Here is a 72,089-nt window from a genome sequence, read left to right as displayed (position 1 = left end):
ATACCTCAAAATACAACATATGAAGAATACCTCAACATACAATATATGAAGAATACCTCAAAATACAACATATGAAGATACATCAACATACAACATATGAAGAATACCTCAAAATACAACATATAAAGAATACCTCAAAATACAACATATGAAGAATACCTCAAAGTACAACATATGAAGAATATCTCAAAATACAACATATGAAGAATACCTCAAAATACAACATATGAAGATACATCAACATACAACATATAAAGAATACCTCAAAATACAACATATGAAGAATACCTCAAAGTACAACATATGAAGAATATCTCAAAATACAACATATGAAGATACATCAACATACAACATATGAAGAATACCTCAAAATACAACATATAAAGAATACCTCAAAATACAACATATGAAGAATACCTCAACATACAATATATGAAGAATACCTCAAAATACAACATATGAAGATACATCAACATACAACATATGAAGAATACCTCAAAATACAACATATAAAGAATACCGCCAAATACAACATATGAAGAATACCTCAAAGTACAACATATGAAGAATACCTCAAAATACAACATATGAAGAATACCTCAAAATACAACATATGAAGATACATCAACATACAACATATAAAGAATACCTCAAAATACAACATATGAAGAATACCTCAAAGTACAACATATGAAGAATACCTCAAAATACAACATATGAAGATACATCAACATACAACATATGAAGAATACCTCAAAATACAACATATAAAGAATACATCAAAATACAACATATAAAGAATACCTCAACATACAATATATGAAGAATACCTCAAAATACAATATATGAAGATACATCAACATACAACATATGAAGAATACCTCAAAATACAACATATAAAGAATACCTCCAAATACAACATATGAAGAATACCTCAAAGTACAACATATGAAGAATACCTCAAAATACAACATATGAAGATACATCAACATACAACATATGAAGAATACCTCAAAATACAACATATAAAGAATACCTCAAAATACAACATATGAAGAATACCTCAACATACAATATATGAAGAATACCTCAAAATACAACATATGAAGATACATCAACATACAACATATGAAGAATACCTCAAAATACAACATATAAAGAATACCTCAAATTACAACATATGAAGAATACCTCAAAATACAACATATGAAGATACATCAACATACAACATATGAAGAATACCTCAACATACAATATATCATGAATACCTTAACATACAACATATACGGAATCCTGCAACATACAACATATAAGGGACACCTCATGGAATTCATCAGATTTTGTTTTAATAAATATGTTTTATAGACTATTTTTCCAATGGAGCAACACCATTTTTGGTCAAGAACCTGCAAGTCCAAAATTATTGTTATTGATTTACTAAATGTATTTTGAAATGATTCTATTAATGTAATAAGTGTAACATTAACATTGATATTGCCATTTAATTGTTTTATATTATGATGATTCTTTTTTACTTCTTTTGGAAACTCTCTAGTTGTCATTCTCTAAGACTGAATGTCAGCTTTTTTCAGAGTTTTTGGTTCATTCGATATATGTTTAATTTTAGTACGTTTTCTTAAGTTGCTCTTATGTTTCCTTTTTCCTTTCTTTTTTTATTTTGTTTTCTTTCTTTCTTTGTTTGATTTTTTTTTTCTTTAGTGAGATGAGCTAGAACATTTGATACATATGGTTTGCAAATCCACACGAAAAATGCAATAAATTGTTGTTTGATTCCATTAAGTTTTATTAATTTACAGACCTATCCAAAACTCGTTGTTTGGATCACCGAAACCAGTCTTGTATTCATTCCAATCTCGATAAAAATCCGTCTGTCCATTGAATCTTTTCTGTATCGCCTGAAATGTATAAGAAAAAGCACATGCACCGTTAAACAAATCCCACCAAAAACGATAAATGCATTAAATTGAAAATCTAATCAAATGTTTTGAAAGCTTTTTTTCATTAGATTATTTTAATAACACGTACTATAAATTAATGCGAATACCATAATTGTAAATTTTATATTCACCTCAAATTTAACGGGAGTAGTCATCTCAGCAAAAACATATATGACAAACGAGACGATTTTTGTTTTAGTATTTGACTGTTTTTTTCTGCGTATGGTATTTATGTTTATTAGCTGTTGAGGTATTTCAGCGCTAGAACCCACTATTCAAACTTTTTTTTTAATTCGCCATGACTAATAGGGACAGGGTGTTAGATCAAGTTTTAAAAAATACGTCTCATACGCTGTCTAAAAATATTTAATTTTCTGATATACCGTAAAAACTGTGAAATACAAACAACTTTAGCAGAAGAAACTGGTATATTACTGCACAAGACATGGAAGTTTATAACTTTAAATCCAACATTGTCTCGTTTGTCATATATTTATTTGCAAATAAGATTATTTTCGTCAAATTTGAGGTGATGGTCTAAAAATGACGCGGTTAAGCTGTATCTGTAAGCTATTGAATCTTCATTCTGTCGGTTAAATAAACGAATGACATTCTCAAATTGTTTGGTTATTAATGGGGATAACAATGTCGACTATCGATATGTGAAATAAAAGGATGTAGCCGCTTCAACCTGTTTGTCTTTGCAATAATTTGAAGAACTTCTATTCATGAGAATAAAAAACATATCGTCAAGAAAGGGGCACACTTTGTTACCATAAACTGATTTTTGTTGAAATTGTTCCTCCAATAGTGACATACATGTTGTCGATGAAGAACTCTCTAGCATTCTTATAAACTGTTGCTCGATGTAGCAGTCTTTGTCTCTTTTAATTGTATTGGTAAAATAAGTAGAATGGTATCCTAAATAGTACTTGACAATTTGTACTTTGATGAAAAATTATACATGCCTCTTGTATCAAGGAGTAATCAAGGGAACCAAGATTCTAGTTGAAATCAATAGAATGTCATCCAACAGGGACAAGGACCAAACATGGAAAACAGACACACACAACAAAGAACATAAAATAGGAAGTATCAACAGGCAGTGAGAAGAGATTCTAATGAACTTTATATAATTCAAGCCTTAAAGACTGTTGATGCTTTGAAAGAAGGTCGATACAGATTACAGAAAATGATATTGGTTCTGATAATTTTCGAGCATAAGTAAGCGACGTTTTTTTTCGACTTTGAGGACATTGATTCTTATGATTTGTGTTAAAAAGAGACTTAACATTAACTTCACAGCATTGAGGACATGGCAGATTTTTCAAAAACCTCGATGTAATCGTTGCAGCCGTAAGGTATTGCAGTACCTAGTTCTCTTATCCATTAACTCTTTATATGTCCGGAGAGGTGTACTATGCTTGGTGCTGTTTGTCTGATGATATTTTTTTCTCAATATGCATGCTTTTCTCTGCACACACTGCTTATGATAAGTAAAAGTAGGCGGAAGGTAATGTAGTTGCAGTTTTAAATGGCATTATAATATGTATTTCTGTACTTACGGTCCATCCTCTAGTATCGCTGGACATTTCACAGAAAACCTCTACGCCATTTTCACAATCTGGATATAATTTATAAACACCACTTGGTGAACCAATGCCCAAGTCGCTACAGCTTCGTAACCATTGTGCTAGAACAATTTATTTCCACGTTTTACATATGATACTAAATTCGTTTATTAAACTACAATAAGTACATATGTAAAACGATAGGTGACCAACCTATGCTACAACTCTTTATGTACTGGTTAAATCATTTAACAATTGATACCCGACATCAGCAAATGTGTGTGTGTGTGTGTGTGTGTGTGTGTGTGTGTGTGTGTGTGTCTTTGACATAATCGATTCTTTCCTATCTTAATACATATCATACAACCAAATTGATTTGTTTTTGAAATATCCGATCACACCATCATTTACTTCCTTTAATTTCAAATCACAAAATGATGAAACCAGTCATTTATGTCAATAACAAACCTAGTTATGCGTCCTTTAAGAAACAACAAAGAATATAAGATTGATAGCAATGTTTTATATATCATTAACATTAACATTATTACCCTATAGGATGCTATCGACGACCTCAGATATATCAAATTTGATCAGTAAATTTGAAAACGGAAATCAGGATATTAGATTTAGGAAACAAAAGAGTGCAGAACAAGTGTTCAACTCACAATCATCTTACCTTGTGGCTGCCTAAAAATTGTATTAAAACCAGAATCAGGTTGCGACTGTTTAACTTCATTACAACAAATGAAATACAACAAACATTTTCCGGCAATTTTGTCGAAACTACCAGCACAACAACGTGAATCCATTGTACACAGTGAAGCACAGCCAATAGTAGATTTCACGTTATTTACTACAACGTTGTTTGCTGTGATGTTAAGTTTAGTGTTGACTGAAACGGTATAGGATTTGGAGTTCGACAGAAATTGCGGTGAGATGATATTTGGAGGCGATAGTGTGGATGCCTTTTCAATTGTTCCAAGAATTAAGCAAAAACACGCAACTAGGGTTAAATGCATTCTAGGTCTATATCTCTATATTACTAGGTTGGTTCCGTGTATAAAAGACCAATAATAAAGTTTGTTATAATCAATAGTTCTATCATATAGTTATGCTTATACAGACTGTTAATTGAATCCTTTTTATCATGTAAATATTGGTGTACTTAAAGTCAATAAACACTCAATATATTGCATTTTAAGCCCCTAGTTAAATATCTATTAGCTTGAATCTGGTGGTTTGATTAATTTTGAAATAGTGTAATTTTATGAAGCTGCTTTATTCTTCTGATGTTTATGAACGTAAAAAAAATATGGAAAGCTAAAATGTTTCAAGAACTGTTTGTGATATTCAAAGTAAATAATCGTTTGAAAAAAAATGAATTCATTTGAATTTAATTTCATAAATTGTTTAGAAATTTCTAGAAAAACAGAGGACGTTTACCCTACCAGTGCACTTGGTCCATGCTCCCAGTTTATAGTAGAGTCCGAGTCTCTCATTTACTTTTGTTGCTTTGTTATTTTTATTTTATTTTATTTTATTTTATTTTTTTTTTTTTGTTCTTTGGTAATTGTATGTACTTTGTTGTGTGTGTCTCTTTCCCATGTCTGTTTTTTGTTCCTGAATTACATTCTATTGACTACCGCTAGAATCCTGGGTTCCTTGATTGCTTTCTTTAATAAACTGTGGAACAAATATATAATTTGAATTTCACAAACAGTTTGTAGTATGTTCAAAGTTTTTTATATCGTTTGTATAAAAAAAGAAGAATAAAAAGTTTGTTTGATATATGATTTTGTTGATGTGATCGAGGGTTCTTATTGCAGAGAATGAATAAACAAAAATATTCCCGTAGTGTATTTTTGACGATTATTTTTTTAATATTCAATATTAACATACTTAATATGAAAACAGGCACTAATACATTAAAAAATGATCCATACACATGTATGTATTTTTTTTCTTTCCAGTAATAATTTTTCAGTCTTCATGAAAATAAGACAAGAGGTGATTCGTGCAATACAAAAACCCACCAATGTCACTTACATTTCTAAGTCAGAAACATTTACATATCACATTATATAAATCGTGTATAAAATTGGTACTTTGCAGGATTTGGTAAGTTAAAGATGTATCTGGATATAATGTGTTATGAAAGATACATATTTTGAAACAGAAAGCATTTTTGTTACTTAAAGAACACTACCGAAAAAGCACCATTTGTCCAGTGGGTTTTTTCTACAATATACGTTAACTCTACAATAGGCAGTGTCTGAATATTATATGAATATTATATGGATTGCTACTTAAAATTCAGAATTTCCGTAATATTTGGTGAATAACCGATACAGAAATAATTTAAATGTATGCTTCCGATAGTGACATCATCGTGGAAATCCCAGGTTTAGCTCTCCAATTAGTTCTTCTCCAATGAAGCGATGTAAAGTAATTATTTTATTCAAGGATTTTTTTTTATCAATTGTTGTATGAATATTGGATATAAACGACTTTGCATCGGTTTACGCTGAGAAAACCGTGAAACTTAGCACCAATGATATGAAATAAAGAGTTTATTTTTGTTTTGTTTGTTTGTTTGTTTTTTTGTTTTTTGTTTTTTTGTTTTTGTTTTTTTGTTTTTTTTTTATTTTTGTTTTTTTTTTGTTTTTGTTTTTTTTGATAGGTTTTGTTTTGTCATTTGCTTGTTTGTTTGTATATTTGTTTGTTATTGTTTCTTTTTTTATCGCAGAACAATACTTTCATTCTGTCAACCCATTAATCAATTATTAACGTCCTTTGAATTTTAAATGCCAGTTGTTTTTGGTTATTTTTTTTGCTTTTTTTCTTCTTCTTGTTTTCTTGTTAATTTTTCTTTTGTTTTCTTTTTGTTTGTTTTTTTGTTTTTGTTTTGTTTTTTTTTATTTTTTGTTTTGTTTTGTTTTTGTTTTGTTTTGTTTTGTTTTTGTTTTTACTTCTTTGGTTTTGGCTTAATTTGTTTTTGTTATTTTGTTTATTTTGCTTTTTGTTGTCTGATGTATTGAGTTCCGTAGACAGGATGCGTGGCTACAATAACAAGTTAGGTTATACGAAATGGACAATGTCGTTCAATAGCACTGATTTATTCAAATGATACATTTTAAATAAAATCTCCTATACAGTATGTAAAAGAATTTCAAATGTTATGAGCAGTACTCATTAGCATTCTCAAAGCTGTAACCATGGTAATAAACTACTTTGCTGAAAGAGGAAGAGTTACTTTATGAATGTGACAGAGGTGCAGTAACTTGAAGGTGTTAGTTCTAATTTCGTGCGCATGCTCATGTTCAGAGTATATACACACTCTGACATTTTGGCATTATCATTTATTTTTTTATAGGATACAGCATTTTGGAACTCACTACTCCATTATAATTAATGTGCGTATAGTGTTTTCAGAAGTTTTACTGATTTTAATTTTGAGCTGTGGTTGACCTAATCGCATGTATTAAAAATCATATACGATTTTCGACATATACGAAAGTTAATATTGGAAGCAAAAACAATATACACATTAGCTACCCGGAAAACCGAGTATAAACCACTACTGAAAGCCGCTTAATTAGCAATATATATGCTGTCATGCGAGTTCTAAACCTTCTGGCTCGATTATAATCGGATACCAAAGAAAAAAAATCCGCTTTAGAATTTTTTCGATTTTCGATGGCACCAGAGTTTTAATATACCTAAATCGACTCAGCATAAATATGCATTATTAACCATACAGTTAAGATTTAATTAATACGATATTGCTATGATAAAGAATATTTCGGGTTACATGGTATTCGATATTTAGGTTCTTTTGACCTTTACAAACAAAAAATACATAAAATTTGAAGGAGTTAATTAATGTGAAATAATACATGAATAAAATACATCTGACATTGGGAAACACATGAAAAAGTACGCGTTGTCCTTTTAAAAATCACTACCATCAAAATATTTTAATGGGCAACACTTTGTCACCTTTTTTTGTTATGTAGTGCTTTGAAACAAAATGTTCCAGAATTACAATTAGTTTTGCAATTTATATATTATGTCTTATATTTTTCGAAATAACTTTAAATGTTGTTTAAGTTTATATCAATCTGATATACTAAGCATCATATGTGGATCATGCAGTTTCTTTGAACAATTTTGATTTAAGTATTGAGATACATTATGTGTACTATTTGTTAGAAAATATTTCCCACTTGCCTTTCACCTTGATGTTCAGATACAAAAAGTATATTGGTATTCATTCACACTTTCTTACAATTTTCTTTTATTTGCATATTATTTTAAGCAAAGTCCTCTGTACTCAGTTGTTTAAGACTACAAAAAATACGTTGCCTTTCATAGAATGATCAATGCTGTATCAATTGTTTATCTAGACAAATGGTATATGGTAATTAAGAACAATCAAGGGAATTAAGATTCTAGCGGAAATAAAAAGAATATAATACGGGGACAAAGACCAATCATGGAAAACAGACAATAACACCAAAATAATACATGCAAAGTAACAAAAGTAAATGAGCAACTCGGATTCAACTAAAATCTGAGAGCATGGACCAGGTGTACCGGTAGGGTAAGCGTCCTCTGCTTTTCTAGAAACATCCGCCACTTTGCTCATAAAAAGTCAAGTTCGGTGTGGTCGAAAGAGAAAGGACAACCATGACACGTTGAACAAATCAGTTTTCATAGTGCAGATTGATACACCGTAACAATCCACGAGTATATAATGACGACCATAAAACTTCTGTTGTAATGGTTCAATCTTGTAGCAACGTTACCATGTTCCAGAAATCTAACTGTAATAAGTCTAGCGCGGTTACGGCAAACTATGGCATAACGTTTGAGTTATGATATAAAAACACCATACGCTGGTGCTAAAGGGATATTGCCAAAGATGAAACGAAAGTTGACAATTCTGAATAAAACGTCCTCACGTTGGTCGTAAAGTATGGTCAAAAGTTTTCCTTTACTATCGATCTTTAAGTGTAGGTCAAGATATGAGGCTGACTTCACAGTATCTGTTGTAGTCTGTATCTCAAGTCCTTTGTGGTAGATGCGATGTATCAAATCCCAGGAACTAGGATTGTTAAAAGAAAATACGTCATTTATATAGCAGAAACTGAGATTGAAGGATCTAGCTATAAAATATTCTTTCAGATCAGTTATAAAATCAGCCTCATAAGAGTGAAGGAATCGGTCAGCAAATAGAAGAGTTTAATTTGTCCGAAATGCCAAGTATTAGTTGAAAAATGCGTCTACCACATTGGACAAATATGTTGTCGATCAAAAATTCGTAAATTTCGAAAAAAATATTCTTCCGTATATTTATTCTCATATATTAAGTATGAGTAATCTCAACCAAGAACTCAAGAACTACTTATTTGTGTCTGGGTATAATCCTTAGAAATCCAGTACATAGCCGGTAAATCACAATTATCGTCTTTGGTAGACAAACCAAAAAGGGATAGCACAGATTAATGTTTTTCCACTATCTATTTTTTGGAGAGTGTAGTGGTAGTTTAGTTCGTATCACTGCTATTATTTTCTACGTCTATCTCTGATAATAAACATTGGATTAATACGTTCTGCAGACAAAAGCAATGTTGTTTTGACTTTGTCTGCTGGTAGGACAACATATTTGTCATGTATAGTAGACAATGTTTTTGCTACATCGAGATTTTTGAAAACAGATGTAGCATTGAAGGAGTAATCAAGGGAACCAAGGTTATAGCGGTAATCAAAATAATGTAATCCAGGGACATTGACCAGACATGGAAAACAGATATATACAACACAGAACGTAAAGTAACCAAAATCATACATACAAAAGCAAATGAGCAACTCGGATTCCACTAAAAACTGGTGGTATGGACCAGGTACACCTGTAGGGTAAGCGTGCTCTGCTTTTCTAGAAACACCCGCCGAGTTGCTCATGAACAGTCAAATCCGGGGTAGACGAAGGAGGGAAGGAAAACTATGACACGTTGAACAAATCAGTTTTCGTGGCGCAGATGGATACACCATAACGATCCACGACTTCATGATGACGACCATAAAACTTTTGTAGTAATGACTTCAATCATGTAGCAACATAACCCTGCTCAAGAAGTCTACACTTGTTTCAAAAATTAAAGACCATTACCCACTCTGACAGGGAATGAATGTCTTCTTGTAATTGTTTTATCCTTTTTCTTGTGTAGTCCTCCACATTATAATGCCAATTTATGAATAATGGTTCACGGTACTTGGGAATTTTAGAAGGATTTCACGCAGACATTCGTTTTCGATGATGCTTAAATCTCCCGTCTTGACGACTTGACCGGAAGGACCATATCTGAATGGAGAGTTTTTGCAAAAACACTCAAGTGGTTAATCTTTGAAGTCCTCAATTTCGAGGTTCTGCAATAGTCTTTTATAATTGAAAATTTAGGTGAAGTATAGGAATATGAAATAAATGGTATTGATTTGTCCTTGAATTATGGGGGAACTTTGTTTGTTATGTTTTTGTGATTGGGATGTTAGCCAAATTAATTGCATCTATACCTTGGTTGACGAATGGTAGTGGAAAAAAATTATCGTTCTTTCTCCATCTGACCTGTTACACAAACTGGTTTAAAGAGTCTGTGGAAACCAATATCCAAAATGATGGAAACAAGTCTGTAAAATGGTGAGGTAGGTTCAGAAATAGGAGTGTCAAGACGTTTTTTGTAAAGGGAGTGTAGTAGAGTGAGAGGTATAGAATAGAGTTAACCATGAATGTGATGAAGTCCAAAAGGTGTTTGTATGAAAGGAAGAAGACAATCTATGAAGACATCGTGTATCTTTGGAGACGTATAGTGGCGATGGCCATGATTCCTTTTCCGTCTTGGATTTTTGTCAAATAAATTCACTTTTATGTTATTGTTTTATTTGCTTAAAAGGTTACCTATACTTTTGATGTTTTCATTGCACCAGTATGGAATTGCAGTGCTTAGTTTGCGTATCCGGTATTCTTATCTTTCCCTACGATAGTTTTTACTTAGTTTACTTAGCATGGGACTGTTCGTTTGACAGTAATTTTTGTTTTTCGTGACCACGACCTACCGCAGAGAGGATTGAATGATATTGTTTATCAAAATGTTGATTAACTGTCTGCCGGAATTTGGTATTGAATTCCCCAACGATGACTGCACATTCGTTTGTTTATGTTTAAAAGACAAATGTACTCATATTGCGCTCGCGCGCGCGCGCGTGCGTGTGTGTGTGTGTGTGTTACCCTTCTATTGACCTTATCAAAATTCAGCATGTATAAACTATTTATGGAAATATGTCATTTTCAGCATGTAAAATTGTTTCAATCGAATAATGCTATAAGCGATAAGCTACTTCAAGTATTTTTGTAATGTTGTATGTAACGACATTTTATCACTGAATTATGTGAGAAAAGAAAATAACAGCTTAAAATCATTTGTAACATTTGAGAAGTCTGTTTTTTTGCATTTTTGTTCAAAGACAATTTGTCTTTGGTCTCTGTCCTTGGATTACAATATCTTGATTTATATAGCTTTCATGTTAGATCTAATTTTAAGCATCATTGTTTCCTACTGCAATGTCGATGGTGTATGCCATTATATAAATGATATATTGCTAAGAGAATGATACTGCAGTTTATTACACCGAGAAAATCGTTGTCACCCCGAGGCGTAGACGAGGGTGACAAGGTATCTTCAAAGGGTAACAATCTCACAATCACCCTCTAAGCTATGTGTTATTTTATTACACTCAATGTTCCATTGCCATTTTGTTTAAATCCTTATAATTAGTTTCGCGTGTTCACGATTTATGTTTTACATATAGAGTTTAACTTTTTTTCAAATGTTCTTGTATATAAATATTTAATCCGACTGTTACTGTAGATCTCTTTACAAGGCAGAATTAACAAAAAAAAAATAAAAAAAGAAAGCAAACAAAACAAACAAACAAAAATAACAAAGACCAAGGAGTCAAAGTACGGAAATTTGGAACAGATTACATAAATACTCATAAAAACAATTTTCTGTTCTAGTTTTAAACTCAATACCCCTTTACTTTCACAATACAATATATTAAGGTACAGATTGATTGTAGATTCGGCATCATAACTTCATAAAACATGTGTCCACTGAATTTCATTTATTGATCTTTGGTATATTAGGTTTTTTTATTATACAGGTTGCGCATTTCAGTTACATCAAACGCAAAACGGACTAATATTGAACTGGTACCTAATATTTACTGTAACCAGTTCATCCATATAAATAAAACCAACGCAACCAAATCAACAGTCAATTTTTTTTTTTTGAAACGTAAACAGCAGTCAATGATCCACAAAAAGTTTATATTGATAAATACAGGAAATGTACTGGGACCTCATGGCGTTTTCATTGCAAAAACAAAAATCTCGTTTCCTGCTACCCACAAAAAGTAAGTTAGTTTGTAAAGGATTTTTTTTATTTATTTTTAAAAAGAAATTTACATTGAGTCAATCAAGAAACAGTCTAGATTAAAATAGGGCTTTCGCCAACATAGACAAAAAATGCTTAGGTTAGGCGAAAAAAAAACGCTAAGGTTGGTAGATAAGCAGAAAACAGACATATTTGTTTTGCTTACGCCGGTTTGATCATCATCAAAGTCGTTTTGAGGGCTTCCGTATCCTTAAATGGTCTCCAATTCATTGTCTGGTGCTTCGGAGACCCTGGATCATATAATCCATTCAAATTAGATAACGTGCATTGACGATGCCACCATCCACTCCTTTTATTTTCTGCACAGGGTTGCATATTATCTGGTCGATCATCGTGCCTCCTGTCTTTGGTTGAAAATCCCCAACCACTTAGGCTGCCACCTGCACCGCTATCTTTCATGCCATCTCCTGTAATTTGATATAATGAGTTAGGAGTTTTTAACATTATCATGAAAGTAGATTAAAAATTTAATAAATTTAAACAATTTATTGTACTTTTACTGTTTTTCTCATCCAGTAAACTGCACTTGATTGAATACGGTCATTGTATATTTTACCAATAACCTTACTCCCACCCGAAATATACATACTGAAGCTAATACAACAAAACGGATTACAGAGGGAAATCATTGGAATCATGATTCTTAATAAATCAGAACAACATACAGATGGACAAAGATAAAATAGGTTTTAAATAAAGCTAATATTGATAATAAAGGATGTCGTTCGGGTATCTCTCACCCTGTGTTTTGCGGTAATTTTATACACAAAGCACAAGTTCGAAACTCACCCAATAAATTAACTAAACCGTTGAATAGGCTCATTTTTAAAGGATACAGTTATGCTATGCTTGTCAAATCATTTAGGATAGCATTTTTTGTATTAACATTTAATCGCTCATAGGGTCTTTACATAGTAAAAAAAGCTGTTTTGGCCAAGACATTGGTTGTATCCTTATTGTATGATTTATGATGTACCGAGGTTTTTAGTTCACAATGGGATTAATTTAATATACGATGGGAGCTGGAATGACAGAAAACTGTTAGTAATCCTTAGTTTATACATTTGTTTAATTTATTTTCAGTTTATTTATTTCCATTGTAACAAGAGACTCGGGCCTTTAGGTGTGTTTAAATATGTTATATTCTATCTACAGTGTCCCGATTTTAAAGGCGGAGGGTTTTAAAATCGGTTTAATTATAGTGATGAATCATCCACCGTCCGTAAAAGTTTTGTTGTGATATAGTTAAGATTAGTAGCCTCTTTCGAAAACGTGAAGCTTTTAGCAATTTCTCTGTTGTCATACCTGCCGTTCCTGAGTATCCCTCCACCGTCAGTGTGTAGTTATTAGCCTCGTTATCGACATGGAAATAACTATATTCAGCAAAAGCAGTTTCATTGTCGTAACTTTGTATTTCTATACGAAGTTTGTGAGGCGTTAGTGACGTAATTATATGTAAGACGTCGTTTCCTGAGAATACAAGGTAGAGGTATAAAATCAAGTATAACAGGCAGTTTGTTTTTGAACATGCAAGTTTTCAGTAACATTCCATTCAAAATGTTGCAAATATCCGAAGACATACTGTCATCATTACAATATGAATATTGGTGTGTCAGTGTGAGCTTTCTTTGGAGGTCGATGTCATTACAAGTTCCTACATTTTAAAATAGTTATAGTTATTTTTGTTTTCCTCACTATGTGTACATTGACGATTGATTAATATACAGACCTATCCAAAACTCACTGTTTTGGTCACCAAACCCCGTTTTATATTCGTTCCAATCTCTATAGAAATCTGTTTGTCCATTAAATCTTTTCTGTATGATCTAAATACACCAATTTATAATATTATTGCGAAAAACAGTCAATGCATTGAATGTAAAATCAAATAATATTTAAAGGCTTTTATGATTCATGCTTCCAGTTTTTAGTGGAGTCCGTTTTGCTCATTTACGTTTGTAACTTTGTATGTATTATTTTAATTATTTTATCTCCTTTGTTGTGTATGTCTGTAAAAGCAACGTCTTAAATAGCACTCCTGCTAAGAATTATGGAAAACGTGTTACATGGTTGGAAGGCCTACATATTTGTCATTTAGAAATTTTGTTTAAAATGTTATGATAAATAAAAAATAACATGTGGATTTTCATAGAAGCCATAGTCATAGCAGATGTTAATTAAATAGAATGTACTGTAAAATGAAAAAATAAAGGAGATAATTACGTAAATGACACAAAAAAAAACAATGGAAACCATTGGATTTTCAATTTAAATTTTCTCCTAATGCAGAAAGATTTGAATGAATGATTATACATTTTATCATAGACCTTAAAACTAACCTAATAATAATAAAAATAGAAATGTGTAGCCTTCTTTCGTGTGTGTATAACATATCACAGAATGTGAATGATTGGAACAAAAACTGATACTTAAGGAGGTAAACCTAGGGTAAGAAACACAACTCTTACAAATCATTAGAACGTTTGTATTTAGCAGTTTACATCAACCTCATCTAAGCATCAAATTAACTTGGACTGATTTCATTCTCGTTCAAATGAAAGCTTTATAGGCTTTAATGAAATTGAATATGATACAAACATATCACTGATTTCAAAAGTTATGTCCCTTACCCTATATCTACTTCTTTAATATCTTATCAAATTTTGTAAATTATGTTTTGTAAAACATATTAAAGTGTATAGTACTTTTAATTTCAACAATATAAAAGAAATTATACCATACCTATTCCAAATTACCTTATAGGACAACAATCTATAATACTTTCTTAGATTGAATCAAATGTACTGAAGTCATATATCTTTACAATGAATCATTTCAACTATATATTTTTGCATAAAACATTGCATTGTCAATTGATGTTCAGGGTAATATATATTGAACGAGGACTATACTTACCGTCCAACCTTCCGTAGCGTTAGTCATTTCACAATAAACATCCAAGCCGTTTTTACAGTCTGGGTATATTGTATAATTACCACTTTGTGAACCCGTTTCCAAGTCACTACAGCTATGTAATTGTTGTACTGAAAAACAAATATCGTTGGAAGAACCCATGCATCAAGCGTATTTTATTTGTTAAACGCCTTTTTTGTCTTAGCGATGTACAGTGCAAATTCATGTGTTACATTGTATTTAATTCCTTATTTCAAAGTACCCAAGTTATCATATGATGACATTACATGTTTTTAAAGATTGCAGAATCAGCTTATATGTATTTGATAATTTCAGAAAGATTTCAGGTTTAAAAGTCAACCTATCAAAGACAGGGGCTAATTTGGATCAGTAGAGACATATTTAAGTACCATTCTTTGTAAGAATCAGACAATGGGTGGCACATAATTTTCCCTGATTGCCTAAAATATCTCTATGACATCCAGAAAACAACCAAAAAGCTATTTTAGTTTTATCCTGAATCTTCTGTGACGTATATGTTTTTACTGCTTATAATGGGAAAGAGTTCAGGAAAATTTACCTGCCATTTTTCCGTAGTGCATTTCAACTAAATTCGACCTATCAATATCTTAAAAGACGAATTTAACAAACACTTTGACGGTTATTTCTGATGGTTATCAGGTATAATTAATTGGTTAATGCAATAAAATCTCCGCGTTGCTTTCCTTCATGTGCCACAACTTATATACATTATGCCCTACTCATGGACGGAGAAGTACTTAATAGAGATGATTATTTACCTATTAAACAGGCAAAACGCTATTAAAACTCTTGTTATGCATTTTGATACCATGGCGAATGTAAACTGTAAGACTTGATAATTGTATTGATAATTATTGATAATTGGAAAACATACTACAAAGTTGGCAGGGAAAACCCCTTTCCCAATTTGGAAAAGCTACCATCTTCATTTTTTTTTAGCTATATCGATACTGGTATATTTATTTCGTGTGAACAGTGAAAATATACCTTCCTATATCATGTTCGTTCAAATTGTGTTTATTTATGAAAACATGATGTTGCCACTCTCAAAATAAGCGATCCCCGTGCAGGTCCGGGCGTTCAAAGAATAGGCCTGCAGCAGCGCTAAGCTTGTCGTATAAGGCGACTAATTAGTGCTCGGAAACCTAGCCGGGGGCTAGGCGCTCTACCCACAGAGAACTGGGATGTGTGCCCCAGGTGGTGGAATGGGGTACCCCTGGCATGTTACATGCTGGGGTTGTCAGGCTATAATACGGAAAACCTGACCGTAAATCATAGTGGTGCACCGTGTTGGGAAAGATGCCACGTTCCTCGCACGTTAAAGAACCCTGCTGTGGTATTCGATAGGAGTAGGAACCTTTGCGCTCCGCCACAGGAGGCTAAATTGTCCGACCTTACCCATCCCCCCTTTTTCCAGTGGCAATCAAAATTTGTCGACCCTATTATCCTTGTGACCCATCCTTTTTTTTTCATTTCATGTTCATTTTATCATCCATTTCATATTGATCGTCTGAATATAGCTGAAATATTGCTGCTCGGATGTTAAACCCCAACAAACAAACAAACAAACAAAATAAGCGAAATATGTTGTTAAATGATCTAAAAGTGCACCTTCGACTTAAGAGAAGTAGGGAGAAATTTCCGATGTTCAAATTTACAGACATACATGGGAGAAACTTTATAAATTGCCTTACGAGTGCATGATCGAAACTCGTTTCGATCTTCTCAGGACAAGGTATTGCACAAAATAGTCGCATTTAAATATGTATTGCAAAAGTTCGAAAATATCGCCAATTAGTGTGAACAAAATGAAATAAATTAGACACTACGTAGCACAATTTTTTTTTGAATGCGTAATATTTAAACCTTTTTTGGACATTTTGGAAAAATGGTGAAAAAAAAAATCATACATTGAAGTTATCATTAAATAAATGTTTGTATGGTATTATTATGCAAAAAAGATTTGGAAGTTATTATCGTAGCAACATACTTCATTAATGGTATGTCTTTGAATAATCCATCTCAGAACATTTGTTTTCATTCTTTTAAAGTTTTCTAAAGAGTACATTTATACTTATTGAAACTGTCAAATGATAAATTGAACCTTTTTAGACAGCAATTTGGTCTTTTGATGAATAATCTACTTCCAGAATGATTACTATAACCTAAAGTTGGTAATGGATTATCATAATAGTGTATGCACAGTTCTAAGGCATGTTATTTGCAAATATATGTACAAAATGACATAATATTATTTACGCTTATATTCATTAATTGAAAACAGTGGGTTTTTTTTATTACACATTTACAATTATTTTAAACACATTGTCTCACTGTAAAATGTCAACAGTAAGGCGATTTCAAATAGCTAAAAAGCATCTTACCTTGTGGTTGCTTAAAAATTGTTATAAATCGAGGGTCAGTTTGCTGTATTACTCCACTACAACACAGGGTATATAATGAGCATTTCCTTGTAGTTTTGTCGAAACTAGCAATACAGCAGTTTGAATCCATTGTACACAGTGCGGCACAATCCATAAAAAAATCCGCGTTAACTATTGCAAACGTGTTAGCTGTGATGCTAATTTTGGTATTTACTGAAGCTGAATAGGTGTTAAACACATACTGCAGTGAAATACTATTCGGAAGCAAGACTGTATATGTTAGTCCAAAAATGAAATAAGAACACACAATTTGGAATAAATGCATTCTAATGCTAAGAGTTGTGATAGAGCATCATGCGCATAGCAAACATACTGCCGGTAATCTTTATTCCACTATAATACATTAGCTGTTTTTTTTTTTTTTTTATGAAGATTCTTTTATATTATCACTGGGTAAGTATTGGTCCATCTAAGAATCATGCAGAGAATGATTTGTCCATATTTTGTGTCATTTTTTGTAATATTCGATATGTATCTAGTTTGTCTATTTAGTGATTTTTAAACAACAAAGTAATGATAATTTGTAAGAGAGGACACATTAAATGGTTGTTCAGTAAATAGAAGTTAACAAAAATGGTGGGAAATATAATTCAATCCAATTCAAAGAGTAATCAAGGGAAACAAGGTTATAGCGGTAATCAAAAGAATGTAATCCAGGGACAAAGACCAGACATGGACAACAGACATACACAACAAAGAACATAAAGTAACCAAAATCATAAATACAAAGTAACAAAGGTAAATGAGCAATCCGGACTCCAGTAAAAACTGGGAGCATGGACCAGGTGCACCGGTAGGGTAAGCGTCCTCTGCTTTTCTAGAAACACCCGCAGAGTTGCTCATAAAACGTCAAGTCCGGGGTAGACAAACGACGAAAGGAAAACTATGACCCGTTGAATAAATCAGTTTTCATGGTGCTGATGGATACACCATAACGATCCACGAGTTCATGATGACGACCATAAAACTTCTCTAGTGATGACTTCAATCTTGTAGCAACATAACCCTGTTCCAGAAGCCTATTTGTTAGAGTTCTAGCGCGATACAAAAAGTCTGCTGTGGCATAACGTATGAGTTGCATTAGCTGTTTTACCTTATTTCCGTACTTTCCCAGCCAAAAATACTTTTTAATGATATTTAACTTCCAGAAATGGGTATAAGATTGTTATTGAAGTTGACAAAAAATTGTTTTCAAATTTTGCAAAATCCCATTTTTTTTCTCTCAATTGCATAATTCTTATGGCAGCCTGTCCTCAAATCTTAAATTTTATATCAAATATCTGACTTTTTTTCCAATTTCCAATTACTACTTACATTAACTATTCTGATTAATTAAAACAAAAATTGTGTTTCATCTATTATTTTAAGATTGTGATTGGATTTCCTGTTTTTTTCATGGTAATTTGAAGGCAACAAATAGTCGTTTGATTTCCATATGACATGCTACGTGATTATTGATCATACAAAAACTTTGAAAACACATTAATTATGAAAAGTATGAATTCTGTTATTGATTACCTTTAATTATATGTGATCTGAAATGTGGAAAGCATAACATTTTTACATAAAATCCCCCCCCCCCAAAAAAAAAAAAAAACTATAAAGGACTGTTTGTGTAATCAAATACAGTAGGGCGCATTTAGGAACTCCGATTGTTTTTCGAAGGATTTCACTATTAATTAGTATAAAATCACTTGCAAATCTCTTCGTTTCGTAAGAAATCGATAAAAGACGCTAATTTGTGATGCCGTTGTGACACTTCAATTTTTAGACAGCTCGTAAATATATTTGTTTGAGTAAAGGCTCTGACCATATTCTGAGAAGTAAGGGGTTGGATTTGCTTTCAGGATAATACGTATTTTTTTGGTGAAACTGCGAAATTGTTATTTATATTTCGGTAGCAATATCTGCCTTCACAAGTAATAGGGGGATATAGAATCATACATTTTTGTCAATGGATGAGTAAGAAATATTTATCTCTAAAATTTGTAACATTTATTTTTTTCAAAAACATCTCAGTCTCCCCACCCCCTTTTGCTGATAATACGGTTATTACCAAAGCCATATTAACAGGACAACATATACTAATAAGCTTTTATAGTTGGTAAAATACGTTTTCTATACAGGAACAACACCACTTAAGACAAAATAGAAGTAAAGGGTTCTACAGGTACGAATAAGTCCTTAATGTCAATTTTATAGGTATAGTACATTAAAACTTGTTTAAACCACACCCTGATATATCGGAATACTTTGCACATCAGTTTTTATTTATTTATTTTTTATTATTATTTTTTTTTTTTTTTGAAAAATCCAAGCACTTGGTGGGACAATTTTGTTTTTAAAAATCCTTGTTATTTCTTTTAGGTCACATATTCAAAGAATTGAATGTTGAATTGCAATTGACTGAACTGATTAAAAAGAAATTAATTACCTTGAAAATACTTTAAAATGTAGAGTGAGATGAAATAACTCTTCGATCTGTTCATAATTTAGTTGATTTGTTTGGGAACTTTGGTCATATATTCTTATTCATTCATTGTGAAAACAGGAAAATTCACTTCTTTATGTCATAAATATGAGTTTAACATGACACTGGAACAAAACAAAATTGTGGGATAAAATTTACCCTGCGCCACTCGTATTATAGAATCCGTATGGTTTCAAACAAAATACAGGGAACAAAATACATATTTAATAGTCCACATTAGATACAGAAATACAATGTGTTATTAAATCAATTTCCTTATCAACAAGAGACTTGAATTTTGAATATTTTATTTTGGAATCAAGATAACATTAATGCCCTATCATAATGTGTGATATTCTGTAAACGGGAGAAATATCAAGGACAACTTGATGGACAACACAAAATAGTGTTGTCATCGTCTTCAAATATATCATATGGGATTTACTTCATTGTTACGTGGACAAGCTTTGAAATATTTTTTTACAAAGACACTGGCAATTTTAGAGTCTGTTTAGACATTTGTACAGGCTGCTCGATATTAATTCCATAACTTTTTCAAAATAAATATTGTTTTAAAGTTTTATACAGTACAACCAATTTTTCAAAGGTAAATGCTTAATAATGTCCGTTGATAAATGTAATTGGTTGGTATTTTGAGCTAAAGCACAGGCGCTTTACACGAAGGCACACGTGATACATACTCCAAATTTTGCCCGGGTCGCTGTTATATGATTCTGTTTCTATGTGTGTTTTATTGTTTTTATTTTTATTTTTTTTTAATATTCCATCGTTAGTGTTGCCTCATAAATTAACGATTTGATTTTGAATGTGAGAGGTTGGTCATTCCTTCTGATATGTATGGAAACAAAGATTGATACTTCTATCTTTTTTTTCATTTAAAATGGTCAATTACTTTTGATGAAAAGCCGGAATAATATAAAAGGCGTCCATACAAATCATTCTTTAGTATGTTTGCACGAACTCGTAAATCATATCTAATAGCATTCCAACCCACTAGTGTTCTAGATGCCTTTCAATGTTCATGTAAAATCCTTATCCTATCATTATCACAACCATGAATGTTTAGGGGGTTGTTGTAAAACAAACTATTGTAAGGTGTTTTATTGACACTAGGTAATAAAAAGTAATACAGGATTCAGATAAACACCGAAACCCTCGAGTGTTCGTATAGATATAGAGGTTGGAGTGTCGAAACAAAACAAAATAACTACTTACATGCGAAAATTACTACATGTAACCAATAGATGACGAGAAAAAAAGTCCGTACAATTTCAGCTTGGAAAAGAATATAAAATATTAAGACTAAATTACAATATAATCAGCAGTTTCCAAATATTCGTCTGTCGATCGGTCAAATAATAAAACATTATTTATACTCAAACAATTAAAAAATATGTAATTGAAAAACTCATACAAAAATCATATAAAACAATATGGAAGGCTATCACAAACTACTGAAAGTATAACTTAGATGACGGCAATTTAAATCGTATGCATTCTGTTCTTTACGACATTGTATGTAAATTGATACTGAGTCTACTGGCTTAATCATCATTGATGTCTCCTTCAGCGCGTCATACATTTTAAAAGGATACCAATACACACACACAAGATTTATTAAATCGAGGAACCCTTGGTTGTATTGTCCTTTCAAATTAGAAATTGTGCAGTTTCGATGCCACCATTAACTTTGTTTTATACTTGCACAAAAATTGTAAGACCTTTGGGGTGTTAATATGTGCAAATCCTTATTCCCATAAAATATAAGTATTTCTGAAATTTCAAAAAAATATTGTCAGATAAGACACTCTTACAATTACATTTGATGTACTGTGATTTTACAGAGAGGAATCATAACATTTCTAGATAAGAACCAATTATGAAATGCAAGTCTCTGTAGGAATCAACTGCAAGCGGGGGGTGAATCACAAAATGAACAAAACCCACCATTTGGAAAGTTTAATTTAACTATTTGTACCATGAGAATCAAGGAAAAAAATCAAGGAAAAAAGATTTTCCAAATCAGTGTGGTGAACTTAGTTATAATGTCATTGGAATGCACTGAAAATAAACATTTCAAATTTATGAGCAAAGTTAGTTATGCAAAGTTCAAATAATGGTATTTTTTGTAAATAAAGAAAGCATCCATGAGTAAAATTATATTGTCAAATTGGTGGGGTTTTGACCTCCATGTTTCCGATTTTTCAAACTTTGCTTGATCCTTACAAAAACTTATACTTAAGATGCAAATATCAGGGAAAGTTTAAAAGCAGATGTGTTGCATAACATTATGCATTAATGATTAGTAGATGTTTTAAGACAGTGGACCGTTAACAGATGCATTGTACTTAAAACTGTATCATCATTAAATGTTTTTCGTTATGGAAATGTACTATTATTAGATATATTTTGCCTACAGCATTACCCGTAAGCAGATTGTTTCATCAAGAGAAAATACCACAAGGAATGTGATTACATTTGTACCAAGGAAATATATCGTCAACAATTGTGTTGTACCGACTGTACTGTCATCAGATGTGTTTCAACATGGAGATGTGCCATTAACAAGAGTGTTTGCCAAAACAAATAACTCAGCAAACGAATGCGTTTTAATTGTGATGTGTACAACTAACACATGTGTGTTGCATCAGACATTTACCACAGTAGATGTATTCCGCAATTCACATACGTTTACCTGTGGAGCATACTGTAAGCAGTTGCACTGTACTGAGATTGTCGTTAACAACTGTGTTTACAAAAGGAATGTACAGTAAACAGATTAGGTGTACCAAGGCATTGTGCCGTTAACAGATGTGTTTACCAAAGGTATGTTTCATTAACAGAGAGGGTGTACCAAGGGAATGTGCCATTAACAGATAGGATGTACCAAAGGAATGTGCCGTTAACAGATGTATTTACCAGGGAATGTGTCATTAACAGATGTGTTTACCCAGGGATGTGCCGTTTACAGATGTGTCTACCACGGGAATGTGCCATTAACAGATGTGTTTATCTAAGGATTTCACAGTAAACTTATTAGCTGTACCAAGGAAATGTGCCGTCAACACATGTGTTTACCAAGAGAATGTGCCGTTAACAGATGTGTTTACCAAGGGAATTTACACTTAGCAGATGTGTTGATCTGAGAAATTTAGACGTAACATATATGTTGATCAAAGGAATTCACAGTGAACATATTAGCTGTACCAAGAAAATGTGCTATTAACACATGTGTTTACCAATTGGATGTGCCGTTAACAGATGTGTTCACCAAAGGAATGTGCTGTTAACAGGTGTGTTTACCAAGTTAATTTACACTTAACAGATGTGTTTACCTGAGGAATTTACAACTAACATGTGTGTAAACCTAGGGAATGTACACTTAACAGATGTGTTCAAAGGAATTCACAGTAAACATATTAGCTGTACCACGGAAATGTACCTTGAACACATATGTTTACCAAGGTAATTTACCTTTATCAGATGTGTTTACGAAGGCAGTGTACCTTTAACAGATGTTTTCATTAATGAAATACATTGTTGACTAATTTACGTTGTAATGAAATTTACAATGTACCTATAGCAAGTGTATTCTGTCAAGTTAGCATTACCCATGTATTTAAATATCTACCCATCATCAACATCACCTTTCATTCAAATCAAAGAACCCTGACTTGTATTTGTTCCAGGTTCTGTAAAAATATGTAAGCCCATTATATCTCTCTGAACAACCTGAAATGTTCAAACTTAGAAACAAACTAATAACAAATTTGAATAGAAATTATTGCCTAATGTTAGAGGAATATGACATTTGATGGCACGCACAAGGTTAATAATCGATCGCATGAATTTACATATAATTCAACTTATTAAAAATATGAAGTAAAGTTATTCTTTTAATTTGATTTATTTTTATTTAGTGAAGCAATATTTACAATTTTAGGCCTTTTTCAAGTTATAATATTAAATAAATATACATCTGGTATGCATGTTCGTGTTTTAAACAAAATGTTATCATTATGCTAGTTAACGAAATTACCAGCAAGGATCTTTTTTTAGTTTTGTTTTTTAAACAACATTGAATAAATATACAAATGTATCTCGCGTCTTTAAGTTTTGTTAAGTTATAGAGAAATAATAAATCATAGTTGTAAGTCTGTATAAACCATTTTTTTAAACACCCAAATATTCAAGTTTGTCCTATTACATTATACACACGAGACATATTACCAAGTGCAAAAGAAACAAAGACGATCTTCATATATACAATGTATAGAACCGAATAAAATAGATTAAATTAGAAAAGCTGAAGAAAAGGAAAACAAGATGTCATATCAAACCTTATGTATATACAATACAAACTCCCACAAAAAAACGGGAGAGACATCAGGTGTTCCGGATGGGTAAGCATGTCCTGCACCCTACTATAAAAGGTCATCTTATTTTTCATATGTTTTATGAAGTAGGGTAACAATGAATCAAATTGTGTCGATTTGATACAATAGTATCACTATGATATAAGAGATAGTGCAGAAGATCTTTCCTCCGAAACTATCAATGCCGAAACTATCATTCGTAGTCACGTGGTCACGGGGCGATGAAAATCGAGCAAAATGTAAAACACTAATATTTTCAACTCAACTCTTTAAATTTTGATATTTTATTCTTTTTTTGTAAAAACTTCAAACATGTATATATCAAATTTTGAATATTTCTTTTAGTTTACTTCGATGTAACAATATTTAAAATTATTTGACCTCTGTCAATATAAAAGCCATATGCATGATCATAAAAAGAAGCAATGTTTTATACAACTAAAATGTAAAGATGGTCTTAGCAATTTACTGAGTTGATTTATATTTCTTAGAACCATAAACACTATATACGATGTTCTTAAAAATACGTGCGTCCTGTGTAGACCGAACCATGGACACATCCTTTATTTATTTAAACCAAACATCGTCTGATGTCCATTTATATCAGTTTCATATATAGTTATATATAGTTCTTGATAGAGATTCCTCATACTTTGTAAGAAATAATTCCAAATCATCTTCCAAATATACAGAGGAGGATGTTTACAAAATTCTGGAATTTTTAATCGACAACATATTTGTCCAGTGTAGTGGACGTGTTTTTCAACAAACGGTCGGCATTCCAATGGGAACAAATTGTGCTCCTTTACTAGCTGACCTATTCCTTCACTCTTATGAGGCTGACTTTATAGCTGATCTGATCAGAAAGAAAGAATATTGTTTGGGTAGATCCTTCAATCTCAGTTTCCGCTATATAGATGACGTGTTATCTTTAAACAATCCTAATTTCGGGGATTTGATATATCGCATCTACCCAAAAGAACTTGAGATAAAAGATACTACAGACACTGTGAAGTCAGCCTCATATCTTGACCTACACTTAGAAATCGATGGTAAAGGAAAACTATTGACCAAACTTTACGACAAACGTGATGACTTTTCATTCAGAATTGTCAACTTTCCTTTCATCTGTGGCAACATCCCTTCGGCTCCTGCGTATGGAGTGTTCATATCACAACTCATACGTTATGCCAGAGCTTGCCGAAACTACGCAGACTTTTTGTATCGCGCTAGAACTCTAACAAATAGGTTTCTGGAACAGGGTTATGTTGCTACAAGATTGAAGTCTTTACTACAGAAGTTTTATGATCGTCATCATGAACTCGTGGATCGTTATGGTGTATCCATCAGCACCATGAAAACTGATTTATTCAACGGATCATAGTTTTCCTTTCGTCGTTTGTCTACCCCGGACTTTTTATGAGCAACTCTGCGGGTGTTTCTAGAAAAGCAGAGGACGCTTACCCTACCGGTGCACCTGGTCCACGCTCCAAGTTTTTAGTGGAGTCTGAGTTGCTCATGTACTTTTGTTACTTTGTATGTATGATTTTAGTTACTTTATGTTCTTTGTTGTGTATGTCTGTTTTCCATGTCTGGTCTTTGTCCCTGGATTACATTCTTTTGATTACCGCTATAACCTTGGTTCCCTTGATTACTCTTTCAACGTTTTCGGAACATGTGTGATCCTTATATCTACCTTCACCGATAGAGTACAAACATAAAATTCTTTTCGTCAAATGTCGCCGGTAGGGCACTAAAAATTTGGTAAAAAAATGAACAAAACATTTGTTCATATTCGTTTTAAAACTTTTCATGTCCATGCAAAATGATTGTTGTATATAAAACTTTGATGTACTTGGCACCAAGTTTTAATGTCGTTTTCCAGCTTAGCGGTTCTGAATCTCTTCTTAATGATATGTAATTATAGATTTTCTACTAGTACATGTTGTAATGTTATGCTAAACTTAAATATTTCAATGGTACTTCAGAACTAGTACTTGTATGGCTGATCTGCATTGTATTCAATTGCTTTTTTATATTATCTTTCTCTTTTTTTTTTCTTTTTTTTTTTTGTTCTTCTTTGTTTTTGATTTTTGTTTTTGTCTTTTTTATTTTTTTATTTTATTTTATTTTATGTATTTTTTTTTTATTTTTTTTTTTTATTTTTTTTTATTTTTTTTTTGGTTTTTGCTTATTTTGTCTTTTGTGTGTCTTTCACGACACATGTTACAACATGTTAACGAGGTCTATTATTTTTCTAATGGATCAATTGATAATGACACCCCGCCTATTATTACACAGGCAACCATTAAAAACTACACACGTCTGTTTACAGCGATTAATACTCATTTTTTTATGTGTCACACGTGATGTGTAATTAGCTGAGAACGACAACTAAGTTTTTGAAGACTTTTATTCTTAAGCTTGTACCATTTCCACATAGTCAATAACCATAGCGGCACGTTCGCCATGCCATGTAGATAACCATTCACTCTTCTTCTCGTAGAATTCTGCTTCCTGTCTTGGGCTTCCATCATGCCATGGACGGGGATGGTTATATGCGCACCCTTGTGGAAAGTATTGACCACCAACGGCAACGTTAAGAATAAGTTGGAACTTAAAAAAAGATCACAATATTCGGTTAGATATTACCTTTGTATTTAATATATAAATCAACTAGCACAGTCTGATAAACTTTTTTTCTACGGCAAACCAGTCGGAATAAGTTCATAAGTTTATGCTAACTAAAAGCTTTTCGTAAATTAGTTTTGTAGAACATTTAACGAGACGGCGTTCTAACTGGAACTTAACGGAAAATATGCCCCGATGTCATTCCCTTGTTTAAGATAAGCAGTTAACTTCATAATTTCAGATTTGAAAATTTGGCTTTTTTTTTTTGAGGTCATATTCGTCGGCATATTTACGTTAGTGATGTACATTTGATTGATTTAAATAGATATATAAGTACAACTTTGTGTTAAAATCAGGCATGAGTGGCGCAACATGGATTTCAATTGGGTCTTTCATGACACTATTTTTTCAATACATCTAGAAACAAACGAAAAGTTATTCAATTTTTTCTAGAAACATCTGTGACATAAATATATTTGACTGATTATTAAAGCAAAAAGTGCGGGAACATTTCCCCCCCCCCCATTTTTCCATAGTGCATTTCAATTAAATTTGACCTATCAATATTCAATCTATTGTATTTTGATTGGTTTCTAGAGGGTAGCGGGTGGGAAGTATAAATACTTTGATAATGCAATAAAATCTCTATTATTTTTTATTATTCATGTGCCAAACAATAATTTGTTTTATACAAATGTTGCATGATTCATATACAAGAACACAAAAATGAAACTGAATTATTTACTTACATATTGATCAAATGGGGCATCTCTTCCGCCGCCTGCCCATGGATTGCTACCGCCAAATCCTCCCCATCCCCAGTAGGAATTACCCGGGGTGCTCACATACAATATCTGTCGGCCATCAACTGTTACTCTGAAATAAGAAGTTATTAAATGCAAAAAAATGTATTACCTTGACAACCATGGAAAATATTTCTTGAGTAAAAACTTTTTATTAAAACCTTGGCACGAAGTTTCAGGCTTTGTTCCTAACATGGTACGTTTTTATCCATATTTTCGTTTACTTTTGTCAGATATCCTTATACGCTTATTTGATCCAGAATAAAATGTACGTCAATACCCAATGTCACCATTGTCTTGACAATAAAGGTATTACTTAGTAACTGAAAATATTCATTTCTACTTAACATTTTTAGCCAATATTCCAACCGTTGAGCAAAATAAAAAGAAGCGAATTAGAGTGGTCGTCCGTGCCATTTTACATGTTAGCGCCAACAGATACCAATAAATTATATTTGAATGGCCTTATACTTACCTAATGTGGTTAGCATCCCATTCCAGTTTGTATGTATGGAAACCATCGGCCCAGTCTCCACTTCCTTTATCCCTGTCAATTGTAAATATATAAATTCGATAAAGTTATAATTATTGATCTCAATACCAGTTCATATAAAATTCAGACACTGCCTATAGGAAACCCAAAGGACAAACGATGCCTGTTATGGTCTTTTTATGCTATATTTTACACGACAACAATCCGTTTTGCATTCAAATGTATACTTTTTTAGAAAACTACAATTTAACCTCCTACTAACATCAACCAAAGCAAACCAAATTAAGAACAATCACTCTTGTAAAGTATTAATTTCATGTACAATCTATATAGATCTGATCTCAAAACTGCACCACGCGATTGAACAACAAATACTGGTATCATGCATGTGGGTCAAATCTGTCTCTGAACAAGAAATAAATCTCGGTTGTTATTTAACTTCCATTTATCCCCTCCTATCTGACTTTTATAAAGACTGCTACTTAATAAAGCAAGGCTTGGGATGGATTCAGAAAGAAGGCTAGGTTCTCAGGTGGTGAAGTGGCGAAGGAATTTTAATTTTAGAGATACGCAGAAATTTAGAACGGACGGTACTGCCTTCCATATCCTTAACTCACTTAAGTGTCACATTAAAACTCTACTATCTCAGGTTTACACTGTACGAAACTTTCACTGGAACACTTTACGTATAATTCCAATATTATTTTCATAACAAATGATTAAATAGTATATTAACACAACGTTGATTTTTTTTATTATTTGTTAATGAGTTTTAATTTTGTAAACGAGTGCTTACGCATTAAATGTCGTTAAAACACAATCATATGTTCATTTGTGTTAATATATACTTAATAAGCAGAATTAAGTAGATGATACAACGGACATGTGAAGTATAAACATATGAAAGACGATAAAAAGCTATATACATTAAAATGAATTTACTTCTTTTTTTTTGTGTGTGTGTATTGATGTTATTTCACAATTTGTTTTTCCTTGAACGTGGTTAATCTCCCATTCAAGTAATATTGGTTTTACCGGAGATTTAAAGTTCGACAGGAAACGCGTAGATAGTAATTTCTGTCATGAATGAAAATCTCGCATAACCTGAGATTACATTGTATACTTGACTAATGCTAAACCCGGGGTTGGATACAGAAGTCTATTAAATGTTCAATATTTTTTTTCAAACAGACATAAAGAGGAAATGTGTATGTAATATTTCAGATGTATTGTTACAAAATAATCCTGCTTATTGAAAAATCATAAAAACTGAGTGAAAATCCATTTAAAGACGCGGAATGAAACAAAGCATACAATTTTTTTTTTTTTTTTTTTTTTTTTTTTTTTTTTTTTTTTTTTTTTTTTTTTTTTTTTTTTGAAAAGCGTTTCTCAAGCCTCATTGTTCATGCTTCTCATTAGAACTATACGTACAACTCTCCGTGGGTTTTGTAGAATCTATTTTGTCCAGCGTCAGGTCCCCAGTGTAGAGTTGATGCCACTTCTTGTACACCTTCCAAATTACTTCCACATTTCATATAGCTGTTGCCTGTAATTTCATGATATGAAAGATGGTCATATTTAAAGGGTATCGCAAAAATAAATTATAATTTGTAGTTAATCATTGTAATGCTATGAAAAAAAAACAACAAGTATGGTGCTTTATCTAATGACCAACAGAAGAATTGATTTTAGCATAGTTTTAAATAAAACAAGGGCAACTATCGTGAAAGTTGTATTAAAACTAAACGGTCGAATAATGCATTAGAAACAAACACAACTGTAAACTTTTTTAACAAAGTACAGAAAAAAATACTAAAAATATCTAGTAACCCAGAATACAACGAAATACATTCCACCATTAACCAAGTAAAGTTGTCTCAGTTTTTTTAGGAGAAGCTGATTATACTATGCTGTATTCGTTTGAAATATTTTGTATCTGTCTAAACGGACTAAATTTAAAAGTCCATAAGTTTTTCGGTTTAGACAGATTTCATTCTTTAAGAAAACAATGCAACTTACAACGTGCCTCCATCAGATCGATTTCCCCAGAGCGAGGCCAGCCACCATATTTCCAGTCTCTTGGCAACATCCAAATTGCTGTAAATTATAAACATATTATTTACTTTTTTGGTATCAACAAAAAGAGTTCTCTTTTTAAAATCATGTGTTTTGAGCATTTAAGAAAAGAACGATCCTTCCCGACGTCTAATTGGTAACACTATTGTAAAGGTGCCAAATGCCAAACTTCATACAAAGTTTTACAGCCCTGAGATATTACTGTTAAAGTATAAATTTTCGCGGTGTACTTTTTTCGCTATTTTCACGGTGAACATAAAAAACGAAAATAGTACACGCAAACTGATTTTTTAATATTATATAACGCTATCACTTTGGAATACATGACAATTACTAACCTTGAAAACTAACACGTTTACATAGCATGAAATACTTATAAATTAATTTGAGATAAATACTGTAATCTGATTGGTTAAAATAATTTTGTTATATCTCAATGGATAAAAAATATATTGACACGCTCCTATTCAGTTTAATTCAGATTTACTTTTCTCACATGCACTTTGCGCAATAAACAATATGCACGTGGAAAATTTATGTTATTTTTCAATAGACAACATTTTTATTATTGCCAATTCTTAAATGTTACAGTAGTTAAGTTACAGGTTTATGTTTACTCGTTCGTTTGTGTTGAATAGGGTTTATTTTTTTTCAAACAATAATTTATTAACGCAATCATATATGGTTTTAGTATTTTATCAATATGTTGGTTCGTGCTTGAAACGAACATAAGCGTCTTCAACAAAAGAAGATATGACTGATCGTACATATTAAAATAAAAAAAAATCAACCAAACCTGGCCAAAGCCAATCTCCCTCGGGAATTCGAGCTCTGACTGTTACTGTTCCATATCTAATAGCAGCATTGGTGGTCACTTTTCCGGATTTTATTGGATTTAAAACGTTTCCGTTTACAGCTGTTCTGTCACATCCCCAGTTTGCTGATTGTGTACAGGGTCCTCCTCCACAGAAATCTACAATGTATAATATGATATGCGATGGTCATCAGAATGTCATCATTGTCCAACGGTAATAAAGCGTGCAGTACGGATTCTTCATATTAATATTTTTTTTTGTTTTTTTTTTGTTTTTGTTTTTTTGTTTTTTTTTTTTTTTGTTTTTGTTTTTTTTTTTTTTTTTGTGTTTCCATGTTTTCCTGTCTGCTTATTATCCTTGAATTATATTCTTTAGATTTCCGCGCGAATAGTAGTTTCCTGGATTACTCTTTAGCTAATTGGACATTTGGGATTCTTCTACAAATTAAACTTAAATTTGTTATTTGTTTTTATATTTTGTTTGTTTTGTTTTGCTTTGTTATGTATTTTCTTCTTTTTTCAAACGAGAAATGAATTACAAAGAAAGCCTTGACATTAATTAAAAAAGTTCGATAACTATTTCAATTTGTGCAAAATATAGTCATGTATCATCCATATCATAGGATCTGTCTAGTTTCTAAATAGACAGTTCCTTAAACATTACACAACAGATTCAAAAACTTTACCTGTGACCTTCATCTGACCATGGTATAGCCTGTTATCGTCATATCGTGGATCGTCAGTAGTTAGTGTCTAGAATAGAGAATTTAATGAACAGTTACACCGTAGATTATGACACGACCTCCCCTCCGTCAGATTCTATGGTTGAAATGTTTACATTCATTGCTATGTCTATGTATTAATAATGGTGAATTATTATCGTTCTGTTACCATGGGTTACTTTTCAGATGGTACTTTTTCGAAGCTTGCTTGCATAGATGTATTATATTGTGTTTAAAAACCAGCTGAAGCCCTTTAGGTGACCTCCAATGGTATGAAATGTTTCGGAAATTGGTTGCACACTGGTGCATTTTGTGTTTGTCACCATATCACCCCTTTTACATTTTACAGTGACCTAGATGGCTTAATCGTTTTTTGCTAGAAATTTAAAAGGGTTCTTTTTAGAAAACTCCAAATAAAATCAAAATTCTCAATTTGTTTTCATCTTTCTTGGCTTTTATATTTTAACATATCAAAATCATCTTATGAAATAAATATCCTATTGAGGTACATGTAAAATAAAACAAAACACGTTAGTCGATTTACTGATTTACCGATTTAAGCTAGACCATACCAATTACACGCATAATTCTATTCTGTCGTCTTGCAAAATTACACAGACAAACATTTTTTTTAAAACTACCGCTGTTTGAAATGATTTAAAAATAATACATTTAAATTATTATAATTGATTTCTGACATAACAATTAAATGGTAATTATATATTATGTTTCAAGGGGGGGGGGGGGTTATTGGCGGGAAAATGTTTTACTGAAATGTACAGGACATTTTATTTTTTTTTAATATTGTAAGAAAACGAGTTCCACTTTTTGTTCTGAAATATGAAAAAATGAAAGTTAGGCGATTTCACATAACGTTATAAGAAATTTTATAAACCAGGCGTTAGAAGTTTACGAACTATTAAAATCCCCTACAAAAGGCAATATAAAAAAAAACATTGGCTTTAATAAGGCTCAATTATCTCAAAATCAAGTTTAATGACCTATGTTTTACAGCAAAATTAGAAAATATGTTTCTTAAGGGTAATTTGTTTATAAAAGCTAAAAATAGGTCATCTAATGGCATGAATAGAGCGTTTTGGTATACTCTACCTTAAAAATAAGTCACAGTAAAGTAATGATGATTTGGGTCCTGGACAAATAAACACAGAATAAAAGAAATAGTTACAATTAGCAGTAATATATCGCTTAGAAATAAGTTTTCAAAAGTACCGTTGTTCACTATCTTAGTACCAAGTCATTTAAAATTCAGACAGGAGTTAGTTTATTCATGTTAAAACCCACCAACCAAATTCAGTTTTATTTCTTGTCCAGAAACTGTAATAGATCACAAACCCAGTCTCAGTTTTTGGGGAATTTTTTAATATTAAATGTTGCGCTTTTGAGATAAAATTTATACCGATTGTACATGAAATTTGCACTTTGGTAGGGTTATCGTTCTCGACTCATACTAATTTTTTATACAAAACATTATTGACTTCAAACATAACCAAACCTTTGTTTTTTATTGGTTACCTCCTGATTTCAATGGATCAATATTTTTTTCTTAAAATAGTTATCATCAATTCTTCACATGAAAAATCTCTTTAAAACTTATATTATGTAAAATAAATTACAAAAACATTTACTTACAGGTTTAAGGTAAAAGTGTCCTCCTCTAGCATAAAGATTGGAAGGTTCATTAACGTAGACCTGGAACTCATGATTCTGAAAATGAAATATAGTGTTTTATTACACTTGAATATCAATCCTCATTTACCCTACAGGTGCACCCGGTCCATACTCCCAGTTTTGAGTGGAGTCCGAGTTGCTCATTTGCTTTCGTTACTTTATATGTATGATTTTAGTTACTCTATGTTCTTTGTTTGTGTCTGTCTGTTTTTCATGTCTGGTCTTTGTCCCTGGATTACATTCTTTTGATTACCGCTATAACCTTGGTTCTCTTGATTACTCTTATATCAGAAAGGGGGTGGTTCATGCAAATCAAAACCCATCAAATTCATAACCAGTTAACATCATAGTTTGTCATTCGGTTGTTGCACATTTGTGATAAAATTATTAAGACTGTTCTTCATATTTTCATAAGCATTTTGTTTCAAATATTGAATGTTTGTTTGATAAAAAACAATCAAAGGAATCAAGATTCGTGCGGAGATCAACAGAATACATTCCAGGGATAAGTACAAAAATAGGGAGAAAACAACCACGCAAAACAAAACATGTGAAGTAACCAAACAACACGTAAAATAAAAAAAAAGGAAATGAACATCCGGATTCCAATATTAACCCGACGATTTATTTATAAAATGTCACGTCCAGGATATACCATGACGGCCATCAAAATTCTATAAAGATGACTTTAATCATATAGCAGCATAACCCTGTTCCAGAAACCTTGTTGTAAAAGGTTTAGTACGGTACAAAACGTCCGCATAGTAACGGCAATTGCATATAGCATTCATCGCATTAGCATATATCAAATAAAAGCTTAATCAACATTTTACAACTGTTATGCACTATATTATTGTAAACGTACTCCTCCTCCCCATGCTGAACACTCAATTTTATAAGAGCCTTTGTTGAAAGAGTGAAAGTCATCTCTAAATACTACAGCTCTCTTCATACTTCTAACTGGTCTCTCAAAAGATGTCAGTTTGTCTGTAAAACACAATTTATGACACTATGCAACAATTATAGAGACCTATAGTCGTTTCTTGCTACGGAGTCCTATTCCACAAAATTTTATGTTATCAAAACGATAGCCAGATCATTATCTTTAAAGAAATAAATCGAACGTATCTTATTCGGCACAAGTCAGACAGAAAATAAAGAAACGAAAACTGAATGTTAGTTTGTCCGCATATCTGTCAACGATAACTATATGACACGAAATATATTATACTATCAATGTGAATCATTTACTAGCTTTTCATGTTTTACATTGTTTTCAATGGGTTTCCTGATTTACACATTCCAAATAAAAAATGCGTTTGTGTAAGGCATGTTGCAGTTTATTGTAAACATACGTACAGAATTTCCATTCTGTTAGCTCTGTTCCCTCTTCATGATACACAGTTACCCTGTATCTGATGTCATCACCTGATTGAACCTCCATTTCAGGTTTATAAAATTCCCATACTCCATCCACTGTTATCAGGAAGAAATTTGTAAATCATCGTTATATTTTGTGTTTTAAAACTTACTGATAACACGCAATATAACAGTATCTGTGACATGTTAATGCTTGTAGAAAAATTGTAAAACATCTATTTCTATTTTACAGCTATGCAGTAGTATACCCGTTTGAATAACACCATGTATGCTGTAACGTGTTCTCTATATTATATTATATTATATTATTTTATATTATATCATATTGTATTATATTATATTATATTATATCAATTTCTGATAATATGTTTATTAAGATAAAATTGTTGTTTCAATCAGATCAAATATAATTTAAAGATTCCCAATTAACGCATACAAATCCCCAATCGCCGTCCAAAATTTACTTTCGTAGCTCTTTTTCCCTTTCCTTTCATCCAATATTTACACTCAACATACCATAATATATACAACATAAGAACGGATGTGGTAAAACATAGCGCATGCACCAGCGTATAACAAAAATACAAAATAGTAAAAACTTTCAGAGATTATGTCTTCAACAAGAAATCCAATGACTGTTTACATTATTCGAGGTCTGTACACGTAAAACAGATACGAACTACGAATTATAGAATCACAATGCAACGACGGAGTATTTCGTACATGTCATAGACATTACGTACCAGATCACGTCTATGAAATAACTTAGATATCTATTGTACAGTAAATTTTACCTCTGTATTCGACGATGTCCTCCACTAGTTGTTGGCCATTTGGTTGGACCTCAAATTTTACTGCTTTAATGGACGGGTCATCTGTATACAATACAATTAGACAAATGTACACCATACAATGTAATTTTATCAATCAAAATGTTTATAAAACAGGCCGTTTTTCAAAAGCTAAAATTAAGAATGTTCTCAAATTCTTATTTTTTTCTAAAACCTTCAATTGCAATTGAATTGATTGGTCAAAATGTGGGGAAAATCTCAAGATATGCATTTTTTTTAAATCCGGACCCAGATGTTCAAATCGATGAGTAATGATATTTTGAATACTTGTGGTTTGACCAACCGGTGCCGTGTATTTTACAAACAGTAACGGACCCATGATATAGCACATTTTACCCTTAACATTAATTTAATCATTTGGAATTCAAGTTTGTTAATTTAATATGATTTTAGGCTATGTCTGTAATGGACGGAGCTTCAGTGTTTACGCTGCATCGCCATGTTGCTAGAGGCAAAGTTTTGGTCGTTCCCTCCGCGGGACTCGGACTTGTACCGCTGTGACATCTATGGCAACACCGCCTGCACAAAGTCCAGTGGTCTACGGCGCTGGACTTTATATACGTATAGAAAGGTCTGAAAAATTCCCAGCGATGTTAGAACTCAAATTTGCGATGCAAATTTTCGGTCGTTCCTTCCGCGGGACACGAACTTGTAACGCTGTGACATCTATGGCAACACCGCCTGCACTATGTCCAGCGCCCTAGACCACTCGGCCAGCTAGGCTATAAAAAAATATAGCTTTCGCAGGACGGGTCATTCCTCCTTGTAGGATTAATCTAGGGCTGTAACTTAGTTCACGATGTATACATGCATTATTAATTTGATCCTCTATCCTACATATTAATATCTAAATCAACTGTCCCGTACTACCATACATCGTGTACCAAACACAGCAGAGGACGCTTCCCCTGCCGGTTCACTTGATCCATTCTCTCAGTTTGTATTAGTTGCTCATTTACTTTTGTTACTTTGTATGTATTGTTTAGTTACTTTATGTTCTTTGTTGTGTCTGTCTGTTTTCCATGTCTGGTCTTTGTCCCTGGATTACATTATTTTGATTTACACTAGAATTTCGGTTCCCTTGATTATTCTTTCAGTTCAGAATAGACAAGGAATATTATATAAGTAAGATAAAAGTCATTAGCAAGGTACATGATCCAGTAAAGGTTCAACGATAAGGATTTTTCAAATCGGTGCTTTTCATAGATAAACCACTAAAGGCTTATTTGGCTTTTCAACATGGTAATGATTTTAGGCTATGTAAAATTAGTCTACTTTGTTTTTCAATGTTTAACATATTTTTTTTTGCACACCTGATTGAGTTTATTACACCCCCCCCCAAACAAAATAGATGAAGGTAACGGAAGATGAATTATACATTATTTCGCATTTTTGTTACACCCTTATCTAATTTAATGTTTTTTTTTTTATTTTTTTTTCCTAGGTGTCAGTTTAGTTATTGCTTTGACAAAATAAACATTCATGTCTCACGCTTGGAAATAAAAGGTTTCGATTTCGTTTGTTCTGAACCAAATGATACCTTAAATGAGAACTAAAATGATACGTTAAAGTAATCTAGAAGCCTTTCTAAATTTACAATGTGCAATTATATTAAAGAGGGCAAGTATTACGCAAGATACGATTATGTAAATACCAATGATATTTAGTCCAGATTAATCTAACATACAAGAGTATTAGAATAGCCAATAAGCTTTGGTGAAATTGGGTATAATATAAACATATCCATGATTTCAATAGTTATGTCCCTTCTTACCCTAAGTCTACCTTCTTAAATTGACCATTGATGTTAGAAGCATTTTACCGTGCATTGTAATTGTTGGTGTGTAAGTACAATATATAAACTGAGAAACGATATTACGCTGGTGAAGTAAAAGGGGCCCACCTGGGGCCAGGTCGTCAGCACACGCTTTGTTGTAGTTGGTGTATATGTCCAATTTGAAAACTGAGAAAAAATCTTATGGTTTTATTCACCATCAACGGATAAAAAAGGGGGCTTGCACGAGGCCAGGGCCTCCACATATACTCGCAAGTTTGGTTATTTTTATAGAGAGAAATTGAAATCGCTCAAAATAACATCCTGCCATATACCAGGTACTCCCACTTACGGAATTTCTGGATCGGCAACTGCAAATCTGTTTCTCTCGCACAACCGAATCAGAGCACAAAATTGGAGGAATTGACGACTTATTATGAACACTCGTTTTAGAAAGACAAACTCTTTCATTTGTGTGAATAAAAAACCTTACCTGCTACTAAGAGTCTTACTCCATTTGGCTCCTCAAAAATCACCTGTGTTTCCAAGGCGAAGGCCGAAGCCAAAGCTAGTAACAACCCTGCTATCTCTAGCATGTCAAAGTTTCTATCTGAAATGTCCTTCAGAACAACGAAATTTATACCTTCTCTTCTTAGATAAGGTGGCACCACTGTCTTCTATCTCTATGTCAAATTTTGTAACTTCAGTGGGAATAAAAATGGGTGAAGAATGGTCGGGTTATGTGAGGTCAATTTTAGTTTTGTCAATTCATATACTGTCTCAAAGCTACTGAGTTTTAAAATGCAACAATACCCAAATTTTGAAAGAAACAATTAAGACATACATCTCATTAATTAAAACTGAAAACATAGTTGCAATTTTTTCTATATCAACAAAATTGTGAATAGGCTTAAATAAACAAAGGAAATCTGCTTATCTGTGCATAGTGAATATTTGGTAACAGCATTTGCTTTACTGGTTCATTTGAGGAAGATTAAATGGTCATTTGCCCATATACAAATGTATATGTGTCGTCTAACTAAACATCACCAATTGAGAGTAATCAAGGGAACCAAGGTTGTAGCTGTAAACAAAAGAATGTAATCCAGGAACAAAGACCAAACATGGAAAACAGACACACACAACAAAGAACTCAAAGTAACTGAAATCATATATACAAAGTAACAAAAGCAAATGAGCAACTCGGACTCCACTAAAAACTGGGAGCATGGACCAGGTGTACCAGTAGGGTAAGCGTCCTCTGCTTTTCTAGAAACACCCGCCGAGGTGTTCATGAAAAGTCAAGTCCATGGTAAACAAACGAGGAAAGGAAAACTATAACCCGTTGAATAAATCAATTTGCATGGTGCAGATGGATACACCATAACGATCCACGAGTTCATGATGACGACCATAAATCTACTGTAGTGTTGACTTCAATCTTGTAGCAACATAACCCTGTTCCAGAAGCCTATTTGTTATAATTCTAGCGCGAATGCCGACTGTTTGTTGAAAAACACGTCCACCATACTGGACAACTAAGTTGTCGATTTAAAATTCCAGCATTTTGTAAACATCTTCTTCTGTATATTTGGAAGATGATTTGGAATTATTTCTTACAAAGTATGAGGAATCTCTACCACGAATTTTATATTTGTATCTAGGTGTACCATCTTTTTTTTTGGAAAAACAACGATGTATAATATTTTTATGTTGGGATTTTAACAGAGTATGGGGAATAGAAGTATACAGTGTTGAAAAACCATGTTTTAATGCTATTATATTCAGATAATAGCCTTGAACTGATTGTCTCCAAAAGATCTTTCGAATATTTCAGGATTTCGACATTGAATTAATACCACTACGGGAGTAACAAGTGTTGTGGTAAGACAGCAGATCCTCTTTGACAGTTGTGAGTATAGAAGTTAAAAGTTTTGAAAGAGGTTTGATGGTACATTTTGCAGATCCAGCTATGAACCGTTGTGTGTATGCAATCTTGTGGAGTTTAGAAATCCAGTACATAGACGGTAAATCACAATCAGCGTCCTTTTTAGAGAGACCAAAAGAGGAATATCACAGATTTATTGTTTTCCACAATCGCTTCTTTGGGGAGTGTGGTAACAGTATAGGTCTTATCACGGCTATTATTAAGCATATTAAACGAATGCAAGAAAATAATGTAGACGGACCAAACACCAAATAAGTACGTGCAGTCATGAAAATCACTCGTTTGTGGTTCTGCATGGTAATCCGTTTTCCAAATGGGCAAAAATACTAGTGAAGAGTCAAGACGGGTTTTATTAATTAACGTTTAAGATGAACTGCTGTTCTTATTTCAAGAAAATCAAATGCGTATTTTTTTTTTTTTTTTTTTTTTTGTGTTGGGGGGGGGGGTTGGTATATCTATGTATTTTTTAATGTTTGGTTATTTTTGTGTTTTATGTTTTGTTTGCTTGTTTATTTGTTTGTCTGTTTTACATTTATTATATATTTTATGCACGTAATTTACCTCAGTCGCCTCATATAGGACACTAAGACTTAAAACTTAATCCCTCTCAATGGATTTTGAAATAAATCCCACCAAATGCACCTGTATCAATAATTCATCCACATTTGAACGAAATCGGACAAAAGAGAATGGCCCATCGAAGTGATAAACATTTGATATAATGTTAATCATTCCATTATTCCAATTAGTCCATATAACCAATTATCTTTTCTTATTTTTTTTTTTAATTTAATTTAATTTTTTTTTTTTTTTATAAAAATTAACTTTTTGAAAATCGATCCCACATGAGCTTCAAGAGTAAACACAATTTTACCAATGATTTAGACAAAAATGATAGCGCCTGGTAACTTTATATTAATTACTGATTAATCGAAAGGTAATCAAGGGTACCAAGATTCTATCAGATAGCAGAAGAATGCAGCCCGGAGACATGAAAAACAGACATACAAATCAACAAAACATAAACTAATGGAAATGATACATACAAAGTAACAATAGTAAATGAGCAATTCGGATTTCATTAAAAAGTGGGTGGAAGCATGGACCAGGTGCACAGGTAAGGTAGTAAGGTTAGCGCCCTCTGCTTTTCTGGAAACACCACAAATATCCTCTGTAATGTTGTAATGTGGGCTTTGACAATCGATTTTTGCATTTTATGTTAAAATGTTGGAAAGGAATTTGGTAGTTGTCTACGCAATGTATCTTGGTTGGAATATTAATAGTGGCTGGTTGCACACATTTGATAAATATAAGAACTTATGAGTTTTGTTTATCATAGCATTTTGGGTCTGGTTAATTAACCTTGTTTTATTTTTTTATTTATTTATTTTGTAGAGATATACTAATATATATGTCAATCGTTTAGACTCATTCTTCCTTTTATCTAAATCGTGTTTTCGCTTTGCTATGACTAAGTTATTATTTCAAGACTACTTTATCTGTAGCTACCCATTATAATAATATCATGTCGAAGAATTGTCTATTTATAACCTATCAGTTAATACTATCATTTTAACAAAGATTATTGTTCATTGGGTAAATACTTTTACAATGTGCAGTTTACTTTTCTAGTGCAAATGCAATATGTTCATTTTACCTGCCTTAAATTCAGAACAATCACAATCATTGTTCTCGAATGTTACACTTTAAGTCGTTACATTTTTACCTGCGTCATCATCGGCGAGAGCAAGTATAGAACCCGTTAAACTTCGTCCGCCCGTATGCAGGATCTGATCCACTTTGAAAAGGTGGGTTGTTCCTTAGATAAAACTGGGTGCTAGGACATTATTGCCATTTTTACACATGAAAATGACAATTTCCCTAATAAAAAGAGATCAACCACCTTCTGCCCTCTTCCCGATCCGCCACTGCGCATGTCCGTTATTCTTTAACGCTTAGATGTCACCTTAGATATGCAATCGGTAACTCAATAATTATTGAACAGTATTATTTATTTAATTTTTTATCTTTTTTATGTTCATATTGATAATGTACTTTTCCTAAAATGAGCACATTTAATTGCATATTAAAGACGGTTAAGTTATCTTATTCAAATCTGTTAAATGACACAAATATGACTCTTAAAAAGATATGCATGTTTTTATATGCAGAACAAATTTTTATGTGTCATATGTTTGAATGCCAAATGTACCAATAACCGGCATAACCTTTGGTTACAGTATATATTGTTTAGGCATAAATCTTTTTTTATAGATTTAAATTGATCGTTCTACATTGTTTTTTGGTTTTTTTTTTCTATTTTGAAAACCGCGTTGTAGTCAAATCGGTCAGAATGCACGTAATGACTCTATTAATCAACTGCCTATGATAAAAGTTTTTCTGTGCATATGACCTGACTTAAATTCAGAACAATGATATGAAATGTTCTGAATGTTGTTTCCTACATGCATTTGACAATGGTGGTGTAACAATGAAACAAACTTTCCATCCTATTTGTACTTATCATTTGGAATAAAAATCCTACAACCTATCAAAAAAGAAACTTCACGAGTTGTCGTTGTAGAAATACACTGTTCCTTTCATATAGTGACGATATGCAATCCTGTGATTAAGAAAGTTGATATCGGACAGCAACAAAAGTATATATGAAGTCACATTTCAAACTGAAATCAGTCCATCTATTTTGGAGTCGAGATAATTATGACAAAGTTGGGATGGACGGGTGGATACGGTTATTTTTACATATTACCATTCACTGTTTGTAAAAGAAAGATGGAAATAAGATGCATGTATTTGGTAATAATTATAACTTGTAAAAGAACGAAGTTGAATATGCAGATATACTTACTAATCTTCATTTTCCCCTCCTGTCTCTTTTTCCTAGACATATTGATGGTTCTTGTCACTTCCTGGTAATAACACAAAAAATCTTAACCCTTTTCTTTGAAAAACAAATAGGAAATAATATTATTTATAAGGAATATCTGTAATGTAATGTTTGCATTATGTCATTACTGCCATTTCATGTATATGCACTTCTCAGGCCATATTTAAAAAAAAACTGTATTTTGTAGTAGTCAAATGGTCAATTTACTTTTATATGAAACATAAACTATGTAACAAAAAATTATGGTTATCAAAATTTTAAACCCAATACTGGTTCACGTGACCTCACCACAAAACATGAAAGACATATTGCTATATGTTTTGTTATTGTTTTTTTCATGTTTTGTTGGGTTTTTGTTCGTTTTGTTGTTGTTGGGTGGTGGTGGTGGCACATAGCTTTGAACAGTTGTACTTTTTTTGTAACTTCAAATAACAAAAAAAACTCTTCATTTTACATCAATTTTATTTGCTTTGTATTATGCTTGTACTAATTCCACATAATCTATTTGCATTGCAACTTCTTCTCCGTGCCATGTTGGAAGCCATTGGTTTCTACCTTCCCAGAATTCCCTCATTTTGTGACCGGAAGATGACCAAGGTCGGTGGTGGTCATAATGATAGGATGAGGGGAAGAATCCACCTCCAACAGCTATATTGAGAATCAGATGGAACTAAAAATAGAAATATTGTTCATTACACAAAAGTCTGAAATCTCACAATTGCATGTAGTATCATTCTAATTTCCAAAGGAAATTCAATGTTTTTCGCTAAATTCAAATTTAATTTATGTTTTGTATGTGACTGACAAAAACTTTTGCCATATATTGGGAACTAATTCAGTGATCCTTAGAAATTAGGTATTAGACTGAAGTGGCATTGTTTGCCATGTTTAATAAAATATGAAATTTGAGAACGATGTCCAACTATACTTTTTGCGTGGGCATGTTTTTTATCTTTAAAAATAACATGCCAAATTTACATGAAAAAAATGTAATATAAAAAAATAGCTAAAAAATACAGATCACTGATATATTGACACTTTCTATGATGTTTACACAAAAGACTTACTGGTTGATCAAAAGGAGCGTTCTTTCCGCCATGAGACCAAATGTTATGACCATGAAACCCGCCCCAGCTCCAGAATCCTTGTGATGGGGTATGTATGTTCATAATTTCATGTCCGTCTACCGTTGTTCTACAATTATTTGGAAAAAGCATTAAAATACATGTACTATTCCATCGCAGATATGCGCCAGAACATTTGGTCATTAAAGTGTCCTTTCGTCTTAATATTACGTTTTAGTTTTTTTATTTATTTATTTATTTATTTTTTTTTTTTTTTTTTTTTTTTTTTTTTTGGTAGACGTGTCATCTTCCTGTCACCGTGAATTTTATTACTTTTGGTGTCGGGGCCTTTCAGAGCTTATTTAAAGGCTTGTTTACATTTGCTGATATTATTTTGGTGGTCTCCGAATGTATTTACTTTTTTGTATTTAGGTTGTACGCTGGTGTGTGTGTTTCGCATTTAGTTAAACAATTCGTCAAATGATACAAAATTATATCAATCAATCATTATTGAAAAAAAGATACGAACGTTCATATGTAAATGCAAGAATAATTTACCTTATATGGTCAGCAGTCCATTCAAGTTTGTAAGTGTGCCATCCATGCCAATCACCAGAGTGGGCATCTCTATAAATAAATACAATTTCAATGTTGTATTACTTAGTCTAAAAATCTACGCATTTCTGCTCTACTCTCACTGTTCAAGCATTTACAAAAACAATTCATAAGATTGGAAAAAATAACATATTACCGCCACGAATGACAAATGAAAACATAAAAATCGACATGGCCATGATTAAGTCTTGTCCTATCTATTAATTTATAAAACAAAAACTGAAATTTGAAATATTTATTCCTTCAATTCTTTTCAGAGGCGTTTCGGATTGTTATTGTCCGTCCGCCTCGGAAAAGTACGGTAAGTGTGAATTGTAATTTCTGCGTACCCATCCCTAGCCTGTAATTGCAATCATCCCAACCTTGGAAAGCCTTTTTTAAAATACTTCCCTAATGATAATAGTGTGAAATTCCGTGTGATGCATAATGGATACGAGGAGGGACTTACGCACCATAGCATTCATAACAGCCAATTACAACATAAAATATATATTCAAACATTGATTCTACAGGACATTAAATAAAAGCATAGAAGTTTCTTCCAATAAACTATAACCGCGTTATGTTAAGAGACTGGCCATTAAAAAAAAACAGGCCCAGATCTTTCATATACATAGCACAAGATAAATTGTACTTTATTCATTATCATTTCAGCAAATTACAAAACAACATTCATGAGTTTGTGACCTCAAAAGAATTAAAAGGTTTTGGAAACCAAATTTAGCACGTGACACTCACTGCCTTGGTTTTCCATGGACACCCGCTTAAATGTTTCTTCGGGGAAGATTGACGTCAATTCGGGCTCATATTAGACTCTTCCTCCACTAAATTGATGTGTATCACCTTTTTACATGCTTTTAAAATATCACCAAAATGAATCTACCTCTCTCCGTGTGTCTTTGCGTAGGCGTTGTGACCTGAGTCAGGACCCCAGTGAAGAGTTGATGATACCTCACCAACTCCATGATCATTTCCGCTTCCTGATACTGCTTTTACATTACCTTAAACAATTTTAATAAATGTTACTTAGTTATCGACTTTCTGTCAATTATATGGTGTTTGACTATTTTCTATTTCGTTCAGCTATCTTTCTTATTACTTTTTGCTAGCGAAGGATTTCGACTATGCGCCACAAATGTACAAAAGTTTCAAAAACTAATGGGAATTGCTTTAACTAAGTTCATGATCGTCGAAATTACTTACCACGTGATTCCATCATATCTATTTCACCAGAACGAGGCCATCCGCCATAATGGTAATCTCTTGGCAACATCCATATTGCTGAGAAAATATAATATATGTATATAGATTAGTGTTTCTGTTCCAAAGCAATATTATATCTACATTTGTTCTTGTGTTTGTCATGATCAACATGAAGTTGAGCGCGTTGTCCTAGAAGGATTGATATCAGACAACAACCAAACTACAATAATTAATAAACGAGAATGGATATAGTGAATATGTCAGAGAAAATACAACCCCATCGTGATAAAAAAAAATGGCAGTTCAATACCACCCATTGGTCTTCAATGAACAACGAGGAAACTCTCACACAACAGCGAAGACTGTAGAGATAATAAACACGGAGGCCAGAAATTTATGTTTTGGAACAAGCGCAAAAAGGCGTAAAAGGTACTTTGCCGTGATCACAACTCACCCTTTTCTTTTAAATCTGGCCACCGTGGACAAAATAATTCACAATTAAACACACCTAAAAATCAGTTCAAAAAGGTCTTAGCCTTGTTACAACGGAAATAAAGAAACTGAATATAACTTACACAAATGTACAAACTAAAGACTACTAGCAGTTAACTGACATGCCAGCTCCAGACTAAAAATATTATGTTCTCATCGTACAAAATGTATGTAATATCAATCCAAGTTTCCCATGGGAGGACGAAAACCACGTTACATCAGCATGAATACAAAATCTATATATTTAAAATCTGCAAATCAATCTATCCAGTGGAAGCTGAGATTTTTCTGACGGAAATTTTCCTCATCATTCCATGTAGTGATAAAAGGCAAATTCCCACGAAAAAGAATGTTGATATCGGACAGCAACAAAAATCGCTTACAAGGTATGCCTTATCTTTAGAAGGTCATATACCAAAGTTCAGAGGGAGCCAAAATTTTTGTAACAAAACTTTGCATGGACGTCCATTGTACGGACGGACAAGATAATTCTAATACACTGCTCACACGTCGAGTGTGGTAAATCATTTATAATATACTCAATTGCATCTAGTTCTTGAAATACATCACTTATGGTCTCATCTGACTTACTTAGCACGTGTACATCTTACCTGGCCACAACCAATCTCCTTTCGGAATCATCGCCCTCACCGTTACTGTTCCGTATGTTATAACAGCGTGTGTTGTTACTTTACCAGACATGATTGGGTTCAATATGTTCCCGTTCACTGCAGATCTGTCACAGCCATAGTTTGATCCCATGGTGCAGTATCCGTACATATCTATTTCGAGAGGACAATATGTAAGAGACAACAAATGTTTCTATGCTTCAACTCTGTTAACCGACAGATATATCCTCTGCAAGCCTTGTGACTTATCTATATCACTCCAGGAGCTTTTTTGCAATCGCCTGCACAAAGAGCATATTCGCTTTTCAAGTTAGCGGAGTGATACGTATTGAACTGGGTAGCGGTTATGGGTCGCGGAGGAAATTTACTCATTAGCTATAACTGTTTAAGGGTATAAAAGATGTGAGCACTACATAGTTGTTATCAGCGGTCGGAAGCTGTTTCCTTTATTTTATATCAAGTAACATGGAAATTGAGTACTATATTTTAGAGTGCTGATGTTGAAAACCTTTGGTAAAGCTAATCTGCATATACATGTACCTCTAAGCAAAGGATTGCAACCTGATCCATTACAAATTACACATGGTTTTAAGAAAGTATGGAAGTTTTAATTTATTAGTATTGTTGTGTATAATATAATTTTCTTTATAATATGAAGAAGGCCTTAAGTGCGAGCGAATCATTTAAGACTCTCTTTTAAATAAAATAGATTTCTTGTCATTATGGCTTAATTCATAATAGCCAACGATGATTTCGTCTGTGGCAGCCAGAAACGGATATTCCAAATATTTTTATTTTTATCGGTCAAACAGTTTATGAATCTTTGAAAAATGCCTTGTTTACTTCTTGAATGTGTGTTTAGATAAAATTTGAAAGCTTCGATAAAAAGAGATGTAACGTTTTGATTTGACGAAATCTTCTCGAGTGGTCAATATGATAAATTTTTATGATATTACATTATTAAAAAAAAATAAAAATTCTTCAATACTAATATACCGTTCAGGTTAAGTCGTCCATGATACAGTCTGTTGGAATCAAAATCTTTATGGTCAACTGTCAATGTCTACAAAGTAAACAGTTGAACCTAGATGAATTACATGTTTATACATCACTCTTTGTGAGTAGTATGCCCATATTGTATATGTTTTATAATTTATTGCTAAACCCTATCAACCCTCGGCCAATGGCCTTTGTGATGATGAAGGAGACATGGATTGATACAGCATGTAGGCAAAGTTTCACATGTATTATTCGGTATATTTCACACTGGCGCTTGTTCCGTATAAAATAAAAAAAATAATAAGTACTCCCTCTGTAAGGGAATACTTGTTTTTTTTTAATTTTTTATATGAAACAAGTGCCTGTGATATATCATATATATATATATTAAAATATACCTTTTAGTGTATATGTATTATAAGTGATTGTTTAAACCCTAGATCGTTAGCCTTATATCATACCCCTAAGCTGATATCGCCAATGCCCTATGTTACAACTATACTCGAAGCACACTTGATGTATTATTATTATTATTGAATATATGATATATATTGTACATGATATGTCATAATCTGTATCTCATGAGGTATCAACCCTCGATTTACATGTATAACACACATTGGACCGGCTGCCTTTGGGTTATATTTGAGTCTTAGGTTGATGCGGCATGTGATACATATTTTAGCATGCAATATTCAAAATATATCACTCTGTTTGAAAATTTGATATTTTTTTCATTTAAGAACGGGCATTTTAAAAAATATGCAAGTTCCAGCATTTCATGTATATTGAATAGGTTGATTCAAATGTGTAACGACAGAACAATTCATTTAATTTTGATTAGCAGTGGCTTATCGTACTTCTACAATCAAGACAATTTAAAAGTACTTCTGTTTATAAGGACTTGTGCATGACAAAAATATGCAGGGACTTTATTGCCTTATCTGATCATGAGTATTCATACATCAGAACCTCTAGAAATACATGTAACCATCAAAGTATATGTGAAAATTGCCTTTTTAAGGTACTCACAGGTCAAATTTAATTGAATTGCTCTGTTGAAAAATTGCGGGAAATGTTTCCCGCATTTTGCACTGTATACGCAACCCAAACAAATCTACCTTACAGATTCTTCATGATGAATTTAAATAACTTTTTTAGATATATTCAATGTATTGGCAAAAATACAAAACTGATCAAAATCATGTGTCACCCATTGCCTGAGTATTTTAAAGAATTCTACACACCTTTAAATGCCTCACATAGGGAAATAAAAAAAAAACAAAAAATTCCACTACTGAAAACGACAAGTTTCATAATGATGTTTTATAACATTATTCGCGTTTTGATGTTGAATGCGTATGATCGTTTTCATAATTTTTAATTTATCTTATACAATAATTCATGAACGTCATCAAAGTAGCAAAATTAATTAGAAAAGGTCGATGTTCGATTTTTTTAACTGAATTATGAACTTATGCTTGAATAATTTTTTACGGCCGTATTCGTAATTTCGGATCCTCCCAAACCTAGCTTTGAATGAAGATGAATAATTCTGAATACGCATAAAAAAAAACGATCAGTTTCATGGATCCCATTTAAAGGCTATTGGTTTAGAAAAAAGGGAAACGACAAAGCACATGGATTTGAAAAAAAATACTCACTGGGCGTAGAAACAGTTTCCCATCTCTAGTATATATGTTAGCAGCTTCTGGCGTATAAAACTGAAATTCTCCATTCTAAATAAATGAAACAGATACATGCTTTATTGATGATTGTATATGAACGTAAAACAAATGACCAAACTCTTAAAATTCGCAACGATGTTGTTATTGATTCTTTTGTAGTTAAATTATATTCATATTCAAGGAAAACAAGTTTATTCTATACATTTGTTCCTGTTTCTGTTTCTGTTTTGTCCCCCCCCTTTTTCTTGAAACCCCTTTTTTAAAATTTCTGTAATCGCTGCTGGCGTTTGATGTGAATAATAAGAATCACTGCTTGTTCAAGTACAACTTACACCTCCACCCCAAGCTGTACAATCAATCTTATAATTGGCTTTGTTGAATGAATTGTAGTCGTCTCTGAATACAACGGCTCGTTTCATGCTTCTGGCCGGTCTTTCGTACGGCCTCGTTTCTGCAAAGCATAATTAAAACTTATTTGTTTATTTTTCTTTAAACAGATATTCTTCTTTGTGTTGAAGTGACCGCTGATTTACCGACTATAACGCAATAGCATGTAAATGCTTCCCCACCGGTATATTCGCGCTGCAATGGAAGAAGGAGGTTTAGCGCAAATATCCATTTTGCCAGATTTGCTTCGGACTTGACTTGACTATGGATCGGATTACTGTTCGCTAATCCATCCGTGTGAGACTCGTATGGGTATTCAAGGACGTTAAAAACCTCCTTAGTAGTGTTCGGTAATTTGTTGTTACCCTTATTTGTTTTAAACACGTCCCTGTCTTGCTGTGAAATAAACGGTCATAAATGATTAATATGTACCGGAGATTACATGTACCGCCTGTACCATGTGGAGCCTAACCTGAACCAAATACCTTTGTTACAAACTTCTTTTTGTTCCCCTTGATAATTTAACTTGTAAAGATTGCACTTGTTCTAGACCTGTCTAATAGATAATATTCGTCTCGCAGATACAATGTAAATCGTTCAAACAACTGGGTCACATACTTCAATTACCGACTGGTACATGTAGAATTACACAAAAAAGCCTCTGTATATATTTTTCTTGACGTTACTTTCAACATGTGAAGTAGTGTCTAAAAGGTAGGGTTAAATCTAGGAGAGACCAAGATATTCAGGATGAGTTATAAATTTTGGATTATTAAAAAAACGCTATAAACAGAAAAAAAGTAGGAATCTTTTTCTACTTCGTCACGCCTTAATTTAGTGTACAGATTTGATAAGTTACAATGTAAAGAATCGAGCATTCAGTTAATAAAAGTATTTTAAATACTTTCACATAGGAAGATCATTAAGGTGGCAAAAAAAAAAACTAAAAAAAAATGAAAATCATTGGTACAGGCCCTTTTTCGAGAATATAAACTGACTTACGCATGCACTACCGTTTTACGATAGCTCATACACTATATAGCGTGCTCATACGTGTACATGTAAATCAATAAGAGTAATACTGGACCATCATAATTGCGATATTACTTCTAGGTTATATCCCACCTTCAGTGAATTTTTACGTGCAAGTATATCACTCACACCAAATAGAAGAATAGAAGTAACCATTAACATTCTTTCACATGTGTATTTCGTTTTTGTGTGTGTGTGTGTGTGTGTGTGTGTGTGTGTGTGTGTGTGTGTATTTTTGTTGAAATTAGATGTTGTTACCAAGATCCGCTTAGAGCAAACAAATATCTGCCCCTTCCCTAGGATATTAAAACGCCTGGTTTTGAAATCAGTAAGTCTGATGAGTCCCGAAAAAAAATGCGACGACATTTGGTCGGACGGAATAATGGAGCAGCTACTGTATTTTTGTGACAGAACGAAAAAAAACATATGACCAACTTATACAAAACCAGAAATCGACCCATCAAATGAGAGCCGAATGGTGGACGCACGGACGGATATGGTGATTCCAATATACCGTTGATTTGGAATATTATTACTTATTACAGTCAATTAAATCCAAGCAACACGTCGACGTATATGTACATATTCTATACATTAATTAAACGCAAGTCTCCTATAAGTCTTCATAATTTAGACCAAAACATATAGTAGGACATCTCACGGTACCTGAGATCCATTCCGACTGTTCAGTGCCATCATCTCGATATGCAGTAACCCGGTATTTTACGGGTTGTCCTGGTGCAATCTTAATTCCTGGTTCGAAAAACTCCCAATTACCATTAACTGAAATAAAAATTAAAAAAAAAACAAATATAATTAATGTTTCAACATTTTCATATTTTGCGGAATACATGGACTATTGTCAAGCTTTTAAGATTATCTATATATGTTTGTTTGTTGGGGTTTAACGCCCGAGCAGCAATATTTCAGCTATATTCAGGCGATGAACATGAAGTGGATGATAAAATGAACATGAAATGATGATGAAATGAAAAATGGGATGGGACACAAGGATAATGGGGCCGACAAATTATGATTGCCACTGGAAATAGGAAGAGGTGGGTAGGGTCGGGCAATTTAGCCTCCTATGGCGGAGCCCTATGGTTTCTACTCTCGGATAATACCACAGTAGGGTTTTTTTTAACATGCGAGAAACATGGCATCTTTCCCAACACGGTGCAGCACGAGTGCCGAAGAACGCACAGATTTAACGCGTGTGCGGAACTTGTTCCGCGCACGAGTTAAATCTTACTGCGTTCTTGGCATGAGCGGTCATATTTTGGTTATTCACGATAACCAATTGATTGTCCTATTTATTATATAGTTTTTCTCGATTATTCGTTGCTTTTTTCAACATAAATTTCAAATTTTGTGAACGGCGGAGTGACTTCAAAGTTGTGACGTTTTGGCGGGAGAAAGTCCGAGAGTGAAATTACAAAATATATTTCTAAGTGTGAATTATCGAAATTTATTTCACTGAGAACATTCGATAAAACACTGCTATCTACATGCTATATATTAGGCATTTTAATATCCACTCGCTACTTGTCAAAGATTTACTACCCTTTTTATTAAGATCTAGAAAAAGTATGTACAGCTGTTTTATGATTTATAGTCATTATTCAAGTCTGAAGGTATTTATATATTACATGTACCTTGATAGTCAACGTATTTCTCTAATGATATGTCTTCAGATAACTGCACCTCAAAATAAAATCCATTTGTACTCAGTTCATCTAGAAAAAAAAAAACGATATGTGATCATAACGATTTGAATCAAAAGTAATTGAGAGTGTAGTATATAATTTTATTATATCTTACAGAATACAACTGAAGATGCATAGTGTATATATTTCAGGTTTTCAACCAAGCAATTATACTAGTATGCTAAGACCAGTGACTCTGTGTATACAATGGAATTAAATTGTGTGCTTATTCAATGTGTAGAAATCATTTAAATATTTTAATTTAATCATAAATAAGAGTCATATATTTTATAACTCTTATGCGAAAAATACGCATATGTTCAATTTAGTAGTAGCATATTTTCCCCCTTTCTATTCAAGCATTAACAGCGTATCTGGGGAAGTTATTAATTCGTACTTTTCTAAAACCAATCAGGCGCACCGTAGGTCCAAAAGAAGTATAATATATCGCGTTCGATTAGTAGCAACACAATGTAAATTCACGTGCTATTCACGCGCTAGTTTATGAAAACTGACACTGTGTCGGACTGTGCAATAGTAAATTATTATAACATTCGAAGTATTTGCTCATTTACCTTATTCTGCTGATCTTTATACATATAACCGACATAATGTAGAAACATGTGTAATTAGCTACCTGTAGTACATGAACAGACTGTACTTACCCTCTGCAGTGATTTTTACACCATCATCTAGGAATAATACTCTTGTGTTCAAAGCGAACGTTATCTCGGAGACAAAATAAAGTAAAAAGAATTTTAAGACGCTTCTCATTATTAAGAAATGAACTTTTAAATTAAATCACTGACCTCTACTGTCATATTGTCTGATAATAATTTATCAATGATAAGAATTAAGGTCAAGGGTCAAATTGTAGTGTGGTAAGGAATGTTGCGGTGTGAAAAATGAACATTTTGTAGACAATTTTGTAGGCTTTAGTTGAGGTTATCATTTACAAGTACATGTACAAGCAAACTCGCTTTTTCCAATTTTAAAAGTCCTGAGCGTATTAAGAAATGCTTTTTAAAAGGGACATTCCATCAAGGACGATGTGTAGTAGTCTCAGATTTTTGCCCTTATTTTCAAAATAAAGTGGAGGTCCAAAAACATATACACAAACGCGCAAATTGTCCATCACTCCTTTTCAACCACTAATTCAGCACCGAAAATAAACCGAATAAGACATTAGGTGTCAGCCCCTGAAAGAATCGGGCAGAAAGTGGAATAAGGTATAAACAATAAAAAAAACATCATTGTGATAGTGTTATTTGACTAATTTGCACCATCGGAATAGAGAGAAAACGGACAAAATTTCTTATCATGCTGGACAATTGAGTTACAATGTCATTGAATTGCACTAATATTGCTGCTCGAGCGTTAAACTCCAATAAACAACAAATTGCATTGAAAATCATCATTTCAAAGCCAAATAACTCTGTCAAAATCATCTCATTTTTCTAAGATTCTATTGAAAATTTTCTGAGCAAGTCCAATGTTGCAGAGATCAGATATAGTGGTCTTTTCAAATATGGGAAGCACCCTTGAGTGGTATTTCATCGTCAGATCGATGGGGCTTTGTCATGCATGTTCCTGATTTTTCCCATTTTGCTTAATTCTTACAAACACTTACACTTAAATGAATGTTTTAAATGCTGTACAATAATTTGCCAAATCTAAAATTCCCTTAAGCCACCTGATATACCTTTATCGTCGATCCTGCTCGCAAATATGCAAAGTTGATCTAAGCCAGATGGACCCTCCACTTTTTGTTTTTGGAAAATTGAGTTGTTAACTTTGTACACAACTTGGGCAAAACAAATACGTTACTGGATTTGTCCCTGTGTTTGTAATTATAACTTGTATATCTGCGAACATATGTCACCTTATTATTCAACACTGTAGTTGCGTTGTCTACCTGAATGTTTATAAAAAAAAAAATCATGACTTAATAGTACATGTACATGTAAGTAGTTGATCCTGGGACATAGTTAATAAGCCTCCCGAAGTACCATAAACAAAGCAACAATCTTCCTCTTACATGTACATGGTCGTGTCAAAGCATGAGATATAGCCACATCAGGAAATTTCCTATGCCTTATTTGAATATTCGGAATAAATGATTTCAGTACTTGTCAAATCAAATTTATCTCAAACCTGTTAACATCAATCCACTAGCATAGGGACACATATATCTTGAAAGGAAATGTCATTGAGAAAGCGTTGCAGTGAAATTGGATTTAAGTTCAGCTCTGTTGCGATATAATAAAAGATGTCGCAAAAATCTCGGCAATTATTCCGGTTTTAGAAAATTCTCGAAGGTTGATAACTATCCAAGGGCCCGAGGGTATGACCCCTCCAATGAATTGGAAAATAGTGTAAATCAAGTGCGAATTTTAGGTAAATGAAGAAACAATAGATTGACCCCCTACAAGGTAAGGGCTTGAAGGATGGAACAAAAGAAGTGTATACTAAGCATGCTCGTCGACTGCCCCATGGCTAAGTCGAAAGGATCTATCTTAATCGGTGTAAACAATGGAAAACAATTATTGGATTATTATTTTTTGGTCATTAGTTACAGGTTTTACTGTCTACGGAGTTATATTGATTATTATCATATACATGATGAAAAAATCAGATTTATGGAGGTAGACCTGGGATAAGGGACACAACTCTTAAAAATCATTTGAACGTTTCTATTCACTATTTTTCAACAATCTCATGTATGCATCAAAGTAACTTGAACTGATTTCATTCTGTTTCAAATGAAAGCTTGAAAGACTTTAGTGAGATTGAATGCGACACAAACATATCATTGATTCCATGAGTTATGTCCCTTACCCTAGGTCTACCTCCTTAAGTGTTATTGTAGTAGTTATCTCCCTTGATTTCGAATTCAACGACACATTATATATGAATAATAACTCATATCGGTCATACCGAGGGTAATATAAAAAACACATGTTGATAAATATTTACTTCACGTAATAACTTTTTAAAACAAAATATAAAAAATAAATATGTAGGCTTTTGACCCATATATTCCATTTTCCATGAGTCTTCGCTGGAATGCATTTAGTAAAGAACTAACTTGACAATTGCATAAAATATCTTACTTATAACATCCGTTATTGCTTCATATCCATAGGCGCATCCGACAATGCGATGGTCCGCCCCTACACCTTACGGCCAAACTTTTAGTTGATTCAGTATCCTTTTAAGACCAGTAAGACGACCTCTTTTTTTTCGAAATTTATGAATCAACGAATGATATCTGTTAAAAAAGGATCTTGCTCCTTGATTTTGTTTCCTTTTTCTCTCCGGTCATATACAACAAAAGGACCAAGATATACACAACAATTCAGCACTTTTACAAATATGTGGCTTTTTATCATGCTTTTATAGTTAACATCGTGTAAGCAATGTGAATACAACACTTGTAGTGCGACGTAATTCTATATGAACCTCATTCACGTAGTGTCAAAATCGGACGGTATATTTGGACAGTCAACAAATGTTCATTATGATATACACTTTTCATTCTATGGTTTTTCTTTCAATAAAAATATAGAGAAGTACGTGGTGCTCCGCCTAATCTCGTCTCGCGACACTTCACAAATATTACGATTCAAAATGTCGACAAAGCAGGGTCATTCGTAAAAAAATAACAAAACTTCAATAAAAACAATATTTTGGGAGTAAATATGGTATAGCATACGGAAACTGATTCCGTAATCGAACTATGTAGGTATGACATCACCTTAAAACTGGTCAAAAGCAGTTGAAGGGCGGTACTCCGCGGTACCGCTGCATTTCCTAACTCCATTCTGTCTCAATTATCCAAATAAAACAGAGGGGGCTGCAGGGTCAGAGGAAATTCGGCCTAAGAATAACATCGATATAACACAAATACTAAAAATATCTTGTCTGACAGTAGAAGAAACGCTTATCTTATATTAATTGCTGTCATTAATTGCATATAAAGTGTCAAACAAAACACGAGGAAATATGTTTATAGATTGCAATCAATTAGAACTTTGCAAGAGTTATCGTTCTTGGGTTGGTCGATTTAAAAGGGAAAGATCTATAACAAAAATACAGGTCTGCATGCAGAAACGATGAGACCTTTCATTGCAATACTCGATCGGCACTTCCTTGTTTATTTTTGGTTTGTATTTATTTTATTAATGTAGTAAAGTTCCGAAAAAAAACTTGTTGGTGCATCTTTGCTACTTTACAGAAGAGATCAGTTCTAACCTCTCACAAAACTGTCCTAGAACAGTTCTGTGATAGATTTAGAACAGTTCTCGGACAGTTCTAGACCAAGTTCTTCCAATAGTTTTAACAGAGCCAGCTCTACTAGTAAAACTGTTTTCGTCGAGCCGGCTCTGTTAGAACTGTCAGAAGAGCTGGCTCTAGTGGCAGAATTGTCAGAAGTGCTGGCCCTAGAACTGTTTTATGACACTTTTAGAACTGTCCTAGAACCAGCTCTTCTGACTATTCCCCTGAAAGATTAGAATTTACCACATCTGTAGGACTTTCCTGATCCTTACATGGATCGGTACTTAATCTCAGAAGTAGTTTAATTTGTACGTACAATCATACTTGCCACATTGATTTGCGTCACAACGCAATCCTTTCCATGTTTGATCGTGAGATCGTGCTGCAGCTACATATACTATGAGTATAAAAGGCGGAGGTTTAGATTTTGCAGTAAAAAAATGTTTTCGAAACCATTAAGACACAATGAAAGTCTTTGTAATTGTGTTAGTAGCATTCTTTACCGGTAAGTTTACGTAAATGTTCGTGAATATTTGCAAATAAGGTAAATCAAATAACGAAGAAAAACACCCAAAGTGTGTATGGGGGCATCACCCCGGAAAAAATAACATAATTAGAAAATATTTCGAAATAAGTATGTGTGTGTGTGTTTTTTTAGGTCTGAATACATGTTCTCATACATTTTTTGATGTTCCCTGACAATTTTCTTTCCATTGAAGCTGTTTTAGCTGAACCATGCCAAAACGATGACGATTGTCGACAGCATCATGTGACATCGTGGTCATGAAATTCACTGTATCAATCACCAGTGTGATTGCACCTTAAATACTGGAAACAGTAAGTCTATAACGTGTATGTTCCAATAATCGTACATTTTTAAATACGATTTCCTATCTTTGAAATTATTTTTACGGTTCCCAATTTATCGAACTGTTTTAAACATCTATGCAAGATATTACTGGTCCGTTGTGTATTTTCCGAGAAAAAATGTTATCAGTTCTAATTCACTTAAATGATCGATCGATATCTGATTTCTAGCTCTCGGAACGTTTTAACCATGTGAATCGTCATTTTCGATTCATAAAATATAAATTACATTCAAATATTATCGGGTGAACCCGCTTGTTCGTGTTGTCTTATTGGTTGTTTACGTGAAACCCGAACGGTAACTAAGGATTATTAAAGGAGGTAGACCTAGGGTAAGGGATATAATTCTTGAAATCAGTGATATGTTTGTATCATATTCAATTTCACCAAAGCCTTTAAAGCTTTCATTTGAAAAAAGAATGAAATCAGTGCCAGTTACACGAGATTGATGTAAAATGCCGAATACAAAAGTTCCAAAGATTTGTAAGAACTGTGTTCCTCCATAGACATAATCAAATCCTTGTTTTCTATAGAACTTTTATTAAAGCCTTTTTTTTCTATATAAACAGAAACCTTAAAACTATTTTTCAAAGGTTTGGCAATTTTTTGGTAGGATTTTAAAATTATCGTGCAATTAATTCAATCTATTTACAAAAATACAAATTGTCTTTTGTATTTTGAGTATTGTTTTAATAGTTTCTTAAAAATTAGGAATGATATATTGACGAAATAAGACATGAATTTAAATGCTTCTAATGAATTATTTGTATCTAAAGATGTTTGTTCCATTCATTCAAATATCATCGAATGTTGCCACGTTTGTCAAAGGGGTTCCATTTCAGATATGAGGGTTAAACACAAGTTTAATTTTTTCTAAAAAAAAAAAACTTTTAAACTGCACTGTTTTTTTTAATTATCAATTCCAGGTAGTTCCAAGCTCTCCGTTTGCCATCATGATATGTGTCATCCTGGGCAAGAAGTACACTGTATTGATGCCCATTGCCGATGTACATCAGGCGGTCCCCCAAATCGGGGGAATTAAAATCTGGCAACTGATGAATAAAACATGTATTATTTAAAGTTTTACTCTATATACTTTCATAGCAGCCGTCTCCAAATAACGTCTGTGGCAAATACCAACTACCGAACGACAAAAAAAAATAGTTGTATTTACCGTAGCAATTGTTCTTTGCTAACCGTCAGCAGTAATCATTCTGCTTTGAACCTCTGTTATAATGGCTGAATCAGCACTGGTGCATGCTTTTTAAACTTACTTTTCCGAAATTGTTGCTTTATTATTCAATAGTCTAAACGCGTGGTCAAGCTTTAAATTTATAAAAGTTCGAACTGAAAATTTGAGTACATTCACAAAGACTGTCAGAAAATATGGAATTATTAGGCAGTAGTAATTTGTAACAATGAAATATATCTATAATTTGTTACTAATATATAATGTATCCAGTTCGCTACTTTCAGATCGTATCTAAACATTTGTAGACAAGGGGAAGGCTTTCCTATTCAAACTGATATTACGGATGGTAATAGAAATAAAAATAACCCTTAATCACCATTACTTATTTGAGTGCAAATATTTAAATGAATCATACAGTCGGTGAAACATGGTATGGAAAAATCCACAATTTTGAAACTTTAATTTGACTATTTGCACCATCAGAATCAAAGCAAAAGGACAAGATTTTTCATACTATAATGGCGCATTGAGTAACACTTTCTTTGAAATGTACTGAAAATGCACATTTCAAGAGCAGATAACTCTGTCATAAACCTCATTTTTCAAACATTCTATTGAAATATTTCTGAGCATACCAGTGATATAGGGATCAGATAATGGTTTTTTTCAAATAAAAAAAAAACATCCTTGAATAGAATCATATTGACTGATCGCCAGGGGGAGGTGGGGCGTTGACATGCATGTTTCTGATTTTTTTTTCTAATTTTGCCTGATTCTTACAAACACTTACACTTAAGAAGTATTGGTCGTATAATATTGAACGAGAAAAACAATTATGTTCTGTTAGTTGAATATAAAAAGGTAAATAAAAAAAATCACAATCCGAATGGTATTCAAAAGAATGTAACTCAATGAAAACGAGTACATAGGGAATATAGACACAAACAACAAAGAACATGAAATATCCAAATGAAGCATATAAGACAAAAGTAAATGAACAACCCTGACCCCTCTAAATTGCAAGCATACAATAGGTGGACAGTAAGCGTCCTCTACTTTCCTGGAAAAATTCGTCGATTTGCTTATAAATTATTTCACGTCAAGATTAGATGAATGAGGAAAGTAAAATTATGACATATGGGTCGAATAGATTTTCATGGTGCTTAAAACTGCACCAGTTCAAGTTTACTAATAAAACTTTTGTAGTGATGACTTTGTTCTTTTAACAACATTACTCTGTTGTATAAGTATAGCACGTTACAAAAAATCAACGTTCTTTCGCCAAACTAAGGCATGACTTGAAAACCCCATTACGATAACATTAAAATTAGGTGAGATTTTCTATCGAGGAAAATTAAAATCATAGTTTTGTTTTGTATTTGTTTTTGTATTTGTTTTTGTTTTGTTTTGTTTTGTTTTTTTTTTTTTGTTTTTTCTTTTTTAAAATTTTGTTTGTTTGTTTGTTTTATTTGTTGTTTTTGCTTGTTTATTTTGTACACCCGTCTTAAATCGTATTCATACGACTGTCTATTGATCTGTTTTTTATGTCTTTCCGTTAATGTTAACTGACTGATTTATAATCTAAGAACCTCTGACACGAAACATTCAATTCGTAACTTCAATCCTTATATATATATATGACAGTCTCAGAGTGTGTATAGATTTTGTTAAAAATCTTTTCCTTCATCAATCTTAAAGCATTTCGAAAGGGGGTATTTCGTCGAATATTGAGTCTCATCTAAAAACAAAGATCTTATCTATAGTGCTTCAAAATTCACACAAGCGTCGATACATTGATTAACTCAGTGTTTGTATAGTTTAAAGGTTTTCGTTTCAGAAGTTTTTAACAAAATCATTATATGAAAAGAGGTGTTTTTCAGATGGCATGCAATGTTACAAGAACACATTTTTTTTTAATTGCTTTTAATTGTAGAAAAAAAAACACAATAAAACACTTTTTGTCCTTCGTTGATAATAATAAGTGTTGATTAATTTTTAAAGAAAGTGATTTCATTTGAATATATTCTTTTTTTAAATATCAATAACAAACATATTCATATATATTTGACAAAATGTAAAAGGGGCACATTTAACAGAAAAGAAAATATTTTATTATTTTGGCCAAATCGGTTTATAAGAAATTATAGAAAATAAAGAAAAATCTCTTTTAAGAACAAGATGAGTTGTACTTGCTGTGCTTAAACAGGAGTGTGTCATTTTTCTATGACATATTTGTATTCACAAAAAAAAAAAAAACGTATTAAAAAAAAACTACTCTACTTGTTCCATCAGTTTCTTATGCATAGCCGCTTCCAAAGTCGATCATACATCTTATTCTCGAAGCTCTACTTGGTTTTGAAAAAGAAAGAGGAAAATTACAGGAACACCCCATTATTTCGGCCATTCGATGTGTCCTTAGAGTTTTATGGAGTCAGAGTCAAGATAATTGTTTAGACAAGTTAGTTCCTTTAGCCATTTAGTGTCCCTCGTCTTTAGGCTTATCAATGGGTCCACTCATCGGATTTCCTAGATGCTCCACTGTTAACTGTAGCTTAAAGATTATACTATTTTGACTTTAATCTCTCATAGTTCCTTATGATAAATGATAACAAAAGGACTTGGCGGTATTGTTTTTGCAGTACTTGGTTATATTGTTTACATTTTTGGTCGTGATTTTACAATTCCCTCCGTGTTAGCCATGTGAAGACACTGGTACTGTCGTGTGATTCTATGTGAACCTCATTCACGAAATATCTAAATTCGTTTGTTCTTAAGTATGTTTTACATTTGTAACAGGAATTTGTATCTTTGCACAAACGTGCCCTTCCATGGAGTTTCTTTTAATGAAGAAATATACCTGTGCATAGTGCATGGAATTGAGAATTTAAGCAGTTTTTCATGAGGAAATCGAGCACCCTAGTGCTCTAATTAACTTAATGAAAATACATATATCTAAATGTCAGTAAAAAATACCGACAAGTCAATAACAGGAAAATTGATCATTACATGAAAACAGGAAACAAAGACAATCCACATATACAATGTAGCGAAAAGAATAAAAATACAATTCTTAACTGGAGATAAAGAAAACATTCATGCATTAGCAAAACAAACTCAACAAAAACTAGAGGTGAACATATGTTCCCCGTAAAGGGTAAAAATGTCACACTCCACTAGCGATATCGATCACAGCGAAAAGCTGGTGAGAATTAATATAGGTCCTCGACAAACAAAGAAGTCCCACGAATAACAATGTAGAATGTGCGATTCAGAAATAAAAATACAAATTGTTTTATTGCTGCAGGTCGAACCAGAAAAGCGATTTCATCAGTAAAATGTCAGATATGATTTATTTTAATACAATAGTAACTACCGTATTCAGACGAAAGTTTTGGTCCTTTTAACATCTACTATTTACCCCTTTTTTAAGAGACATGATTCAAGTACAATCCACCAATCCCCCGAAAAAGCATTGTATAATAACATGAGAAGAAGGCGTTTTTGTATCTTACGTCCCTGGGATAAAATGTTTGACTTAAAAATAAGATCCAAAAAAAATTGATGAAGGTCCTTTTTTTATCCCCACTTGTAACCTGGTAAAATAGGATTTTAAATTGAATTGCTTATTAAGCTGATCCTTGTGATTCGTTTTCGACGAATTATAGCCTGGACACCTCTCCATTATATGTTTCTTGATCTGTTTCGGTTCTACGGTTTATAGAATTAATTTCTCGTACGAATTCAACAATTCAATTTCTAATGCGTGTACTATCATCCATTTGCTTGCATAAAAAAACAACATATGTTTCTCATATCTTTTGCTGACATTAATTGCTAACAAACTGTTAAGATAAGAAAATGATTATTTTAATATCGAATATTGTAATTTAGATTTGTTTTCAAAGCTTACATTTTATAGCATCACATAAAGATGCTTGACCAGAATTTTTAAACCTTATTTAAGTCAGGTGTCGTAAATATCAGGGGCGATATATAAATAATCCTAATTTTGGGGATTTGATACATCTCATCTACTCCACAGACCTTGAGATAAAGGATACTACAGATACTGTAAGGTCAGCCTCATATCTTTACCTACACTTAGAAATCGAAGGTAAAGGAAAACTATTGACCAAACTTTACGACAAACGTGATTACTTTTCATTCAGAATTGTCAACTTTCCTTTCATCTGCGGCAACATCACTTCAGCACCTGCGTATGGACTGTTCATATCACAACTCATACGTTATGCCAGAGTTTGCCGAAACTATGCAGACTTTTTGTATCGCGTTGAAACTTTAACAAATAGGCTACTGGAACAGGGTTATGTTGCTACAAGATTTAAGTCATCACTACAGAAGTTCTATGGTCGTCATCATGAACCGTTATAATGTATCCATCTGCACCATGAAAACTGATTTATTCAACGATTCATGGTTTTCCTTTCCTCGTATGTCCACCCGGACTTGATTTTTATGAGCAACTCGGTGGGTGTTTCCAGAAAAGCAGAAGACGCTTACCCTACCGGTGCACTAGGTCCATGCTCCAAGTTTTTAGTGGAGTCTGAGTTGCTCATTTGCTTTTGTTACTTTGTATGTATGATTTTATTTACTTTGTAGTCTTTGTTGTGTATGTCTGTTTTCCATGTCTGGTTAATTTCATTTAAAAGTTGGTCGTATTTGACCAATTGAATCCCCTTTCAAAATATAAGGATCTGTGCCTGGGAAAATCTATTCGTAATTTTCATATGATCGTATCTTGAATTTATATTCATGTATAGTTAGTATGATGTGATAAACAACAAAATATACGTGATGTTTGTGTTCCTACAGTGTATCGATTTAATTAATCTAGACTATCCCTGGACACAAAAATATATATGCTGCGTAAATGTGCTGGTGAAAAATTGGAAACGTTTTGCATTATCACTTTCCGAATTAGTTACGGATTTATTTTTTCTTCTTCGTCATCAGTCTGTATACTATGTATCGAAATTGTTCTGATAATTTAGTTATGGAATTTCAGCAATACAATTTTAATGTTTCACTATTTCTGTCCATGCCGATTTATATACCGACCGGTACTAATGCTTTCAAAGGTAGTTAGATTTACGTTGTCTCGAGATTTTTACGAAGATTGAGAAATTGAAGTAAAGAAATATTCTTAAAACCATAAAGACACAATAAAAAGCTTCGTGATTGTGTTCTTTGCATTCCTTACCGGTAAGTTTTCGTAAATAATCGTAAATTGTGTATTATGGAACAAACAGTTAATACCTTAAGGGAGAGCGGGGACTGTATTCTTGAATGTAGAGGTTGGAAAGATAGAGAATATGACTAGACGGTGAACAATCCGGGTCTCTTGGTGTCGATGGAGACACCATGATGACCCACTAGCTCATGCTGACGATCGACCGTGAGTTTTGTAGTTATGATTTTAATCTTGTAGCAACGTAAACCCGTACTAGACGCATAGTTGTAATAAATCTAACGCAGTTAAAACGAAGGATTGCTTGTTTTAATTCGATATGAAAATTCCAGGACAATTACATTACAATTTGATTACATAAGATATTCTTTGAAAGTTAAATTTTGTTTCATTTTGTTTGTTTTGGTTTTCTTTGTTGTTGTTTATATTTGTTTTCTTTGTGGGTGTTTGTTATTTTTTTGGCACCCCGTCATTGATCGTATTCTGTTGGTGTGAACATATAGACATATAACTAAAGAAATCTTTTTTCATGTATCTCTGTCTCTTTAAACCTTAAATTTGATAGTCTCGTGGTGTGCATGGATTTTGTGAAATAGTACTTTTCTTAATCGATCTTTAAGCGTTCTAACAAGTGAGATATTTTCCTATTTTTCGGTGTTATCTAAATGGAAAACTTTATCGAAGACGCTTCTTCTAATTTCACTACACTACTTATAAACTCGCTAAAAGCTTATTTAATAGATTATTGTTCCCTTTTTGACCTGGTTGTAGGTCATATGAGCTTTAGCCATCAATTTCCGTCTATCGTCGTCGTTGTCAACAATTTTTCAAACCTCTTTTTCTCTCAAACTACTGTATGAATTTGCATGAAACTTAGCATGCTTGTTCTTAAGGTATTTATCGAATTTAGATCTGACGAAAAACATAGCCACCTTTACTAAATATAGAACATATTGGTCAGACAGTTTTTTTTTTGTATATATTTCCAAACCATTAATTTAACTAAAGTCTGACATGGATAAAAGTGTTCAACATAACAGCATCTATCTATGGTCGATTTTGGTGTAAATTTTTTCGCCCATGTTGGAGTTATTATTTTTACAAGAAATGTAATGTATATTATAAAACTAGCTATATAGGTAATCGATTCAGGCTACAAATAAAATGTATCTAAAGTCTCTTTTTTTTATTTTTTTTATTTTTTTATTTTATTTTATTTTATTTTATTTTTTATTTTGTCATTGTCATGTTTACCAAGTTAGAAAGTGTTTTGATGGAAGTAATTTCATTTTGACATAATCTTGCATGAAAAAAATAACAACTGTTTCTTACATTCTTTGACATCCCTTATTGTCAAAATTTTTGTTGCTTTTTAAAAAAAAATGAAAATCACTGGAGCCCCGCACTTTCCTTAAGATAGTGCCCCCGCCCCTTTCAGCAAATCATCATGTAAAATTCTTAAAATTCCTGGATCATCAATTTATATATGTTAATTTTTATGTTATTTTTTATTTGTTTTGCTTTTTTTTGTATTATTTTTTTTATATATATATTTTTTGTCTTCAAAGTTTAAATTTCATTTTTTATATTTCCCTTTGATAACTGAGAGTAAAAACACTACGAAATTTGGTTTTGCAATATATGATAAAAAGGCATTTCCTTTTTTATAAATGTTTGCATTTTAAGTCATGACTTTACAATTCCCTCGGTGTTAGCTATGTGAAGACCACAGTAGATATACATAATATGTGACGTGATTCTATGTCAACCACATTCACGAAATGTCAAAATGCAGAAATAGTTTTCACAGGCCAGGTTTATCTTTCATAAATGTCTCATTCTATGGTAATCTGTTAAAACTATATATGTACATGGTTCATGGGTCGCAAAAATTGGGCATTTCGTTTTCTTAAGTACTCTATTTACTTAAATTACTCTCTACTTATTGGCAAAAAAATAGCGACACGTCGGTGACATGACATTTCACCTACACACAAAATACTCTACCAAAGGAGAAGGCAGGAAATATAAACGACCTACATATACAAAGTAGAAAATGAAATAAAATACAAGCACGTATCAGAAAACACGACACCCAAATAAAGTTAGTCCTATACGAAATGGAGGTAACACAAGGTTTTACGGAAGGTTAAAACCGCCATGCTCTGCCAGTGGCATCTATCAGGTTTTAAGTGATTAAAACTGGTTAGAGTCATTTCACAGGATCGTACCTTAATTGTATCGTCAGAAGGTATCCGGCAGATGGTGAAAATTCATGAAAAACATGTAACGTCTTGGTTTCTGTAGTGTATCGATTTGAGAGGCTGACCATGTAAAGATCAGGCAGTTAATTGCACATGACAAATTAGGTTTTCAAAACAATTTTATTTTTATCCACTTCATGTCACAAATGCGTCCTTTTTCAAAGTTGAATGTCTTCGATTAACTGCAACGGTTAAACAGGTCAAATGTATCTTTACATAATTGTCTCATTCTATGGTAATCAGTCGGAATTATGCATGTACATGGTTCATGGATCGCAAAATTGGGCATTTCGCTTTCTCAAGTATTGTATTCACACAACATACTCTCAACTTATTGGCAAAAATACCGATGCGCCGGTCACATGACTCCTTTACAAAAAAAATATATTACCAAATCGAGAAGGCAGAATATAGAATCCGATCTACATACACAATATAGCAAAGAAAATAAAAGTGTTTATATGTTTATAAGAAAGCATGACATCGAAAAAAGAAGTAAATACCAAAAAAAATGGGGGTGACACCAATTTTTTTCCAAAAGGTAAAACGCCATGGTTCGCCAGCGGCATCTATCAAATGTAAAGTGAGTAAAACTGGTAACAGTCATTTCACAGGATCGTTCCTTAATTGCTTCTGTAGGAATGCATTGGACAGATGGTGAAACAATGTAATAAAACGTTATCTCTGTTTTTTCTGTAGTGTATCGATTTAAGACTGTTCATGTAAAAATCAGGCAGTTAGTTGGACATGACAACTTTTTTTCAATTATAAGCAGAACTTCAGGATTGAGGACTTCAAGGCTAAATCACCTGACTGTTCTTGACAAAAACCCTCCGTTCAAGTATGGTCCTTCTTGTCACGTCGTTACGGGAGATTTTCACTTCATCGAAAACGAATCTCTGCGTAATATCATTTTCATAAAGCCCAAAGTACCACCGTCCATAAATTGGAATTATAAATTTAAAGTTCTTATGGATGCCGTGGAGCACTATACAAGAAAATGGATAAAACGATAACAAGAAGACATTGATTCCCTCTCAGAGTGGGTAAGGCTGTGAGGTCTTCAATTTTGAAACGAATGCAGGTTTTAAGTAGGTCAATGAGTGCCAAGGCTACATCAATTTTCAGAGACTCCGATGTAGTAAAGACATTGTCTACTATAGATGACAAACATGGTGTCGTACCAACAGACAAAGCCCAAAACAACATTGTTTTTTTTTCTGCAAAACGTTTTACATCCAATGATTATTATCAGAGATAGACGTAGAAAATAATAGCAGTGATAAGACTTATACTTCTACCACACTCTACAAAGAAGAGATTGTGGGAAACCATAAATATGTGCTATTCTCTTTTGGTCTCTCTACCAAGGACGATGATTTTGATTTATCGTCTATGTACTAGATTCCTAAACTCCACAAAAATCCATACAAACAAAGTTTCATTGCTGGATCTGCAAAATGTACCACCAAAAACACTTTCAAAACCTTTAACTTCTATACTCACAACTATCAAATAGGGTCTGCAGTCCTACCACAACACTTGTTACTCCCGTAGTGGTATTTATTCAATGTGGATCCTGAAAAATTCGAAAGATGTTTTGGAGACGATCAGTTCATGTCTATTATCTGAATATAGTAGTATTAAAACCTATGGCTTTTCAACATTGTATACTTCTATTCTCCAAACTCAGTTAAGATTCCAACTTTAATACATTACACATCGTTGCTTTTTTTCCAAAAAAGATGGTACACCTAGATACAAATATATAGTTCTTGGTAGAGATTCCTCATATTTCAAAAAATAATTCCAAATAATATTCCAAATATGCAGAGGAAGATGTTTACAAAATGCTGGAATTTCTGAGAACAGAGACACTACAGACACTGTGAAGTCAGCCTTTCTGCACCATGAAAACTGACTTATTTAACTGCTCATAGTTTTCCGTTCCTCGTTGTCTACATCGGACTTGACTTTTTATGAACAACTCGGCTGGTGTTTCTTGAAAAGCTGAGGACGCTTTTCCTACTGATGCACCTGGTCCATGCTCCCACTTTTTAATGGAGTCCAAGTTGCTCATTTGTTTCTGTATGTATAATTTTAGTTACTTTATAATATTTGTTGTTTATGTCTGTTTTCCATGTCTGGTCTTTGTCACTGGATTACACTCTTTTGATTACCGTTATAACCTTGATTCCCTTGATTAGTCATTTTCAACCATTTTATATCACAAATGCGTCATTTCGCACAGTTTAATGTTGGTTTTTGATGATCTGTAATGGTTAATTAGAAAAAAAATACATGGAATACATAACAATTCTTTAAAAAAGGGAGACATCTTATTATTTTGTTCAAAATTGGTTCATTGCTTATACACTGACATATGAGGGAAAATTTATATAGATTGTAATAAATTTGCACTTTGAAACAGTCATCGTTCTTCGATTTAAGATGGAACAATTACTCTAAAATTGCAGGTCTGTATGCAAAAATGATAGAATCCTTCTTTGTGTATTTATCGATCTGCACTTGACTGTGAGTTTTGGGTTTGTATTGATTTTATTTATGTAAGTTCAAACGAAACATGTTGGTGCAACACCGCAACTATAGGATTTTCCTGATCCTTATTTGCATCGGTACTTAATTTCATAAATTTGTATGTACAATCATACCTGTCACTAGATTTTGACTTCACAGTGATTTGCGTCACAACGCATGTTGTCATGTTCGATCACGATACGTTAAATTGTGTCATAGCTACATACACTATGAGTATAAAAGACGGAGGTTAAGACATTACAATAAAGAAATAATTTCGAAATACAATGAAAGTCTCTGTAATTGTGTTCGTTGCATTCTTTACCGGTAAGTTTACGTAAATATTCGTTAATATTTGTAAATTTGGAAATAAATACTGAATTAAGATACCCGAAAAGACGTCGTAGCATCATCCTGGAAAGATGAACTCGGTTAATTTAGAAATATTTCCAAATGAGTGTTTTTTTTTTGTTTTTGTTTTGTTTTGGCCTTAAACCTTAAATTTTATGTAAATCATATGGTCTGAACTCAGCCAATTTCCATATATTAATCATGTTAATGTCCTCTGACAATTTTTCTCCAATCGAAGCTGTTTTAGCTGAACCATGCCAAAACGATCATGATTGTCGACAGCATCATGTGACGTCATGTGCAAGTGGTCATGAAATTCACTGTATCAATCACCAGTGTGATTGCACCTTAAATACTGGAAACAGTAAGTCTTTAACGTGTATGTTCAAATAAAGTCATATTTTTGGATATAAAATTACCTACCTTTGAAATTATTTTTATGGTTTCCAAATTATCGAATTGTTTTCAACATCTATGCAATATATTACTGGTCCGTTGTGTATTTTCCGAGAAAAATATTATCAATTTTCAATCACTTAAATGATGAATCGATCTCTGTTTTCAAGCTCTCGATTCAGAAGATATAAATAAGATGCATGTGTTATCGGGTGAACCCTCTTGTTGGGTTTTATCTTTGTCTTATTGGAAATGTGGGTTAAACAAGATGTATTTTTAAGAAAACGTTTAAACTGCACTAATTTTTTTTTTAATTTCTTTTTTAATACTAAAAAAAAATTTAAACTGCACTAATTTTTTTTTCATCAATTCCAGGTTGTTCCCAGCTCTCCGATTGCCATCATGATATGTGTCATCATGGGCAAGACGTACACTGTATTGATGCCCATTGCCGATGTACATCAGGCAGTCCCCCAAATCGGGGAAATTAAAATCTGTCAACTGATGAATAAAATATATATTATTTAAAGTTTTACTCTATATACTTTCATAGCGGCCGTCTCCAAATAACGTCTGTGGCAAATACTATCTAGCGAACGACAACAAAAACTTTAGTTGTATTTAGCGTAACAATTATTCTTTGCTATCTGTCATCAGTAATCATTCTGCTTACAACATCTGTTATAATGGCTGAATCAGCACTGGTGCTTTCTTTTTTTTTCCGATATTGTTGCTTTATCATTAAATAGTCTAAACGCGTGGTCAAGCTTTAAAATATGGAATTATCAGGCAGTAGTAATTTGTAACCATAGAAACATATATATAACTAGTTACTGATATATAATATACCCAGTTCCTACTTTCCGATCGTATCTGGAAATTTGTATAATAGGGGGACTTTCCTATTCAAAATTCTACTAAAGTGTGTCATAGAAATCAAAATAACCCTTAATCACCATTAATTATTTATATGCATTAAAAGAAACATGGTATGGAAATACCCACAATTTTGAAACTTTAATTTGACTATTTGTACGATCAGAATCAAGGCAAAAGGACAAGATTTGCCATACAATATGGGGTTACTATTGAGTTACAATTTCTTTAAAATGAACTGAAAATGCACATTTCAAAAGCAGCTAACTCTGTCAAAAACCTCATTTTTCAAACATTCTTTTTTTAAATATTTCTGAGCAAATCCAGAAATCAGATAATGGTCTTTCAAATAAAACAAGCATTCTTGAGTAAAATCATATTGATTGATCGCTGGGGTTTTGACATGCATGTTTCTGATTTTTTTTCTACTTTGCACGATTCTTACAAACACTTAAACTTGTATGTTTTGATAAGTTGAATATAGAAAGGTAAATCAAGGAAATCACAATCCTAACGGTAATCAAAATAATATAAATCAACGAGTACATAGGGAATATTGACACATACAGCAAAGAACATGAAATGTCCAAAATGAAACGTACAAGACAAAAGTGGGTGAACAACCCGGACTCATACATAAGGTGCAACGGACAGTAAGCGTCATCTGTTTTTTTTTTGGTGAAATAACCCATTGGTTTGCTTATAAATTATTTCACGTCAAGATTAGATTTATGAGGAAAGGAAAATTATGACACAGGGGTCAAATCCATTCTTAAGTCTAGTACGTAACAAAAAGTCCGCGTTCTTTCGCCAAACTAAGGCATGACATGGAACCGCCATTACGATTACATTAGGTGAGGTTTTCTTTTACGGCAAATTAATATACATAGTTTTGTTTTGTTTTTTGTTTGTTTTGTTTTTTTTCATAATTTTTTTTCTGTGTATTTAATTTGTACACCCGTCTTTAATGGTATTCATATGACCGTCTATCGGTCTGTTTGTCTGTCTGTGTGTTGATTTTAACTGATCGCTTTATACCGTAAGAATCTATGACATGTATCATTGTTACTTCAGCCCTTATAGCCGCGTTCAAGGTCGGCCGTACCCCGTATTCTAAAAGCTCTATTAGGTTACAAAAAAAAGGATGAATATCACAGGAACATCTGGTTTGATGGGTCTAGTTGAGTTTTTGAAAGTCAGCGTCATAAAAATTGTTTGAACCAGTCAGTTCCTTTAGCCAGTTAGTGTCTCTCGTTTTTAAGCTTATCAATGGGTCCACTCATCGGAATTTCTGGATCCTCCACTTTTAACTGTAGCTTAAAGATAATACTATTTTTAATTTATTCTCTCATAATCTCTTATGATCAATGATAACAAAAGGACTTGGTGGTATTGTTTTTGCAGTATTTGGTTATATTGTTTACATTTGTGGTCGTGATTTTACAATTCCCTCCATGTTAGCCATGTGAAGACACTAGTAGTGTCGTGTGATTCTATGTGAACCTCATTCACGAAATGTCAAAATTCGTTTGTACGAAAGCATGTTTTACATATGTAATAGGAGTTTTTTTTATCTTCGCATGAACGTGCCATTCCATAGGGTTTCTTTTGATCTGCTTATTGCATGGAATTGAGAAATTGGGATGGAAAGTTTGTCATGAGGAAATCGCGCACTGAAGTGCTCTATTTACCTTAGTTACAACACATCTATCTAAATGTCAGTAAAAAATACCGACACGTCAATAACAGGAAAATTGATCTTTACATGAAAACATGAAACATAGACAATCCACATAAACAATGTAGCAAAGAGAATAAAAATACAATTCTTAATTGGAGATAAAGAAAACACGACCTCAAACAAAATAAAACTAATGCATTAGCAATGCAAACAAAAAACAAC

General features: G+C 32.7%; 3 protein-coding genes and 1 long non-coding RNA gene across 5 annotated transcripts; 1 reads left to right on the top strand and 3 right to left on the bottom strand.

Annotated features, from left to right (window-relative positions):
* Positions 1-11,912: 11,912 nt before the first annotated feature.
* On the bottom strand, positions 11,913-15,085 carry LOC148598237 (angiopoietin-4-like). Its single transcript, XM_088562420.1, has 4 exons — positions 14,962-15,085; positions 13,775-13,871; positions 13,351-13,515; positions 11,913-12,452 (listed from the first exon to the last, which is right to left on the bottom strand). Exons 1-4 carry the CDS (start codon positions 14,986-14,988, stop codon positions 12,187-12,189), a joined length of 555 nt encoding a protein of 184 aa, XP_088418546.1. The 5' UTR covers positions 14,989-15,085; the 3' UTR covers positions 11,913-12,186.
* Positions 15,086-26,706: 11,621 nt separating this feature from the next.
* On the bottom strand, positions 26,707-38,195 carry LOC148598236 (beta-1,3-glucan-binding protein-like). Its single transcript, XM_088561315.1, has 12 exons — positions 38,038-38,195; positions 35,714-35,794; positions 34,899-35,015; positions 34,405-34,526; positions 33,501-33,575; positions 31,815-31,881; positions 31,111-31,287; positions 30,258-30,335; positions 29,670-29,784; positions 28,221-28,292; positions 27,692-27,818; positions 26,707-26,927 (listed from the first exon to the last, which is right to left on the bottom strand). The coding sequence occupies exons 1-12, from the start codon at positions 38,138-38,140 to the stop codon at positions 26,730-26,732; spliced, it is 1,332 nt and encodes a 443-aa protein (XP_088417441.1). The 5' UTR covers positions 38,141-38,195; the 3' UTR covers positions 26,707-26,729.
* Positions 38,196-42,844: 4,649 nt separating this feature from the next.
* LOC148598235 (beta-1,3-glucan-binding protein-like) lies at positions 42,845-53,047 on the bottom strand. Of its 2 annotated transcripts, XM_088561723.1 has the most exons (12): positions 52,881-53,047; positions 52,165-52,245; positions 51,176-51,292; positions 49,423-49,541; positions 49,067-49,141; positions 47,400-47,466; positions 46,386-46,556; positions 45,283-45,360; positions 44,963-45,080; positions 44,023-44,091; positions 43,468-43,594; positions 42,845-43,070 (listed from the first exon to the last, which is right to left on the bottom strand). In XM_088561723.1, exons 1-12 carry the CDS (start codon positions 52,987-52,989, stop codon positions 42,876-42,878), a joined length of 1,326 nt encoding a protein of 441 aa, XP_088417849.1. In that variant the 5' UTR covers positions 52,990-53,047; the 3' UTR covers positions 42,845-42,875. The 2 variants fall into 2 exon arrangements, with proteins under 2 accessions (XP_088417849.1, XP_088417850.1); XM_088561724.1 differs by lacking the exons at positions 51,176-51,292; positions 52,165-52,245; positions 52,881-53,047 and adding an exon at positions 49,910-50,020.
* A 3,767-nt stretch (positions 53,048-56,814) lies between these two features.
* Positions 56,815-58,413, top strand: LOC148598234 (uncharacterized). The gene is made up of 3 exons (XR_015918377.1): positions 56,815-56,998; positions 57,213-57,330; positions 58,287-58,413. It is a non-coding gene; the product is annotated as an uncharacterized LOC148598234 (long non-coding RNA).
* The last annotated feature ends 13,676 nt before the right edge of the window (positions 58,414-72,089 follow it).

This window comes from Perna viridis, chromosome 14, assembly GCF_037379345.1.
Source record: "Perna viridis isolate PV_CMFRI_1.1 ecotype Kerala chromosome 14, ASM3737934v1, whole genome shotgun sequence".
Lineage (NCBI taxonomy): Eukaryota > Metazoa > Mollusca > Bivalvia > Mytilida > Mytilidae > Perna > Perna viridis.
The sequence above is the reverse complement of the archived record's forward strand: the minus strand, read 5'-3'. Positions and strand labels throughout refer to the sequence as shown.

Bases quoted from the DNA above. Each gene is read 5' to 3' on its own strand.
- LOC148598237 (XM_088562420.1), bottom strand. From the start codon at position 14,988: ATGACTAACGCTACGGAAGGTTGGACG. The intron at 13,872-14,961 runs GTAAGTATAGTC...TGGTGTATTTAG, and splicing joins ACGCTACGGAAGGTTGGACG to ATCATACAGAAAAGATTTAA. The intron at 13,516-13,774 runs GTCTGTATATTA...TTGTATTCTCAG, and splicing joins AAACAGTGAGTTTTGGATAG to GAAACGACGTCTTACATATA.
- LOC148598236 (XM_088561315.1), bottom strand. From the start codon at position 38,140: ATGCTAGAGATAGCAGGGTTGTTACTAGCTTTGGCTTCGGCCTTCGCC. The intron at 35,016-35,713 runs GTAAAATTTACT...TCCTGATAACAG, and splicing joins GGACATCGTCGAATACAGAG to TGGATGGAGTATGGGAATTT. The intron at 31,882-33,500 runs GTAAGTAAATGT...TCTCTATTCTAG, and splicing joins GACACTTTTACCTTAAACCT to ACACTAACTACTGACGATCC.
- LOC148598235 (XM_088561723.1), bottom strand. From the start codon at position 52,989: ATGAGAAGCGTCTTAAAATTCTTTTTACTTTATTTTGTCTCCGAGATA. The intron at 46,557-47,399 runs GTATATTAGTAT...CTCTCGAAATAG, and splicing joins TGGACGACTTAACCTGAACG to ATATGTACGGATACTGCACC. The intron at 45,081-45,282 runs GTAAGTAATTTC...AAATTGTTTAAG, and splicing joins AGATATGATGGAATCACGTG to GTAATGTAAAAGCAGTATCA.